This window comes from Eulemur rufifrons, chromosome 2, assembly GCF_041146395.1.
Source record: "Eulemur rufifrons isolate Redbay chromosome 2, OSU_ERuf_1, whole genome shotgun sequence".
Lineage (NCBI taxonomy): Eukaryota > Metazoa > Chordata > Mammalia > Primates > Lemuridae > Eulemur > Eulemur rufifrons.
This window is the reverse complement of record NC_090984.1, coordinates 7,753,206-7,814,153: the sequence shown is the minus strand read 5'-3', so window position 1 is coordinate 7,814,153 and position 60,948 is coordinate 7,753,206. Positions and strand designations below refer to the sequence as shown.

Here is a 60,948-nt window from a genome sequence, read left to right as displayed (position 1 = left end):
CTGGTCGGGCGCGATGGCTCACGCCTGTAATCCTAGCACTCTGGGAGGCCGAGGCAGGAGGATCGTTTGAGCTCAGGAGTTCGAGACCAGCCTGAACAAGAGCGAGACCCCGTCTCTACTAAAAATAGAAAGAAATTATCTGGACAACTAAAAATATATACAGAAAAAATTAGCCGGGCATGGTGGCGCATGCCTGTAGTCCCAGCTACTCGGGAGCCTGAGGCAGGAGGATGGCTTGAGCCCAGGAGTTTGAGGTTGCTGTGAGCGAGGCTGATGCCACGGCACTCTAGCCTGGGGAACAGAGTGAGACTCTGTCTAAAAAAAACAAAAAAATAAAAAAGGCAGGAGGCATCACAGAGCCCTGCTTGGAGGGGGGCTTGGAAGGGAATACCAGGATGCAGTGCTGTGTGACCTTTGGCAAGTCTAGACCTCTCTGGGCCTGTTTCTTCACCTGGTGAATGAGGCAAACAAGCAGTCCCTCCTTCTCAGGATGAACTGGCAGGATGCACGTAGAACCTGGGGCTCTGGCACACAGTAGGTGGTTAATTTATGAGCGGGTTAGGGTGAGAGTGAGCTCTCTGGAAATGACACACTGTACAGTGGAGGTGTCTGGGAAGGTCCCTGAGGGCTGGTCTTGGTTGCGGGAATGACCACTCATCGTACTGACTGGAGCATGGGTAGGGGATCCTGGGACAACCTGTGGTGGAGTGGGGCGGGACTCCCCAAAATTGCAAGATGTAGATGGCTGAGATCTGGAATTAGGTGCCCCTGGGTTCAAGTTGGCCTCTGCAAATGACTTGTGCTGTGGCCTTGGGCAAGTCACTCTGCTCCTTCCAAATGAGGGTATGATTGCTCCTAGGAGGGGCAGGTGCCTCATAAACTGTAAAGCGCGGTGCCTGCCTCCATGAATGACATTCCAGCCACTCTCCATCAGAGGCCTCCTCTTGGCAGCTCTGAGGAATTAGCAAGGGGTGAAAGTGTCAGTCCCTTTGAAGGACTCGGGGATTAGGGGAAAAGAACAAACTTGAGCAGGCAGACCTGAGGTTTAGTCATGGGGGGTGGGGAGTGGGGGGCGAGAGGGGGTCCTCGGGTGAGCCTGATCTCCCCACCTTATCTCTGCCCGTGGAGACCTGCCATGAGGCATTTCCAGCCTTCAGTGAAGAAAATCTGTCAGCCCCTTCCTTGTACAAACAGGCAGATCGTGGCCCAGAGAGGGTGTGGCCACACCCAGCGTCACACAGCAGCAGGCAAATGTAAGATTCCAGGCCTCCTCCCTCCCATCTGCCGGTTTTGAAGTGGAATACGTGACCCGCCCCAAGAGGTGTGACTCAGTGACTTGTGTTTATTCCCCGAGACGAGACTCCACAGCGGGGCGAAGGGTCAACCCGCCCCTTCTGTAGCCCCGTTTCTCCTCCGTGGCGCTCTCAGATGCGAATGTGGAAGGTGCTGTGTGCAAAGAGAAAAGGGGTCAGTGTCATCAAATAGAGGGCAAGCCCTCGTCATCCTCCCCAACACTCTTGCCACAAGGCCCCGAGGCAGGCAGGAAGCCACGTGGGGAGATGGACCCCCACACGCAGCCCCAGGCCGTGGGGTCTCAGAGTTTACATCCCAGCTCCACCTGGGACTTGCTGTGGGACGCTGAGCTGGCAGCTGCCCCTCTCTGAGCCTCAGTCTACTCCCCCATAAAATGGGGATAATAGCTCTTCCTGCTTCCTAGGCCTGTAATGAGGGCTAAGGGGGCAAATGTTCATGGCGGGACCCACAGGAAGTGCTCAGCCAGTGGTGGGGAATCCACCCTGTTTTCATTATTCATGTCCCTGTCTTGCTTAGCCAGGGTAGAAGAGCCCCTCTGTGAACAAAAGGATACCACTAAACAATAGCAACAGCAGGGGAAGGGAGGGATGGGGAGAGACTTTTTTTTTTTTTTTGAGATAGGGTCTCGCTCTGTCCCCCAGGCTGGAGTGCAGTGGCATGATCCGAGCTCACTGCAGCCTCCAACTTCTGGGCTCAAGCGATCCTCCTGCCTCGGCCTCCTGAGTAGCTGGGACAACAGGCATGTACTACCACTCCCAGCTAATTTTTTTTTTTTTTTTTTTTTTGAGACAGAGTCTCACTCTGTTGCCCGGGCTAGAGTGAGTGCCGTGGCGTCAGTCTAGCTCACAGCAACCTCAAACTCCTGGGCTTAAGCGATCCTACTGCCTCAGCCTCCCGAGTAGCTGGGACTACAGGCATGTGCCACCATGCCCGGCTCATTTTTTGTATATATATATTTTAGTTGTCCATATAATTTCTTTCTATTTTTAGTAGAGACGGGGTCTCACTCTTGCTCAGGCTGGTCTCAAACTCCTGACCTCGAGCGATCCACCCGCCTCGGCCTCCCAGAGTGCTAGGATTACAGGCGTGAGCCACCACGCCCGGCCCACTCCCAGCTAATTTTTAAAATTTTTTTGTCGAGATGGGGTCTCACTATGTTACCCAGGCTGGTCTCAAACACCTGGCTTCAAGTGATCCTCCTGCCTTGGCCTTCCAAAGAGCTGGCATGACAGGTGTGAGTCCCCATTGCCTCACCAGGAAGAGGTTTGTTAAAGGACACAAAATTACAGCCAGACAGGAAGAATAAGTTCAAGTGTTCTATACCACTGCAAGATGACTATTGTTAACAGTAATATATAGTAATAGCTTCAAATAGCTAGAAGGAGGATATTGCGTGTTCCCAACACAAAGACATGATAAACGTTTGAGACGGTGGATATGGCAATTACCCTGATCTGCTACCGTACATTACATGTGTCAGAATATCACTATGTACATGAATGTATACAATTATTATGTGTCACTTAAAATATAAAGTAAAACATTAAAAGAAGTAACAGCAGCAATAATGATAACACATGCTTATTAAACACCTACTGTGTGCCAGATGCGGCCCTAAATTCTCTCCATATATTGACTCAGAGGTCGACAAACTTTTTTCTATAAAGGGACAAATAGTTGATATTTTCCACTGTGTGCCGTGACTCAACTCTGCCATCTCAGCACAAAAGCAGCCTTAGACAATTATGTGCACAAATAGGTGTGGCCGTGTGCCAATAGTACTTTATTTATAGACACGGAAATTTAAATTTCATATCATTTTCACGTGTCATGGAATATTATTACTTTTTGATTTTTTTTCAACCATTTGAAACTGTAAAAACTATTCTTAGCTCACAAGAGGTGCAAAAACAGGCTTTGGGTCTCAGACATGGCCTGCTGGCTGTGCTCTGCCAACCCCTGTATTAACTCGTTTGAACTTCGATATCAGCCCTGCAGTGGGGGCTCTGATTTTCTTCCCCCAAAGGCTGCCAAGGACAGTTGCATAGTCTGTTCACTGCAAAAATCATTGTTCTGGCAATGAGGGCTAAAGTCTAGCCGGGCTCTGCTTGCCAAAAGAGCTACAACCTCACCCCCAAGAGGTGTCCAAGGGGTCCCTAATTTTCCAAACTTTACAGTCAGGGACTGAAACCAGGGAAACTGAGAAGGTTCCCAAGGTCACAAATGAATGAACAGAGGGATTTTCATGAGTGGAGTCTGTGAACCGTCTCTGTAAGAGCCCCTTTCAGATGTGGAAATGGATTGTGCGGGGTGGTGGGAAATGTCACCTGAGGAAGTCGGGTGCCCGTAGGATCATGTTCTGGAAGTCTTCCAAGGACAGCCGCCCGTCATGGTCCCCATCAGCCTCGTCCAGCACCTTTTCACACACCAGGGTCACCTCCTCGGCGCTCAGCTCCCCCCGAGTCAGCTTGGTCACTGTCTGCTCCAGGTCCCACGTGCAGATGTAGTCGTCATTGTTAAAGTCTGCGGAGCAGGATGGATGGGCAGAGACAGCAGGTGGCAGGCAAGCTGGGCTGTCTGTGGGCACATCTTGTCCCCATGTTTCAGAGGAGGAAACTGAGGCACTGGGAGGGCACCCAAGGCCCTGGGGTAAAGTCTGGATCTTGCCTTGGAATTGGGCAGGGATCTGCTGGGAGTTCATTCATTTATTCACACAACAAAGTATTTACTGAGCACCTACTATGTGTCGGGCACCATGATAACTGGCTATAATTCATTCATTCACTTATTCAACAACTATTTCTTCAGCACTTACTGGGTGCCAGACACTGTGATAACTATTTTCATTTACTCACTCAAAGAAGAGTTATTGAGTGCCTACTGCATACCAAGCACTGTGATAACTTTTTCATTCATTCATTTATTCAGTATTTATCAATCACCTACTATGTGTCAGACACCCTGATAACTGATTTTCATTCAGTCACTCACTGAACAAGTATTTCTTGAGTGCCTGCTAAGTGCCAGGCACTAAGATAACTGCTTTTCTTTCATTTATTCATTCAACAAATATTCACTGAGCACCTACTATGTGCCAGGCACAGGAGACCGATGGTGAACAAAACAGATATGTTGCTACCTGTGGGTCTCTCAATAAAAAGTGAACCTGGGAGCAGGTCCTACTTTCGACCTTGACTTCAAGGATAAGAAGGAGCTGAGGGCAAGGTGCTCCAAGCAGAGAGTATAGCATAGGCAAAGACCGGGAGGCAGAAAGAGTTTGGTGTGTTCAGGGAACAGCAAGGCCAGTGCAGCTGGAATGGAGTGAGCTAGGGGACAAGAAAGGGAGGTACCAGGGTGGGGTGGAGGACAGGGTTACTTGGGCCTCAAGGTCCTTGGGGAGACATTTGTGGTGGGGGCTCCACCTGCTTCTCACACCCCACCCCACCCCAGGGCTGTGCACACACCATAAATTTTAAAAGCATAATAGGCTTTGAGGTCACGGGGAGCCATCTCACTCATCACGGAAAACATGTCTAGGAAGTTGTTCAGAGTCATGTGGCCGTCTCCATCGTCTGAGAAGACCTGGGCGATCCTCTGGCGGAAGGGGTTGTCCTGGTGACAGAAAAGACATAGGGAGGCGACCCTCTGACCAGGGTCTCTGGTGGCCCACGTGGTCTCACTCTCAGCACCCACCTTCCTGGGAAGGTCCAAATACCCTCCAGCAAGACTGTCTCCCTCCCACGGACCCTAGACAGGACTTTGGGCAGCTCCACCCTCCAACTCCTGTGGTCTGAGTGATGTTGACCTCACTTCCAGCTCCAGGAGCAGCCACGTGACCCAGGTGAGGCCAATCAGAGATTTCCATTCACCTGGCAAGTGTGATTGGTTCTGGGATGGGCATGTGGCTCAAACTGGCCAATCAGAGGCTGCCCTGGGATGTTTTCTGAGAAACTGGGAGGGAGGGATCTGCTTTCTGCTGGTTGCAGAGCTGACAGAAGCTAAAGCCAGGTGGCTGAAGGTCCCTTCACAGCCTCCAGAGGAGAGGCTGCCTGACTCTGAAGCCTCTTCCAGGGAGGAGCTGAGAGGTGAAGGGAGATTCCTGAGCATGTCATTGAAGGTCCTCGTTCCAGCTGCACCTGACGCTAGGTCCTGCCCCTGGATTTTTTGTTCAGGTGATCCAATCCCTTCTGTCCCTCTTAAATAAGGTTTCTGTCATTTGTGAAGAAATAATCCCTACTCACAGTCAGTCACTCACCCCCCAAGTTCCCTTCAGAGGCACAAACCATGCATCAAACATCTGGCTGAGAAGAATCTGCATGTAGCAGCTTCTATTATGAAAAAAAAAAAAAGCTAATGTTGCCTGAGTACTTGGCATGCTACACACCCTGTCTTGAGCCCATTACCTGAGTCATCTCATTTCAGCTCCCAGCAACTCTAAGTTTTAATCCTGTCTCAGTCACATTGTACCTGTGTGACCACGAACAAGTGTCTTAACCTCTCTGAGTCTCAGTTTTCTTATCTATAAAATAGGGAAAATTGAAGCACCCACCTCATAAGAATGCAATGAGGGGACATCTCTGCTACCTTTGCCCTGCCTGCCCCATGCCCCGGGCATACCTTCAGCTCAGGCATGCTGCCAATGAGCTCGTAGGGCACCTTCACATCGGGGTAGCTGGTATAGTCCAGTGGGACGAGCTGAGGCGCCAGGTCCTGGTAGCGGTAGAAGAGCCTGATGTGGGGAGGGAAAAGCTGGGGAAGGCTGGGAGCAGGGAGTGGGCAGGAGACTTGTCCCTCCTCTCTCACATTCACACCAAAGGGTGCTAGATCCCCAAGGGCCATCAGCCCTGGGCCAGACACAGGCACCTCTACCCCACTGGGACAGGGCCAGGGTTGAAAGAGGCTCCCAAGGCTAGGGGAGACTAACTGGGGAAAGCAAGCTAGGGAGGAATAAGAGCTTCCTGGAGGAGGGGGCATTGATGCTGGGCTTTGAAGGATGAGCAGGAGCTTACCAGGCAGATGGAGTTGGGAGAAGGGAGGGTGCCTATGGTCAGGTCATTTCACAGCAAGCATTCAGAGAATCCTAGATAACCCGTCAACATCTTGACATCATCACATTCTCAGCAAGACCCTGGCTCTAAAGAGCCCTCCGTTTTCAAACCTTCCCTTCCTCCCTCTATGGTGGAAGGCAGGGTTCTTCAGTGGGGACGGAGCAGAGGCAAACATTTAATATTCATGGTTTTTGAAAGGACAAATGAAAGACATTGTGTAAAGCACTGAAGTCCACACACAGTACGTAGATTATAAAGCCAGCTCTCTGCTTAGATGCCCTCACCTGGTGACGCCATACGTTCACTGGGGCATGCTGAGACCTTGTGGAGACCGTTCTTGGTGAGGCCTCCAAGCTACTAAGGACTGTCTCTGAGAGAGACAGGAGCCCCTGGGTCACATGGTGACTGGGAACTAGATGGTGTGGGGGGTGGATCGAGTCCCGACCACCCAGTTCCCTATTGGGGTCCCCTCAGTGAGCACCCTGGGTCTAGGTTTCCGCGTGGCCTTGAGCAAGTACCTCTTCCCCTCTGAGCCTCGGTTATTCTATTCAACAAGCAAAGTGTCAGTCTTCAAATTCCTTGGGGCTCTGCACACCTGCCCGCAGGCTTGGGGTCAGCCCAGCCCTTGTCTAAGCCTCAGTTTCCCCATCAGTAATCTGATCATGATGGCCAAGATGACCCCGTGAGCTGTCCTCACCCAGACAATGGGGCTCACTGGTGAGAGGTGTGCCCATCAATAATGGATGTCTCGTGGCCACACAACTGGGGCCTTGGCCCCGATCACTCTACAGCGGAACCCCAGCCAGCTTGGGTTTCCCAGCGCCAAGTTCATGGGTCGGGGCCTCTGGACAATGGCCTCATAGGCCGAGGGATGACGTGGGATACTCATCTGTGCCCATCTTGCTGGGCTCATGCCAGGGACCTGCAGCAGTCTCAGGCCACCTCCCTGCCCCACACCCTCTCCTGGGTTTCAACCCCACAGCCCAGAGCTGGCTCTGAACTCTGCCTCCAGTCCCAGCCTCCAGTCCCAGCCTCTGTACATGGGCCTCGGGGGGATCTTTCTAACCTGTTGATTGGTCTCTCTCCTGCTCACACACCCTCCATGGCTCCCTGCCACCCTTGGAGAAAAAGCCAAGCTCCTCAGCCTAGAGACTATGACAATAGCATGCCTGCAACGCCCCGCAGCCCCCCCCCCCCCCACCGGCCACCACCCTTAGCATTTTTAAGTCCCATGAAATTGCAAATATCTTCCAGCAATGAATAGGAAGTTGTTTCCAGGCCTCCTCCCCGGACTGACCTCATGATCTCCTTCCTTGTGAAGAACGTGCAGTCCTGCGGAGAGAGATGATGGCTTTACCAAGGCCCTGCCTCTGGGGCCTCTGTTCCCCAGCCCGTCCTGCCAGCCCCCGCCTGCGCAGATGTCCTGTTGCCCCTGTACACAGAGCCACACCAGGAGCCCTGGCAGACGGTGCACTCAGGTAAAGGGGTGCTGTTCCCACTTCCTAGACCCGGGGACCAAAGCTGTCAAACCTACCGAGGGCCCCTCCTGTCCCCCCTACCTGATACGCTTCCAGCTGCTCATGAGTGAAGACAGTCTGCTTGTTGCCCATGGTGGGGACACAGCCCGGACTCCGGGATGGATCCCTGAAGCCCCTTGTCTCCTTGGGGCCACACGTGTGGCTTGCCAGGCTGCTGCGTACCTGTGTCTGGGCAAATCTCCCTGCCCTGGCTGTCACCTGCCCACCCGCCCCGTCACTCCCAGCCTGATTGAGACTCAAGTTACAGCTGTGCTCTCTGGGAAACAGCCTGAAGGTGCCCACAGACAAGGAGGTCACGGAGCAGCCCTCAGTGGGGAGCCCACATCCACCACCACCAGGTGAGGCTGGGGGTCTGATGTACCTTCAGGAGACAGGCAGAGTGTCAGAAAGGCTGTGGGCACCCACCCCTCCAGCTCAAATTCCAGCTCCCTGTCCACTTAGCTGTGTGGCCTTGGGCAAACTGCTTGACTTCTCTGAGCCTCATTCATGAGAAGGAAATTACATGACTGCTTATCTCATAGGGTCTTTCCAAGGATCTAATGAGATAAAAAAGTATTTGACCATTGCCTATAAGCCAATTCTAGACACTGGGAGCATAACGGTAACCAAGCTAGATGAAGTTCTGAGGTGTCCATTGGAGTTTTTAATCATTATTATTTTAAGTGTTATGTTATGACTTGAGACAGTGATCCAAGGTCTAAGTTTGAGAAACTGGCTAAATAAAACGAGATAGAGTTCTCTATTGCAGGAATTGTCAGAGCCTTTAATGTTTTCTTTTTGGTTTTCTTGTTTTATTCTCTTTTTTAAGAGACAGGGTTTCCCTCTGTTGCCTAGGCTGGAGTGCAGTGGTGTGATCACAGCTCACTGCAGCCCCAAACTCCTGAGCTAAAGTAATCCTCCCGCCTCGGCCTCCTGAGTAGATAGGGCTACAGGTGCATGCCACCATGCCCAGAAGCTAATTTTTTGTTTGTCTTTGGTAGAGACAGGGTCTCACTATGTTGCTCAGGCTGGTCTCGAACTCCTGGCCTAAAGCAATCCTCCCCCCTCAGCCTCCCAAAGTGCTGGGATTACAGGTGCGAACCACCGCGCCTGGCCAGAGCCCTTGATATTCTAATGTGCACTGTGTGTCCTCAATGGGGAGAGACAAGGTGGCTGCTCCCAACCTTACTAAGACCCAGGATCCTCTTGGGCAGATAATCTGGGGGTCTAAAGTTCTTAGCCTGGCTAGCCCTTCGCGCCCTTCTCACTCTGAGTGTCACCTGTCTTTCCACGTTCCTCTCCTGCTCAACCTTTTGCAGCCCCATACCCCAACCCCCCTGAACCTCTCTTGGATCTTCCCCTTCCCTCATCCCCACCCTCCAAGGCCTGGACCGTTGCAATTCCTCCCAGAAGACTGCCCTGCCTCAGCCTTGTCACTGAGGGAGGAAGCAGTGATCTGATTGGATCAGGCAAAGATGGGCTGATGAGTCCTTGTCTCTGAAGTCCGTACTGCAACAAAACAGGGCACCCACAGCTTCGTAATTCTGTCCCTGTTCCTCAATCTGAGCACTTCGTTTTCACCTGTGGTTGATTTTTTTCCTTCAGGCTGGCGCTGGGGTCATGAATCGGGCACACTAGGTCCACCTGGGCCTGCTCAGGTTACATGATCTGCAACCCGGGGGTCTGTTGCACTGAAAAACAACTCACCATTCCATTACGTTCTGTGACAGACAAAGCTGAACCTAAGTTGAACCAGACTGAACTGGTTCTGCGTTGCAGCGTCGTCAACTCATCCTCCCCCCAAATCTAAGCAGTCATCTTGTAAAATGTGACCCCGATCAGCCTCTAAAGACTCCCCTCCAAGGATGACTTTTAAAAATGGACCTTACCAAATGTTGACGAGGACATGGAGCAGCCGGAACTGTTGTGTATGGCTGGCGGTTATGCAAAGTGGTGCGACCCCTCTGGAAATGGGTGGGCAGTTTTTTATAGAGTTAAACATGCACTTACCACACGACTCAGCGATCACACTCCTGGGTATTTACCCGAGGGAAATTAAAACTCATGTTCAACCACGAGTGAACCCTAACATAAATTATCAATTCTGGTTGATAATGATGTATTGAGGTAGGTTCATCACTTGTAACAAATGTGATGCTGTTAACAAGGAGGCTATGCAACTGAGGAAGCCAGGGGTATACGGGAAATCTCTGCACCTTCTGTTCAATTTTGCTGTGAACCTAAAATTGCTCTAAAAAATGAAGTCTAATAAAAGAATTTTTAACTATGTTCACACAAAAACCTGTACATGCCTATAAAATGGGAAAACATGCATTTGTCGCTCAATATCCATGGGGGGTTGGTCCCGGGACCCCTGCAGATACCAAAATTTGTGGATGCTCAAGTCCCTTATATAAAATGGCATAGTATTTTCACATCACTTAAGTGCATCTTCAGCAGCAATGTAAGAGTAAGAAGAAAAAAAACTTATGCACATCCTCCCATATACTTTAAATCATCTCTAAATAACTTATAATACCCAATATGATGTAAATGCTATATAAATAGCTGTTATACTTTTTTATTTATATTATTTTTATTTTTGTATTTTTAAAAATTTTATTGTTTCCTAATATTTTCAATCTTTGGTTTATTGAATCTATGGATGCGGAACCCACTGATATGGGGGGTTGACTGCATTTGCAAATCATACGTCTCATAAGGAACTAATATTCAGAATATATAAAGAACTCTTACAACACAACAATAAAAAGACAAACAACCTAAGTAAAAACATGCTGAGCGAAAGAAGCCAGACATAAAAGGCCATGTATTATATGATTCCATGTATATGAAATGTCCAGAATTTGCTTTCTCTTCCCCTGGGGGTGGGGGAAAGGAGGAATTTTGCGGGTGACGGGACTGTTCTATACCTTGATTGTAGCATTGGTTATGTTAAAAGAAAAAACTTTAGGAAAGTTAAATGTAGCAGGGTTTATTTGAGCAAACAATTCATGAATTGGGCAGCCCTCAGTCCCAGAAGAGGTTCAGAGAGCACCACCTAGTCATGTGGGCAGACAATGTTCATAGACATAAAAAATAAAAGGCATACAGAAACAGCTTGATTGGTTACAGCTGGGCACTTACTTAAAATGGACATGGTCTCATCAGTTGGCAGCCTGTGACTGGCTGAACTTCAGCTGCTGTGATTGGCTGAGATTCAACTATTTGTTACAAGAATATACTCTTGTTAGGTTGCAGTTTGTTTACATATGAAGTCAGGTTGCAGTTTGCTACGTGGGGATTCAAGAGTTGGAGACAGCTTTAGGTCGAATCTAATTTAACAGTTACATGGCTGGCTGTATTCATTCGACAAAACTCATAGAACTCTACACCAAAAAGGGTAAATTTTATTGCAATTGTTTAAAATGAAAACAATAGCAAAACTAATTAGAAATGCCTCCTTACTCCCTGTTGCATCATGACTGAAGTTCAGATTCCTGCGCCTGATCAGACACTTGGCAGTTGGGTTATGCCCTGCCCCTCCAGCCAAAATTAATTATTGAGCACCTACTGTGTGCCAGGCACTGTCCTAGATCTTGGTAATACATCAGTGAACAAAGCCTGCTCCCAGCTCTCACGGAGCTCACATTCTAATGGGCAAGCAGCCAAATAAATACATAATTAGTTAGCAGTGCTAAGTTCTAGAAAGAAAAATAAAATAGGGGAGGGATTGAGAGAGATGAGGGTGGGTAGTGACCTGAAGGAAGTGAGGGAACAGGAAGAGAGTTCCTGGCAGGGGCTATAGCATGTGCAAAGGCCCTGAGGCTGGAATAAGTTTGACACAGTGGAGGAAGGGCAAGGTGGCTTGGTGCTGTGTGAGGACTCTACAAGCACTAACTATGATTAGTTAACTGCTCATGTCTGCCAGCCACCAGAGGCTGTTTCTCTGACACTCCGGCTCCAATAATGGGTTTGTGGTTATTTTGCATTTCCAAGAAATCATTTTTCATGGCATAGATAAATTAATTTTATCTTTGTATGGATCAATTCCACCTTCGCTATTATAAACAATATGCAATGATACCCCTTGTAATATAGGATATAGCACATAAAAATCATAATCATAACAATACTACACATCATTAATCATCGGGGAAATGCAAATCAAAACCACAATGAAATATCACCTCCTACCTGTCAGGACAGATGTTTAAAAACAGGACAAATCCCTGTCTCCAAGGATGTGGAGAAATTGGAACCCTTGCACTGTTGGTGGGAATGCAAAATGGTATAGCTGCTATGGAAAATAGTATCACGGTTCCTTAAAAAATTAAAAATAGAACTGCCATGTGATCCCACAATCCTTCTTCTAGGAATTTATCTGAAAGAATTGAAATCAGGGTCTCAAAGAGATATTGGTATTCCATTGTTCATTGCAGTGCTACTCACAATAGCCAAGACATGGAAACAACCTAAAGGTCCATTGACGAATGGATAAAGACAATGTATATTGTCTCACTCGGTCTCCCTGGATAGAGTGCAGTGGCGTCATCATAGCTCACAGCAACCTCACACTCCTGGGCTCAAGCGATCCTCCTGCCTCAGCCTCCTGAGTAGCTGGGGCTATAGGCGTGAGCCACCACGCCCGGCTAATTTTTCTATTTTTTGTAGAGATGGGGTCTCGCTGTTGCTCAGGCTGGTCTCGAATTCCTGAGCTCAAGCCATCCTCCCTCCTCGGCCTCCCAGAGTGCTAGGGTTGCAGACGTGAGCCACCACGCCCAGCCGAACAGATGTTTCATTTATAAGAGCCCCAAACTGGAAACAACCCACATGTGGTTAAGCAACCTGATACATCCATATCGCAGAATACTACTCAGTAATAAAAAAAAAGATACGTACACATGATGACTTGGATAAACCTCTGGGGAATTATGCTGAGTGGAAACAAGCCAATTCCAACATGCTGCATACTGTGTGATTCCATTTGTGTCACATTCTTAAAATGACAAAATCAGAGAAATGGAGGACAGATTGCTGCTGACTGCCAGTGGGCAGGAACCGAGGGTAGGTGGCAGTGCCCATAAAAGGACAACAAGTGGGATCTTTGTGATGACAGACTGTTCTGTATCTTGTCCATAGCAATGTCAACATCCCGGTTTTGATACCGTCCTATAGTTTTGCAAGATATTACCATTGAAGGAAACCACTGATATCAAGGTTACAAAAGCTCTGTAGAATTATTTGGATATATTCCCATAGTTCCTATTCCTTGGGGGAGTTTGTACAAATTCCTTTCCTGAGATCTCTGTTTTCTTTCTTAAAACCGCCTGGTGAGCCTCCAATTATCTCAAATCAAAAGTTTAATTTTCTGAAAAACCCAATGCTCTTCTCATCCATTCAAAGATACACATTTTGTTCCACATTTGAATATCTCTAAAATCAAGATGTATCTCCCCAGTGCTGTTAGCGTGTTCTCGTTGTCTACACATGCACACACATTCCAAGCACCAGCTTCTACGTAGGGTGCAGTGGTGCGTGCCTGTGGTCCCTGGCACTGGGGTGGCTGAGGCCCAGGAGTTTGAGGCCAGCCTGGGCAATACAGCAAGACCCTCATCTCTGGGGGAAAAAATAAAAAAGAAAGAAAGAGGGAAAAAATACAAACTTCTCATACCAGCCAGAGACAAAGCAACCCCGTTTTTATCCCAGCTTGGGTTTTGATCTGTGCCCATGCCTGGTTTGTGAGCCTTGGACGTACAGAACAGAAACAGCACCATCCCCTAGGGTATGAGGGAAGGGGCCATGGAGTCCCACGTGCTTGGCTACATGCCTGAAGTGGGAGCTCAAAGTCAGCTAGCCTGACATCATCGCAAAGCTGGCTAGAACATCCAGCCCCAGAGGTTTCTAATTCCTTTATAGATTATTTTTTTCTAATACACTTTGAGTTTGGAAATGATTTTGAATTTACCTTAAAGGTGCAAAGATGACACAGAGAATTCTCATAGATACTTTGACCAGCTTTCTCTAATGTGTTTTTTAATAAGCTTTTTTATTTTTAATTTATCATTATTATTTTATGACATTCTCCCTCTGTCACCCAGGCTGGAGTGCAGGGGCATAGTCATAGCTCACTGCAGCCTCGAACTCCTGGGCTCAAGTGATTCTCCTGCCTCAGCTTCCCAAGTAGCTGGGACTACATGTGGGTACCACCACGCTCAGCTAATTTTTTTAATTTTCTTGTAGAGAGGGGGTCTTACTATGTTGCCCAGGCTGGTCTTGAACTCTTGGCCTCAAGCGATCCTTCTGCCTCAGTCTCCGAAAGTGCTGGGATTATAGGCATGAGCCACCACGTCCAGCCTCGTTTAATGTTAAGATCCTACAGAATCACAGCACACTTATCACAAATGAGAAGTTAACACTGGCCATCACTATTAACTAAACTCCAGACTTCATTCAGTCTGAAATATTTCACTGTTTTTCTCAGTAATGTTCTTTTTTTAAAAAGTCTTGTCTGGGCACAGTAGCTCAAGCCTTTGTAATCCTATCACTCTGGGAGGCTGAGCTAGGAGGATTGATTGAGGCCAGGTGTTCAAGACTAGCCTGAGTAACATAGCAAGACCCCATTTCTACCAAAAAAAAAAAATTTTTTTTTAATTAGCTGGGTGTGGTGGTTCGCGCCTATAGTCCTAGCTACTCAGGAGGCTGAGGCAAGAGGATCGCTTGAGGCCAGGAGTTTGCAGTTGCAGTGAGGTACAATGACACCACTGCTCTTTAGCCTCCGTCACAAAAAAAAAAGTCTTGGTTCTTTTCATGAGTACAAGAAAATTTTTACCTCTGTCCAAAGCGTTGGTTTTAATAACCAAGATTTTTTCTAAGTAATCTTTTTTATTATGGTAAAAAATATGTATAATGTAAAATTTACATTTTAACCATTTTTAGATATACCAGTCAATGGCATTGAGTGCATTCACACTGTTGTGCAGCCAGCACCTCCATCCATCTCCAGAACTTTCTCATCTTCCCAAACTGAAACTCTGTCCCCACGAAACACTAACTCCCTATTCCCCTCCCCCAGCCCCTGGGATCCACCATTCCACTTTCTGTCTCTATGAATGTGACTACGCCAGTGACCTCATATAAGTGGAAGTGTACAGTATCTGTCCTTTTGTGTCCTTTGTGTCCTCTTATTTCACTGAACACAGTGTCCTCAAGGTTCATCCAAGTTGTAGCATGTGTCAGTTTTATTAAGGCTGAATAATATTCCATCGTACGGATGGACCACACTGTGTTCATCCATTTACCCACTGATGGACATTTAAGTCGTTTCCACTTCCTGGCTACTGTGAATAGTGCTGCTGTTAGCATGGGTGACACATGCAGTGATGTCCTTTGTTTCTGTGCCAGGATTCAACCCAGAGTTCCATATTGCATTTAGTCACCGTTATCTCCTTAGTCTCCTGATCTGCGACAGCTCTTGAGTTTTTTGTTTTTCTTTCTGTCTTTTATTGTTCATGACCTTGACAGTCTTGAAGAAGAGTGGTCAGGTATTTCGTAGGATGCCCCTCAACTTGGGTTTGTCTGATGCCTTCTCATGAGTAGACTAGATTTATGGGGTTTTGGAGGGGATGGAGAGGGCGGACCTCAGAAGTGGGGTGCCCTCCTCCTCCTCACATTGTATCAGGGGTTACATGATAGCTACATGATGTCACCAAGAATGGTAACCTTGATCGCTTGGGTAAGATAGTGTTTGCCAGGTTTCTCCACCGTCAAGTTCCTTTCTTTCCCCTTTTCATACTCTATTCTTTGGAAACAATGGAGGGTTTTTTTTTTTTAAAGAAATACTTCTCACTGGCCAAGTGCAGTGGCTCTCACCTGTAATCCCAGCACTTTGGGAGGCTGAGGCGGGAGGATCGCTTGAGCCCAGGAGTTAGAGACTAGCCTGGGCAACATAGCAAGATCCTGACTGTATTAAAAATAGAAAAAAATATCCAGCCTTGATGGCTCACACCTGTAGTCCCAGCTACTTGGAAAGCTGTAACAGGAAGATTGCTTGAGCCCAGGAGTTTAAGATTGCAGTGAGCTATGATCACACCACGGCACTCTAGCCTGGACAACACAACAGAGTGAGACCCTGTCTAAAAAAAAAAAAAAAAAGAAAGAAAAGAAAAGAAATGGAAGGAAGGAAGGAAAAAAGAAAAGAATTCTTCTTGCCAGTGTTGTTCATGGCACAGAAGACAACATCATGTGACAAAGCAAAGACATTGACATCCCTAACTTGAAAAATAATTGGGAAGAGTATATTCTGAATATGAAGTTCAGGAAACCTTACCTGATTCATTGTATTTTCTTTGTATGTATACACATGCATTACATATAATAAAAATCTATGTGCATTTAAATCTCAAGACTTTTTAAAATGGATATGAAACAATTTTTTTTAAGCAGCAAAAAGCATTGTGTCATAGATTATTTGACAGTTTTCCCACCTTAGAGCATGCATTACCAGTGGGAGCAATATTCTCCCCAAGTGGTTAAAATTTGGTTGGAGGAGGGATGAAAAATCTTAGCTATTTCAAAGGTTTGTGCCTTTCCAAAACTCAATCCTCCTTGACAAAATCTTATGCATCAATATTTAACTTCTCTGATTTAATGACATGTTCTCTTTAGGGACTGATGATGCCAAAAATGGTTGAGAAACACTGTCTCAGAGGTGTATAAAATAATGGTGCATCTTACAACAGATGGCCTCAGTGTGGCAACAAAAGCAACAGTGGATCAATCGATCACTGGGTGTGGGTTGGATTGTAACTGTCTGTGCCTCAGTTTCCCTAATAGGGTGGCTGTGACAGTAAATAAGACGATTCCTACACATCCAGAAAAAATATTAACTGCTGCTGTTGTTTTTATTATCATCACCATCCGCCCTATTTTATAAAAGAGGAAAAGGAAGCTCAGAGTGGTCAAGCCACCTGCTCCAGGGCACACAGCTTTAGAGTTGCCAGAGACGAGCTCCAAAGCTTCTCACACGTAACCTCCCAGGCCAGGCTGCTGGGTTGGCTGGGAGAGAACAGGTTTCACCAGCTGAGTCTGTCCTGTCCCTCTCTGTGGAGTGGATTGTACCGGAAGTCCCCATCTGCTGGTGCTAGAAGCCGGTTCTCCCCAGACCCAACTGTGCACTGTCAAAGGTTGCGCCTGTGGCCCAAGAATTAGGCAGTCCCTTGCTGCCCCCTGCAGGTAAGACTGAGAAAGGCAGTCACCGTGCCTTCCTTTGTCCTGTGTCCTAGATTTAAGGACATTTGCTGCTTCTTTCTTTTCCACCCTCTAACTTCCTTCTTTCCACCCCCTAAAAAAAAAGCCTCCCTGTCACAATTTGAGCAACAGCTGTCAGAATAAAAATGCATAAATGTACACAACCTTGGGCCCAGCAATTCCACTGCTTGCAAAAGTCAGCCAAAATTTGTGGGAATAAAGATGGTTATCAGTTGGGGACCAGTTCACTCAGCCTTTGAGGAAGGTGCGGTGGAGGTAGGTGTACTTTCTGCCATGTAAAAACCTTCAAAGACAGAAATGAAAAGAGTATTGCACAGATATGTAGATGCTGGCATTTACACACTTCTGGGCGTGCTGAAAGGAATCATAATGAAATTGTTCATCATTTTGGGAGGAGATGGGAAGTTCCCACTTTGTGTGGTCTGTCTTTCTTCCTTCCTTCCTTTCCTTTCCTTTTTTTTTTTTTTTTTTTCTCGACAGAGTCTTGCTCTCTCACCCAGGCTAGAGTGCAGTGGCATCATCATAGTTCACTGCAGCCTCCAACTCCTGGGCGCAAAGGATCCTCCTGCCTCAGCCTCCCGAGTAGCTGGGACTACAGGTGCAGGACACCAGGCCCAGCTACTTTTTCTATTTTTGGTAGAGATGGGGTCTCGCTGTTGCTCAGACCGGTCTCGTACTCCTGAGCTCAAGCGATCCCCCCACCACCACCAGGAATGCAGACGCATAGTCCAGCGTCAAGGGAACTGCAGGGGACAGGGAGACTGCCGGAAATTGCTAGAAAGCACCCACAGAGGAGTCAGCCATAACCAATGAAGATCAAGAACTGTCTTATTGTCTCACTTCTCCTCCCTTCTCCACCCCTCCCTGGTGGGGACACAAATAGCAGCTGGCAACGGAAAAGAGGGAAGAGTGGAAGACCCATGTCCCCTCCCCTTCTGTAGCAGGTCCTAGCTGAAGGAGAGGGGAGACCATTCTCTCCACATCGAATTCTAAACATTCCAGCTATTGAATTGTTTTGTTTGCTTCTGTTGGGACTCAGAAAACAATACCCCAAAATAAAGGCCTTGAAACAGCCTCAGAAACAAACAAAAAAAATCTCTCTCTCCCTCCTCCTGCCCTCCTGTCTCTCAGTCCCGTTCTCCCCTGAAGCTAGCCATAAAAATGAAAATCCCTCTTCCCCAGGGTAGGTCATAGAAACCGAAAGCCCTTTTCCCCAAAGCCAGCTATAGAACCTAAAAATATTACTCTAACTTTCCTTCTGCCTTCCTGTGTAAAAAATTAGCCACAAAGAAATTATCTGACCTGCCTTGTTTGACTATAGGGCGTAAGACCCCCATTCCAGAGAAGGTCCTGCCCACTCCCAGGAGGAAGGAATGCAGGCTCAGGGAGTCGAGAAGAATCTAGACAGACAGGCCTTGCTGGGTTTCTCCACACGTCTATTAGCATTAGATTATATCCTTTTTGTTTAATCATATTTCTTTGTGATGGTTAATACTTTATTAAACCTAAGCATAGAAAGGAACAATATCTGGCCAGGCACAGTGGCTCATGCTTGTAATCCCAGCACTTTCGGAGACCGAGGCAGAAGGATCACTTGAGGCCAGGAGTTCGAGTCCAGCCTGAGCAACATACAAAAACATACAAAAATTAGCCAGGTGTGGCCCACACCTCTAGTACCAGGTACTTGGGAGGCTAAGACAGGAGGATCGCTTGAGCCCAGGACTTTGATGTTGCTGTGAGCTACAATCACGCCACTGCACAGAGTGAAACCCTGTCTCAACAAAAAAGGCGGGGGGGGGGGGGGGGGGGGAGGGGGAGGAATTTCCCCTGTGTCTCTGGATCTTCATTTTGAAGGCTCCCATGTACACATTAAATACATTTATATAATTTTTCTCCTATTAATCTGCCTCTTGTCGATAATTTTCAACAAACCTTCAGAGGGCAAAGGAAAGGCTTTCTGGTGTGCTTAACGTGACAATAGCACTGTATGTTACATAAAAATGAAATGAAAGGACAGGCATGGGGTCTGATAACATCTTCATCCAGGGCCAGAGGAAGGTGACTCACTTTTTTTTTTTTTTTAAGTTTAAATGGATGGAAGGAAACAAAAGTAGAATTGTGTTTGGGCTATGACAGTAGTTGTGCCTGTTCAGCAAACAAATTACTCATCTTACTGGGGAATAAAAAAACAACTAACTCATTGGAGCCCCAAGTATTACGGCACCAGTAGATCAGGTTTTTTGGTAAACTCTACGCAACAATTTTCTCACAGCCTCAAAGCCAGAGTGGCTGAGAATCAAACTGAGTTCTGGGAAAACCCAAAGCTTGTTACAATCCCACAGCAAATACCAAAGGCATCAGGAGTGAGCACAAGAAAAATGAAACCTATGTCCATATAGACTTATCCATTGATGGTCATAGCAGTTTGGCTCATTGTATTTTTTTTTTTTTTTTGAGACAGAGTCTCACTCTGTTGCCCAGGCTAGAGTGAGTGCCGTGGCGTCAGCCTAGCTCACAGCAACCTCAAACTCCTGGGCTCAAGCAATCCTCCTGTCTCAGCCTCCCGAGTAGCTGGGACTACAGGCATGCACCACCATGCCCAGCTAATTTTTTTCTATATATATTTAGATTTCTATATATATTTATATTTTCTATATATATATTTCTATATATATTTTTTCTATATATATTTTTTCTATATATATATATATATATATATATAGCTGTCCATATAATTTCTTTCTATTTTTAGTAGAGATGGGGTCTCGCTCTTGCTCAGGCTGGTCTCGAACTCCTGAGCTCAAACGATCTGCCCACCTCGGCCTCCCAGAGTGCTAGGATTACAGGCGTGAGCCACCGCGCCCGGCCTGGCTCATTGTATTGCCTAACTGGAAACGGCCCAGGTGTCTATCAACAGGTGCGTGGATGAACAGATTGAATATATTTATACAATGAATAATATTCAGCAATAAAAATGAATGAGCTACTGTTACACCCAACAACAAAAAGAATCTCAGACATTATGCTGAGTGAAAGAACTGTGAAATTTGGCTGGGCGTGGTGGCTTATGCCTGTAATCCTAGCACTTTGGAGGCCAAGATGGGGAGGATCGCTTGAGACTCCCGCAGCCTTTGCAATAACAAGACTCCATCTCTACAAAAAATTAAAAATTAGCCAGACATGGGGGTACACACCTGTAGTCCCAGGTACTCAGGAATCTGAGGCTGCAGTGAGCTACGATGACACCACTGCACTCCAGCCTGGGTGACAGAGCGAGACCCTGTCTCAAAAAAATAAAACAAACAAACAAAAAAACTATGAAGTTAAATAATTCCAACTCAAAATAATTCAAGCTTAAAGCTGTTGGAACTTTTAAGTACCCTGAGCCGTCACAGGAATGTGGCTATGTGGCCTGAGTCATATGGCATGCAGCTACACCTTGGTCCTTTTTCCCCTGTAAACAATTAAAGATCAAATGGCACCAGAGATAAGACACCCCGTCCCTCAGATCATGACCCCTCTCAAAGTAATCTTCCTTGAAATGTAGCAATCAGTAACCAATCATTTCGCTGGGGCATATACACTGGTTTTGTGTGGAAAATGTTAACATCCTGCTAAAATTTCTTGAAAGCTTACCTTCTCTACTTTGGAACGCTGACCCCATTTATTTGGAGTTGGTGTTTCCAGGTGGCCATCCTCAAGCTTTGTCCTTGAACAAATCTGAATCTCATTATTTAAGATTGACAGAACCCTAGCTCAAAAGAACACAGATGGTGTGTTTCCATTTATATGAGACTCTAAAAAGAGAAATCTAATCTACAGTGACAGAGAGTAGATCAGGAGTTGCCTGAGGACAGAGAAGGAGGGATTAACTGGGAAGGGGAACAAGGAAACTTTATAGGGTGATGGAAAGTTCTACGTCTTGATTGCAGAGGTGGTTACACAGGTGTGCAAATGTGCCAATACTCATCAAAGTGTATAACTAAAATGGGTGCATTTTAGAAAGGCAAATACCACATGATCTCACTTCGGTAACTCTAAAAAAGTTGAACTCAAAGAAGTAGAGAGTAGAATGGTGGTTTCCAGGAAGTAGGGGAGGCAGTGAGGGGCAGGATTAGGGAGATGTTTGTCAAAGGACATAAAATTTCAGTTAGAAAAAATGAGTTCAAGAGATCTATATCACAACACAGTGACTATAATTAATAACAAATGATGTACTATATTCTTGAAAACTGCTAAGAGAATTAGCCATTTGTAGTGTTATTGTCACTTTAAATTATCCTGAGCCTTGAGAGGAATGAGGCTATGTAGCCTGGGTCACATGCGGCACACAGCTTCAACTTCTGCCTTTTTTTCCCTCCTGTAAATAATAATTACGACCAAACAAGAGCCCAAGAGATAAGACCTCCCCTCATATCCCTGCCCATCCTCACGAATTTTAAGTATTCTCATCATAAAAAATAAGTATGTGAGGTAATGCATGTGTTAATTAGCTTGATTTAGCCATTCCACAATGCACACATATTTCAAAACATCACGTGCACAATAAATGTAGACAACTTTTATTTCTCAATGAAATAAATGAAATAAAAATTTTTAAATAAATAAAAATAAAATGGGTGCATTTTACTGTACTTAAATTTTGCCTCAATAAGATTGACTTAAAAATTTTTTTAAATATACAAACAACATGTCACATAATGTCATCATTTACCTAAAGCTGAAAAATTAATAAACATTGATCAGACCTACAAAATTAGGTCCAGTCATCCACTGAAAGTTCAAAAAAAGGCAATAAAGAAAAACAGGATACCCAAAGGCAGCCAAGACTCTCAGAAAGGCATTGGGCATCAAGCACCTGACCTGAGGCTGAGAACCCGGAAGTGGGCGCCCAAACAGGAAGTGTGGCAGGAGACATGATGCAAACTACGCACCTTGCCTGACTCTTGGCCCCGCAACCTTGGCCCGCAACCCGGAAGTGTGGCCCAGCCGTAGCCTCCAAGAGCGCATGCACCCCACGTAGCTTGGCCAATCGGGAAGGAATGAGGCGGGCTTTCGCACGGAAATAGTGTTCGCAAACAGGAAGTGTGGCAGTTCACTGCCTTACTGCGGGCGAGTACCATGGAGGCCTACGAGCAGGTTCAAAAGGGGCCCCTGAAACTCAAAGGCGTCGCAGAGCTCGGCGTGACCAAGCGGTGAGGCCCCAGGGCCCGCGGGACTCCATCTTCCGTTCCCTTAGACCTTTTCCCCTGACGCTCTGACTCATCCTCGTCCGCCCCTTCTCTGTACCCCTTCCCAGGAAGAAGAAAAAGAAGGACAAAGACAAGGCGAAACTCCTGGAGGCGATGGGGACGAGCAAAAAGAACGAGGAGGAGAAGCGTCGCGGCCTAGACAAGCGGACTCCTGCCCAGGTGGCCTTCGAGAAGATGCAGGAGAAGCGGGTGAGGCGCAGGGCAGAGCGCGAGTGGTCGGGGAGGCTGGGGAAGCCCAGCGCCGGCTGACTCGAAGTCGGGGTCGGCGCTGGGACGCTCGGAGGAGGGCGAGCGGTCAGAGGGAACCTTGATTTCGGGAAGAAGATGTCGCGTGAGTGAGAAAGGGGTAGTTCACAGCCGGGGAAGATCCGAGGACGCAAAGACGCCCCCCTGGCCCGAGTTGGAGGCAGAGGGGAGCTAGGGCGGCGTTTAAAGGATTCCAGTACTGTGGCTCATTGCCCTGTGACACCAGGCCAGTGACTTTTTTTCTTAACGTGCCCCAGTTTCCTTATCTATCTGTAGGAGTCAGGATAGTACTTTCTCTTAAGAGAGTTGGGAACTTTGGATGAAGTAATGCAGGTAAAGCATCTGGCAGTAGGTGTGGCATAAACATTTAGTGGATGATAGCGGTTGGTATTCTCTAAGTCACCATAAAGTCTGTTTCCATGGCGACTTTGGCAGATTCAGCCATGTTGTATTTTAAAGCTCCAATAAATTATTTTGCTTGATATTAACCACTTAATAAATTTGGGTGATACGGGGCAGAAGAGGCCAGGCAGGGTAAGACAGATAAGCTTAGCCCATTATTTTGGGGAAAGGGATAATCCATTTAGGTGAGAGGCAACCCCCTCACCACCACCGCTGCCACACACGCACATATGGCAATGTCTGGGACGTGTCCAGGTCATAGCTGGGCATGAGTGCTACTGGCATCCAGCGGCTGGAGGTGAGGGATGCTGCTGCACGTCCTACAATGCACAGAACACCCCCCGCTCCCCCAGCAAAGAGTGATTTGGCCCCAAATGTCAATAGTGCCAAGGCTGAGAAACCCTAACCCCATTCTAGGTGTACAATGACATTGGGGAAAGTTAACTCATTATTCCCGAATGTAATTCAGGCATACAGAAACACATGGACCCAGTAGCTCTGACAAGACAGACCTGGGTTAGACTCTACCACTTGTTAGTGGTGTACCTCTGCACGAGTCAGTTACCTTCCACTGAAAGTAGGGCTAAAGTCTACCTCTTAGAGCCAGGCATGGTGGCTCGTACCTGTAATCCCAGCTACTCAGGAGGCTGAGGCAGGAGGGTTGCTTGAGCCAGGAGTTCAGGGTTATGGTGAGCTATGATGACACCACTGTACTCCAGCCGGGGCGACAGAGCGACACTTTTAAAAAAAGGAAAAAAAGAATGCGAAGGAAGAAAGGCTGATGAGAGTGGGTCCAAGAGAATGTGGGGAAAGACAAGTAGAGATGAAGAATAGAAATAACTCTTTGGAGGAGATTATGATCCTTCAGGTGGACAGAGAAATGGACCTGTAGCTGGAAGGGGGTAGAGAGTGAAGGGGAAATGTTTGTTGCTGTTATTTAAAATGGGAGGTATTGCAGTGTGTTTTGTTTGGCCTAGAAGAGAAAGAGTCATGAGAGATGCAGCAGGTGAGAGAGAAGAGGAAGAGATGTGGGCAGGGCCAGGTACAGTTGGGAAATGCAGATTCTCCTGTGGGCACGAAGGCTGTTCAGCTTCCAGGCTCATGGGAGAAGGGCCCACAGGAACAGGGGCCTGGCATCTCCAGGCCCATCACCAGCTGTGCAAGCTGCTCCTCATTCTGTCCATCTGTGAAGTAGGGTTGGTGACAGCACCAGGATACCCTGTGAACTTGGTACCTGGGGAATCTGGAGTTGGGGAAGGGAGAGTAGAGCGGGCCAGGGGCCTGGTGTCACGTGACAGTCAGAAAAGTCAGTGTGGTGTCTTGGGAGGAGACCCAGGCCTCAGGTGGGCTCACGGCAGCAAGAAGAGAGGCAAGGATGGACAGAGGGAGGTGAGGGGGGAGCAAAGGAGAAGAGGAGGGACAAGGAAGGGCAGCCAGGTGGCAGCTACCAATAGTATCTCTCATGATTCTTTAGGTTGACTGTGTTCAGCGGGGTGGTTTTCTTGCTGACCTCATTTGGAGTCTGGTGCGGTCAGATGGCAGCTGGGCCTGGAGTCCTCTGGAGGTGCAACTGAGCTGGAAGAGCAAAGATGGCTTTGCCATCACTTGCCTGGTACCTCAGTGCTGCTTTTGTGGCCTCTTCACCCGGGTCATCTTATCCTCCAGGTCCTGTCTTTCCAGCAGGGCCATCAGACTTCCTGCACAGTAGCTGGCTTGCAGGCGCATGAAGCCAGAGTTGCCCGGTTGTCTTATGGCTTCAGCCCAGAACTGGCACTACATTCTGTTGAGTTAACTGAGTCCAAAGCCAGCTGTGTGTGTGGCCTGGGGACTGCATAAGGGATGAACAGGGGGCAGCACAGCTCCTGGGAACCACCAAAGAGTCAGCTACAGTCACCCTACCAGTAAGTGGAGAGCCAGGTGCAGCCCCAGGTCTGTCTGGCTCTGCATCCCACACTCTCAACTCTTACCAGGTACCAGCCTTTCCAGGTATCATCAGGTGTTTGGAGTGAGGGTTAGAGCAGGACGTGGTGCAGGATGCACACTCCAGAATCACACTGGGGAGGGTGACGTGCATCTTGTAGCCCTTCTGGGCACTGTGACTGGCCATCAAGATGGATACTGTCACTCGAACGTCCACTCTGTGTCCCCTTTACCTCCCTCATTCTTCATCCTTCTTCAGACTCCATCTTGGCTTTGTTTTCCTGCAAACTGGGAGTGCTGTCAGTTGACTAAGGATGCAGGAAATGCATGAACAGCTGCCAGCGGAGTGTGCTCACAGATACATACTCAGTCAACACTTGTACATTTCCTGTTACTCATGAGGCTGGGACCAAAGGGCTACTTGACCCTGGTTCCCTGTTGGGCTACCTGAGTGGAGTTGAGGGAAGGGAGTGAGGTGTACAGCCTGAAGCCTCCAGCTGTTCTATATGTGAGAGCCAGGCTGGCTGAGGCTCCCACCTTCCATCCCATGCCAGCCTGGACTGCCTTGAGCTTGGGCACTCACCTCCATGTCTCTTCTCTCCCCAGCAAATGGAAAGAATCCTGAAGAAAGCATCTAAAACCCACAAGCAGAGAGTGGAGGTAAGTCACCATGCCTGGTGTGGAAGACCGAGCCTTTTAGGGTCCCATTTGGCCCCAGAGGCTGGGAGCCATTGGAGTGGGAAGGGATTTGACCCACCAGAAGTGACACCGCCCAGGGTTCAGGTGTCTAAAAGATCTGGCGAGTGGGTTTGAGAGGAAGGGCTCACTCAGGAGAGACAGGATATGGGAGGGGCAGGGGTGGGCAGTGTCCCATATCTGTAGCACCTTCCTTGGGTCCACGCTGACACAGGCTTCCTCCTTCCCGTTCCCAGGACTTCAACAGACACCTGGATACTCTCACGGAGCACTACGACATCCCCAAAGTCAGCTGGACGAAGTAGCCTCCTGGCCCCGGGTACAGAGCAGCATCGAGGCTAAGCAGAAGGCCAGGTCAGGGTTATGTTTGGCTCCTGTGGTATTTTCTAGAAACATTGCTTTACACACACCCTTTCATCTTCTGCTGTGGCAGTGCTTTTCGAAGCTGTGTAACCTCATTCTGGAACTTGATTAAAGACAGACTGTCCTTTTACTCAGGTGAGGTTTCTTGGTAGCACACAGAAGATACACCTTTTTGGTTTGAATGGAAAGTTTTGAAGGTTCATCTAGAGGTGAAGGCCATTTCTTTGTGCCCTGTAAAAATGATTTTATCCCTGAGTCCCAGCTAACCCTCTGAGGCCAGGCCAGCTGTCTGTCTTCACCTGGATGAGACGACTCCACAGGATAAGGAGCTAACGCAAGCGTGGTCTGCAGTGTGCAGCCTCCTGTGGGCCCCTGCCCTTCCAAGCCCCTCTAGCTTGGGGCTCGTGCTGTTCTCCCCAGGCGCCAGGAGGCCACTGGCAGCTTCGTGGCCTTCACACTGCCTCCTCAGCCACCTGGCCAGTGAGACAACACAGCCTGGGTAGCAGAACCACCACCCGAGACAAGGATGGGGTATTGCCATGGCAGGCGTTGCTAATCAATCACAGCACTCTTTGTAATGGAACCTGGACACGGCCTGCCTCACAAACCTCAACCCAGGCTCCGAGCAGCCTCTCATGTTTACTCAGAATGGGCACGTCACACGGAGCCAAGTGTTGAGTTTGGGGCTGTGCTGTGTAAACTGGAATAAAGCAAAAACCAGTTATTAAATACAAGTCTGAATGTCTTACTATTACTATAGGCTAATTGTTATTGAAATGCTTCCTTTTGGATTTATGGCATGTGAAGAAAAGTACATGCTACAAAACAACTCAGTTTGGAAAAGCTCAGGTGGCACATCTATTTCCACCTATGGGTCGCACCTAAGAGAGATGCCCTGTAAAAATGATTTTATCCCCGAGTCCCAGCTAACCCTCTGAGGCCAGGCCAGCTGTCTGTCTTCACCTGGATGAGACGACTCCACAGGATAAGGAGCTCTCATTAGTGGTGGCTCTTTTTGGCAGTGATTCTCCCATTGCCTGGTGGAAAGATAGTTATTTTAGTTATCCATCACTGCATAACCTCTCCAAAATATAGTGGCTTAAAACAACAAGGATATATTATGTCTCAAAATTCTGTGGGTTGACTACTCTGCTAGAAGATTCTTTTCCATGTAATGTGGTTTACTTCACCCATGTAGCCACATTGGTGTGCCTCGGGCCAGAAAGTCCAAGATGACATCTTACCCTCCAGGGTGTCTCCCCACATAGCCTGTCATTGCCCAGCAAGTCACATAGCCAAACGCAGAGTCCAGGAGGGAACCACACAAGGGCATAGACGCCAGGATGTGTGGTTTGTTGGGGGCTGTCACTATTACAGTCTGCCCCAGCTGCCACACATTAGAATCTCCTGGGGAGCATTAGAACCACTGAGGCCTGAAACCCATGTCTAGAGATTCTGTTTTAATTGGTCTGGGGTGGGGTTTGGTCATGGGGATTTTTTTAGAGCTCCCCAAATGACAGATGAATCAAAGTTTGAGAAACCCTGCTCTACCATAATAGATATGGTCTAATCTGCATTTATTAAGTATAAATAGCAAGGTTGAGATTCAAATGTGACCTGAGTTGCCCCCACATGAAGAAAAAGGGGTCAGGAGTAATTTATGTGTAAAGACAGTGCTTACTGTGGATGGTACCCTTGAGATTTGAGAGTCTGTTTCCTCAAAAGACATCCAGTCACTTCCAGCCCCCTTGATACTGATTTTTAAACATCTAAAACAAAATGCCTGGAGCAAACCTGGGAGGAAACGCTCTATAATGAGAGGAGCCACCTCTCTTAGGTGGTTTTTCTTTCTGCCGTATACTTTTTGGCATTTTCTCAGTCTTCCTTCAGTAAATGTGTACAGTTTTGTGCTTAAAAAAAGATAAGTTTTTCTAAAACACTACAATAAATTGGGCAAAGTATGAAGCTAGACACAATAGGGTTCTTTATACATCACATCTGTCACTGTTAACTCTTGCTGAAGAGGCCCTGATGTTCTTTCTTAGGCAGTAATCAGTCACAGCCCTGACGTATTATCAGATTCCTTCCAGAGCTTATTCACTGGACAATCAATATCAAAAAGCTCCTCTTGGCTGCTTGCTTTGGCAAGAATACTTCCAGCCCAGGATTCACTTAGTCATTTTAAAATATTCCAGGTTTGGTGTTTTTTTTTTGCCACAGGGTCTTGCTCTGTTGTCCAGGCTAGAGTGCAACTCTTAACTCCTGGCTCAAGCAATCCTCCTGCCTCAGCCTCCGGAGTAGCTGGGACAACAGGCATGCACCAGCACACGAGAGTAATTTTCTATTTTTGTAGAAACGGGGGTCTCGCTCTTGCTCAGGCTGGTCTTGAACCCCTGGCCTCAAGCAGTCCTCCTGCCTCACCTTCCCAAAGTGCTAGAATTGCAGGCATGAGCCACCACACCCAGCCCCCTTTTTTCTTCTCTGGATTTTCTCGCAATTACATCTCCATTCTAAGCAAAGTATATATAACCACAGAGTTGCAAAAACCATTTTTCCAAACCCCAACAGAGATAGGAGGGAAGATAAAAGATATGCAAAAGGTGGGCAGCCTGGATAAATGGCTCTGATACTGCAGGATTAGGATCGCCAGGGTACCGTGATGGTTTATTGGAACAGAAGGCAAGCATTTCTCCACAGCCCAAGTGTTCATAAAAGCAAACTAGATATAATTCAACTGATTGATCAGGGGCCACCGTTTGCATTACCCACGTGGTCACTAACAGCAGAAATAAAACGCAGTGCTTTTGGTCTTGGATCAGGGGGCGTGGTTTTCATGAAAACATTCCGGGCAATAAACAGGATTTTATCTCATTCATTGATAAATGTTGTGTCATTGCCATTCCGAGAGTGTTTGATCTCTTTCCAAGTCACCACCGCCTAACCCTTCCCCTTTTGACTGTATGCTTATTTATTTCCTAGATTCTCCCACCAGATTGTGAGCTCCATAGGGCTGGGCCCCAAGTGGGTGCCACCACCAGGCGCTGTCGCCTAAGCTTGGCCCACAGGAGGTGGTTTCCCGCGGCCCTGGCTTCATTGCCCCGCCCAGCAACCAGAGGGTGCCTGGTTCGTCGGCCCCGCCCCTCAGGGCCTCATGCCCGGACGGTGGGCAAGAAATACAGTCCCGTGGGACATATTGCGCCTGCGTACATTGCGTCCCGCGCCTGCGCATTGTTGGCAGCTCCTCCCCGACCGGACATAACGGTCCGCGCGCGGCTCCTCAAACCGGAAGTGGAGGCGAAGTGTCGCGGGGCGCGCCCGGCCTTGCTCAACGCCCGGCAGTCTCTGCCGTCGCCGCCACCGCCCTCGGCAGCTGCCGTGGCCTCCCGCAGCCGCCATGTCCGCCAGCGCCGTCTACGTGCTGGACCTGAAGGGCAAGGTACTGACGGCTCCCTACCCTCCCCGTTGCCGGGCAACCGGCGGGGCCTCCCCGGACACACGGGGTCCCACCCTGTTGCTAGGTAACCGGCCAGCGGGCCCCACCCTGGTGTTAGGCAAGAAGGCTGGTAGTCTTGTCCTGAGGGCCCCACCCTGTTGCTAGGTAACCGGGCGGGGGGGTCTTCAGTCTGGAAGCCCCGCCCCGTTGCTAGGTAACGCGGTGGGCTGCGGCGCTGAGTTGCCTCGTGCCGGGGACCTGGGCCCAGGCTTGGGCAAAGGACCCGGAGGACTGGCCGCAGCCGGGCACCCGGGGGCTGCGCGACCCTTGGCCGGGGGTGGTGAGGCGTGGCGGGGACAGCGTGCCCTCGAAGGCCCGTCCCACCTTCTTTGGGTGCAGCAGCTTCTGTTTATTTTGCACTTTCTCCCCGTAGGAATTTCTTAACGCGCATTGTGACTTTCAGTTAGTTGCAAGAGTTCGATGGGGTGGGTGGTGGAAGCACCATTTTACAGAGGGAGAAACTGAGGCACAGAGCGGCAAAGCAACCTGCCCAAGGTCACACTGGTCACAGAGAAGCAGCACCTCCAGGAGTCCGACCCCGCATCATTTGTCCATTCCGTCGCTATCTGCGGAACATCCACTGAGTGCCGGGCAGGGTGCTCAACCTTGGGCTGCCTTGTTTGAGCAAAAAACTGCCCTGTCCTTAGGGAGCTCATGGGTTGGTGGGGGAGATGGTCACTAATCTCCAAGGGCACAAATAAATGTAATTTGCAGTGGTGGACCAGTGAGTGTGTCATGTCAACCAGGGGATGAGAGAGGGTTTCCTGAGAGGCGAGCGACAAATCGCACCGACACATGAGAGAGTTGGACATAAACTAGGACCCAGACATCTTCCCCCAGGGGTACCTGAGAAAACTTACAGGAGGGATCATTTACGCCTTTCAGGAATGGGCTGCTTTCTTCCCCCAAGTCCATCCCAGGTGGAAGGCGAGTGACTGGCCTCTTACCTGTGGAAGCAACAAGAACCTGCCTAACAATGTTAAGCCTGACATTGCTCAGCCATTGCTCAGCAGGAGAAACAAATAGGTATCGGGTCCCAGGTGTGGGGGCAGGAGCTCGGAAGCACTTGAGAGTGAGGAGGTGAAGTGGCTGCCCCTTCCTGCCCTGCCCACAGCACTTTCCTTGAGTTCCCTGAGTGGGTACCTGCCCTAGATGCCACCCAAAGTCAGCAACTGGTGAGCGCCCGTGCTGGGCTTCCTTCCCTGGCCTTCTTGGAAGCAGGGAAGACACCCTTCCTAGAGGCGTGCCAGGAGTTGGGAGGGTGCAGTGTTCCTCCTGTCCTCATAGCATGATTCTTCTGCCCTGGCCACCGCCTTCCCAGAGGTGCTAGCAGGCTGCCTGTCCCAGCTCGCTTGTTCCTTCAGCAAACAGCTCTCAAGTGCCCAGCATGTACCCAGTCCTGTGCCAGGCACAGGGTATACATCGGCGCCAGCTGTCTCACCGTGGCTGTGGAGTCAGAACTAAGCCCAAAACCCATCGCTGCTGCTCAGCTGTGTGACCTTGGGCAAGTGCCTTCTCGTCTCTGAGCCCAGCTTTCCTCACTGGTGAAGAGAGGCTTTTGTGGGGTTTTTGCTCAGACTTGCTGAGCGAACGTATGCGACAGGCTCCGCACTGCCCTTGGCTCATGTTACATGTTGGCCTCCATGGGCCTCTTGGCCTGGCAGGGGGGTCACACGGAAGCAGAGGTGTTACCCAACAGTTGGATCCAGGCAGCCGCAGGGGCCAGGGACAAAGCCCCAGGTGACACAGTTGCCCAACCTCGTCTTTGGCCAGCAGACGGGGAGGTGGTTACGAAAGGCTTCCTGGAAGAGGGGGATGCTGGAGCTGGGTTTGGAAGGTGACCAGGTGACAGTCCAGTGGAAAAGAGGCATCCCAGTGGGCACGAGGGGTGAGGGACAGCCCCTGGGGCTGGCGAGCCGGAAGTCCTGGGTGATGCTGGCACCTGGACTGTAGGTGTTGAGAATGTCCAGATGGGAGAGGGGGACCAAGGGGGCCACTTCAATCCCAGGAAGGAGGAGCCACTGCGAGCAGGCTGTAGCCTGGGAGAAGCATGAACAGACCTGCCTTTCGGGAAGCTCCCCAAGGCAGCCGTGGGCTCCCCTCCCCCCCAGCAACCATGATGCCCTTTATCATTCCTCTGCCTGCGGACCTCATGTTCCGAAAGTTTGCCTCCCGAGCAGACTGCATTTAATCACAAATACAGCAACGGCACATCAGGAAATGTGTGCCCACATGTCTGTCTGCCAAGCAGCGCCTGTGATCACCAAGGAAACCAGCGTGGCCACGTGGAGCTGGTAGAAAGCCCTCCCTGGACACCTCTCCGCCTTATCTTCTTTGCGTCTCAGCAGCTTCTGACACCACTAACCACTCTCCCCTGCAGCACTTCCCTCCTGGGAAGGAGGAGCTTCCCTCTCTCTCTCTCTCTCTCTCCCCCCCCCCCGCCTCCCTCCCCTCTCTCTCCCCTCTTCCTCCTCTTCCTCCTGTTTCTCTCACCGTCTGCCAGCCCCTCCTCTTCTGTCCTCCCTATGGCTGTTGAGCTGCTCAGGCCCAGGCATGCCCCCCCGCCCTGTCCTGTCCTTCTTCTTGGGTGGGCTTTGATTCATGTCAGTGGGCCAAAAACTCTCAGATTTGCCCAGAGCACTTACCTGGAGATTCACGGGCCTCTGGGACACCATGGAGGTCCCACAGCCACCACAAATTCAGCATTCCCCCCAAATGAACTCCCTTTACCTGCCTTCTCCATCCCAGTGACGACATCGGCCATTCAGCTGTCTGCACTGGACACCTGGGCAGCATCCTCGCCCCCTTTCCCTCCGTACCCCCACGTTCACTGCGCAGACGTTTACTGGGCAGCTGCTATGGGCCAGGTCCTGTTCTGGGTATTGGGACATAGCTGTGAACAAGACAGAAGTAGTCGCTGTTCTCAGGGAATGCCAGACCGTAAATGAGGATCCAAATGTGTAAAGTGGCGGGTGACAGGGACAGTGAAGATAAAGCAGGGTCAGGGTCGACAGGGGTGGGATGTAATCTCTCAGCCAGGGCAGCAGGAAGACTTCTTGGAGGAGGTACTGACAGGCCGACGCTTGAGAAATGAGAAGAGCCAAGCCAGCATTCTCAGCAGAGACTGCAAGTGCAAGTGCAAAGGCCCCGGGGTGGGCACAGACGGGGGTGGCTCAGACACCAGCTAAGGGGCCAGGCTGGCTGGAGTGGAGTGAGCCAGGGCGGTGTGGACAGAGGTGTCAGAGGAGCTCTGAGCAGCCAGGTCTTTGTGAGCCACCTGGACTCAGTGCCAGGGGAGGCTGGGGTAGGTTGTAGTTTCAGCAGGGGAGAGACCTGATCCAGCTTCTCTGTAAGAAGCTCCAAGTAGAGCCTCTGACTTGTCACCTCCCTCTCTCTGACCTGTCCCATGGGCCATAAGGAGAGACAAGGAAAGGAAGGTGCTTTCCTGCTCTCTCCCTGGCTTGAAAGAATAAAGACAACATATGTAATGAAATGATGGGTTCTGAGGCAGATGGTTCCTAGGATGGTCAGCTCAACAATGACGTCCTGCCACTGGCTGTCCTTGTGGGCCCCGAGAGTGGGGGTCGCTCCAGGCAGCATCTCCCAACCATAGCCGTGCCCAGCCTGGTAAAGCTTCCAACCTCCTTTTTATTCCTTCGCTGTAATTTACATGTAACAAACTGCACTTATTTAAAATGTATGGTTTGATGAAATCCGTCCTGTGTGTACCTGGGAAGCCCTAACCACACCTCCCAAAGCTTCTCCCGCCCTCTTTGCTGTCCAGCCCTTGGGCTGTTTCTCATCACCATTTCTAAGGTTTTATGTAAGTGCAGAAATGCAGGATAAGCTCTCTTGTGTGATTTCTTTGACTCGGCACAGTGACTGAGATGCGTCCGTGTGTTGCTTGTCTGTTTGCCGAGGAATGGTGCTGATGGTGTGCGCAGGCCTTGTTTGCACGTTCACCTGCTGAAGGCCATTGGCAGAGTCTCTACTTGGGGACTGTGTAAATTCAGGCTTCTGTAAACATTTGCGTGTTCGTCTTCCTGCAGACGTATGGTTTCACTTCCCTTGTGTAAACGCCTAAGAGAGGAACGGCTGCGTCATATGGTAACTCTGGATTAACTTTTGGGGGAACTGCTAAACTGGACTGAAGTGGTGGTCCCATTTTACGTTCCCATCAGCAGAGGGGGTTCCGGGTGCTGTGCGTCCTCACTAACCCGCAGGCTCTGAGAGAGACCAGGAGGAGGGCTTCTCCTCTTTAGGCCACAGGTGGGTTCCAGTAAACGAGAACCCTCAGCAGGGAATGGGTGCCCTGACAGTGGTAGGAGAGCAGGGTGCGTTAGCACGGGAAAGGCTCTGAGAAGGTCTGTGTTGAGAGCCTGTGGGGCATTGCTTAGTCTGGTGTCTCTGAGCGACTGGGTCCCGGACTCTTGCCCCAGGGCCCCCTTCCACCCGTCCCCTGCAGTGGCCCCTGTGGAAATTCACTTTGGGAAGTGCTCTCCTCAAGGTGGTCTCTGAGAGATGGAGATCCGAATGGCCCCTGGTCTCACCTTTTCACAGACCGGGGTCATGATCAGTGTCCGCAGAGGGAGGCGGGCTGGCATGTCTCACCCTCGGGTTGTAGAACTCAAAGTGAAAGCATCTTCCCTCTTCCTTCCCCACGCCAGGTGCTCATCTGCCGGAACTACCGCGGCGACGTGGATATGTCAGAGGTGGAACACTTCATGCCCATCCTGATGGAGAAGGAGGAGGAGGGGATGCTGTCACCCATCCTGGCCCATGGGGGCGTCCGCTTCATGTGGATCAAACACAACAACCTGTATTGTATCCCTTTGCCAGGGCAGCTCCTAGGGGACTCCTGTGTGTGCACATGGGCACGTGCTGACAGCCACGAACACCTGGCCTGGCCCAGGGCTGGCTCCGGCACAGCAGGAGCCTCCAGACACAGCCCTGTCCCCCTGGAGCTCCCTGCTGCCTGAGGAGATGGGCAGAGAACACATGACATGGGTGACGGGTACGAAGAGAGGATAGGGTGTGACGGGGACCTCATCTGGCTCGGGGACCCAGGAAGGGAGGTGACATCCTGGAGGAGACCCTCAGGAATGCCAGGCTTCTGCCAGCTGGAGGAGCAGGCAGGCACTAGGCCCAGGCGAAGCATCTGCAGGGGAAAGTGAGGCTTGTTCCAGAAGCTTCAGTTGGGGCGGCTGGAACCCAGGAGAGGGGTGCATGGCGGGAGCAAGACTGAAGTGGTCGGCAGGGTCCTAGGCCTTGAAGGACATCATCTTAAATGTGATAGGAAGTTTTTGGAGGGTTTGAAGCAAATTTGCATTTTCTAGAAGTCTCTGGCTGCTGAGTGGGGGCCAGACTGTTGGGGACGGGGCTGGACTTGGGAGGTGGCGGGCAGGCTGGGGCCAGTGTCCAGGTGGGAGGGTACTGGCCTGGTGCTCCCCTGTACAAAGAAGGGGAGAGACCGCTCGCCACCCCGCCCGCCCTTCCTGCCCGCAGGCCCCTGTGGAGCCCTGGCCAAGCCAGTTTTCATCCACGAGGTCTGACCGGCCACCCCACAGCTTTGATCAGACCTCCAGACACATTGCGGTGCCCACGCTACTGCGGGCAGGGCCTGGCTTTGAAGCGGACAGTCCCCTTCGAGCCCCAGCTCCAGCAGCCACAGAATGGGAGGCAAGTCCCTCACCTTGCCACAGTCCAGTGGGAGCACTGACCCCTCGCTGCAGGACTGTTGGGGTCAGCCGAGCTGATACGTGCACATTGCACCCCGCAGATGTGGGATCCATGCCCCTTCCCGAGCTCGTGGAGACACTCAGGGCCTTGCTAGTACAGTATGGCCCACAGGCAAGAGCATCCCCTGGGAGCCTTTTGGAGATGTAGGGTCCCAGGCCCCCCAGCCCTGCCCAGTCAGTGTCTGCACTGTAGGGAGATCGTTCCTGGTGACTTCTGTGCGCATCGCACTGTGGGCTGTCTGGTTCGGGGCCCTCGTCTGGCTCCCTGTGGCGTGCCCCTGTTTAGACTTCACCTTGCTCTGGAAGGCCCTAAGGACAGCTCTGAAGGGTAGCACAAGCAGCCTGTAACCCCGAGAATGAGCCCCACCCCCTACCCACTCAGGGAAGCCCCCTAACCCAGCAGCTGGGACAGGTGCCCTGTGCCACTTGTGATTCTCTGTGTTAACAAGCACTCCCTGGGGGCTGGGACCATGTCTGGCTGGTGACTGCTGTGTCCCAGCCTTGGCTCAGACCAGGATCTTGGTGACCCACCGTGGGCCAAGTAAATGTCTGGGAGTGGGACTGGGGAGGCTCTGAGCCCAGTGTGGGGGTGGGGAGTTCCTCCAGGAACTGGGGTCTGCGAGGCAGCAGCCCAGGCGTCTCAACGCTCCTTAACTGCGGCTGCTATGCAGTGGTTGCCACTTCCAAGAAGAACGCATGTGTGTCACTGGTGTTCTCCTTCCTCTATAAGGTGGTGCAGGTGAGTCTTGTCAGAGGGGCCACGGGGGGTGGGTGGCAGTTGTCTTGACTCTGCTTTTAGGCCTCCCCATGCATGGGCACCCAAGCCAGAGCTGCCACATCCCTAGGGAGTTCTGGGACTAGAACCCCAGGAAGTGGGATGGGGGAGCCCCCACCCCCCACCGCCTGTTGAATTCTGTGGCCTTCATTGCTCCTCCACCCTGGTGAGGACGAAGGTGAACAGGAGAAGGTGGGGCTCAGAGCAGGGGTGTGCCCTGACCATAGGAGGGACAGGCAAGCCCCCCAGCCAGCTGTGGAAGGATTTCTGGTGAAAACTGGGGTTGGAGAGGTGGAATAACAGCAGGATGCAGAGCCCAGCTCAGCTCAGAATCTCCCTGGGGACTCTCAAGGCACGCATACCCCAGGCCTGCCTTGGAGAAAATTGACACATGCCAGGCCCAGGCTGACAATGAGATGGGGCAACAGCAGCACATACAAAGGCCCTGAGGAAGGAGTGTGCGTTGGGCAGTCAGGGAACATCAGGGAGGCCAGTGTGGGACAGCTTGTGGGGCTGGACCATGGAGGGCTGTGTGGGCATGGGGGTTTCATTCCACATCTGGTGAGAGGTTGCAGAGGGCTTTGAGCAGGACACTGAAAAGACCTGGTTTGACTTAAAGCAACCTCTCTGGCTGCTGAGTAGGGGAAGAACTTGAAGGCAGTGAGGAGGCCGCTGCAGGCTTCCAGGAGTGCCGATGGGGGCCTGGCCAGGTGGGGCCGTGGGGCTGAAGAAAGCTGGGAATGGGGCCCTGGAGGCCTGGAGTGGGCCCAGGAGAGCTTTTGTCCCTCAGGTGGTGCCGCCCGTGCAGAACGTCGGCAGCAGGGGCAGGGGAGCGGCGCATCTGCCTGGGAATCCCCCAGGCCGTCACTCTGGGGCAATGGTGCCATCCCAGGCGGGCCGTGCCTGGCTGTGCTGCCCATGATTTCCAAGCAGAGGCCCAGGCGACTGCAGTCCTCGAGTGCCCAGGGATGCCAGCAGAGGAGGGAGCACGGGGATGCGGGCAGGGGAAGGTTCTCCTCCCCAAGTGCTGGGTGTTTCTTTCCTGTTTTAGTGACCTTCCTTCCTTTGGTTTTAGTGCTAACAAAAGAGCTTCTGCCGGGTGGGCATGGTGGCTCACACCTGTAATCCTAGCTACTTGGGAGACCAAGATGGGAGGGTCACTTGAGGCCAGGAGTTCGAGACCAGCCTCAGCAAGAGCGAGACCCCCATCTCTAGTAAAAATGAAGAAATTAGCTGGGCAACTAAAAATAGAAAAAATTATCTGGGCGTGGTGGTGCACACCTGTAGCCTCAGCTACTCGGGAGGCTGAGGCAGGAGGATCGCTTGAACCCAGGAGTTCAAGGCTGCAGTGAGCTATGATCATGCCATTGCACTCCAGCCTGGGTGACAGAGTGAGACCCATCTCTAAAAAATAGGAAAAAAATTAACAAAAAAAAAGAGCTTCCTACAAGCCCCTCTTCTTTGGCATCCCTTCTTTAAACCCTCTGCACTTTGCATTGAAATGGGGCAGACGTGCGCACACGTAGCTGTGCAGCCCGGCAGCTTACCAAGGCCAGAAGGTGGCTCTGGCTCTCACCTGAGTCCCTGCTGACTCAGAGGCAAGGGGTGACTGTTACAGCCTGGATTGAAGGAAGCTCAGGAGGGCCACACCCCTGGGGAGGAGAAGAGACGTGGGGTCAGGATACGCACTTCTGACCAGGCTTCAGAGGATGTCTGCGGCAGCCCCAGCCAGCTCCCACGACACGAACAGCCACTGCCTTCCTCCTGCCCACTTTCCCCGGCCCTGTAGCACGTCACCAAGCCTAGAAAGTGGGCAAAAGGGCTGTTGGCTGGGGCCTCAGGGCAAGAAGGCAAATGCATTTGTGCAAGCATTCGTTTAGTTCTCATCCGTCTTCTCAACAACCCGCCTGCCTCCAACGCCACAGGTGTTTTCTGAGTACTTCAAGGAGCTGGAGGAAGAGAGCATCCGAGACAACTTTGTCATCATCTACGAGCTGCTGGATGAGCTCATGGACTTTGGCTACCCCCAGACCACCGACAGCAAGATCCTGCAGGAGTGAGTGGGCGGCATATGGCCTGGGAGGTCGGGCCTGGGGGGGGCGGGGGCAGCATGATCCTGACGGCATCAGGTTTGGAAACGGGAGAAGCCAATGTTGCCTCCCCATCCACCCTCCCATCTCCAGCCGTGTACATGTTTTTACTAAGTTGCCCTCAGTGGTTTGGGATCCTGTTTTCGTTCAACATCCCGTTATAACAGGAGTGTTTTTCCTGTTGCTGGGTCTTTATTTTCTGTCCACTTAGATGTGCCAAATCCCTTGCTATTAGGGAGTTACCTGCCTTTGTTTTTATTGTCGTAATGAGACTGTGATCAACATCTTCCTTCTTTGGAGTCCTGCCCCTCAACAGCCCACGTGGATTAAGCACTTCCTGGGGGCCAGGCCCTGTACAGCTCACTTTGCGATTTGCAATCTCCCCGTGCAGCCTCTCCCCACCGTACAGGGAGCAAACAGACGCACAGAGATGTCCATGTTCCCAACCACTGCGCCCGTCGCCCCCACAATGGGATCCGGGTTGCCAGGGTACCCTTGCAGGGCTCAGTCCCATCTGCATGTCCAGCAGGGACAGGGGAACAGCTCACCCCCACTTGTTTTCCTCCCCAACACTGTCTCCCTTGGCCCCCCAAAAATTAATGCTTTACTGTCATTGTAACTTGAGTCTGTTGGTTTTTTGGAAATTGTTAAGATTTTCTTGTATTAAGCACCCCCAGGTGGAGCCAGAGGCTGCCTTTTCTGGGGTGTGATGAAATTGAGGGCCTGTTTGCAAGTCAGCTGGGACCTGCCCTGTCCCCACTGCGGCCCTGCTGAGATATCAGGGCCTGAAGCTGTGGTGTTGGTGCAGGTGGCCCCTCCTTAACTCTGGGTGTGTGGCCCCAAAGGTACATCACTCAGGAAGGCCACAAGCTGGAAACAGGGGCCCCGAGGCCCCCAGCCACCGTCACCAACGCAGTGTCCTGGCGGTCCGAAGGCATCAAGTACCGGAAGAATGAGGTGTTCTTGGACGTCATCGAGTCCGTCAACCTCTTGGTAGGCTTCCTTTCTTTCCTTCTTCCTATAAAATTTTGTCTCCTTCATGATAGAAATAAACCCAAATAATATTTTTAAACCAGCAAAGCCCTGAGAACCATGTAAGTTCCGTGTGGTAGCAGATCAGGATTCAGTTTGGGCCACACAGTGAAACTTGAACTTGTTTTATCTTTATTAGCTTTTGTTCTGATTTAGAATCAATACATGAACATTGTTTTTTAAAAGAGCAGTAGATCAAGTTAGAAAGCGAAGTGCTCCTGTAACCAGGAAGACTGCCCCCCTGAAGATGCAGTCGCTGTCAGCCTTCTGGGCCTCTTCCTTTAGATACACAAACATTTTTCTGTAAAACTGAGCTCCTAAGATGTGGTTCTCCGGCAGCTTGGGTTTTTTTTGTTTTGTTTTTGGGGTTTGTTTTCTGTGTTTTGTTTTACTGTTTTGTGTATGTTTAGGTTTTTTGCTTAATTTTATTTAAGTTATGAGTACAGTTGACCTTTTGAAAATGAATTTTGCTGCTTGTACAGATTTGTCTACCCATCACTGCAGTCAGGCCCAGAATCTCAGAACCTCCCTCGGGCCGCCCCTTTGTCGTCCTGCCCTCTGCCCTTCCCCACGCCCTGGCTACCACCAGTCTGTTCTCCATCACCGTAGCTTTTGTCTCTTTGAGACTGTCACGTGAATGGTGTGGTGTGGCACTGTCATTGTCATTTTGAGATTGTCGTATGAGTGGCATCATACAGTGTGTGGCCTCTGGAGTCTGGCCTCTTTCACGCAACATAATGCCTTTGAGATTCATCCAAGGTTTGTTCTGTGTGTCAAAAATTTGTCTCTTTTTTTATTTATTTAGATTTATTTTATATTCTGAACCACAGCTTGTTTCTCCATTCACCCGTCAAAGGACGTTTGGGTTGTTTTCTGGTTTGTGGCAATTATGAATAGAGTTGCTATAAACATTTTGTGTACAGGTTTATGTGTGGACATAAGTTTTCATTTCTCTAGGGTAAATACCCAGGAGTGGGATGGCTGGGTCACGCGGTAAGTGTATGTTTAACTTTATAAGAAACTGCCAAACCATTGCTATTTTGCACCCTCACCCGCAGCAGGGGAGAGTTCCGGTTGCTCTGCATCCTTGGTCAGTGCTTCTATTTTTGCCATCCTAGTAGGTGTGTTGTAGTATCTCATAGTTTTAATTTGCATTTCCCTAATGGCTAATGATGTTGAACATCTTTTTATTAATATGTGTTTCTTTGTCATCCATATATCTTCTTTGAAGAAGTGTCTCTTTGTGTCTTTTGAGCATTTTTAAATCAGGCCATTTTCATATAGTTGAGCTTTAGAATTGTATGTTCTGGATGTAAGTTCTTTGTCAGGTATGTAATTTGCAAATATTTTCTCTCAGTCTGTAGCTTGTCTTTTTATTCTATTTAGCAGTGTTTTCAAAGAGCAAGTGTTTTTAATTTTGATGAAATCCAATTATCAAATATTTTTTGTTGGTTGCGCTTTTGGTGCCATGTCTAAGAAGTAATTACCTGGGTCATATAAACCTAAGGTCATATAAACCTAAGTCATATAAACCTAAGTTTTCTTCTAAAAGCTTTATTTTTATAGTTTCACATTTAGATCTATGATCAGTTTTGAGTTAAATTTTATATAAGGTGTGAGGTTCGTATCCAAGTTAACTTGTTTTTTTTTTTGCATATGAAATAACTTTTTGCAATTGTTCCAACACCATTTTTAGAGAAGACTGTCCTTTCTCCATTGAATTGCTTTTGCACTTTGGTCAAAAGTAAATTGGCCGTATTTGAGTGGGTCTGTTTCGGGATTCTGTTCTGTTCCATATCTATTCCTTTGCCAATACCACACTATCTTCATTGTTGTAACTGTGTAGTAAATATGAATATCAGATAGTATGATTCTTCCAACATTCTTTCTTAAAATTATTTTAGCTATTCTAGTTCCTTAGAATTTTAGAATCAGCTTGTCTAGATCTACAAAAATCCTGCTGGGACTTTGCTTGGTATTGTGTTAGCTCTATAGCTCAGCTTGGGGAGAATTGATACTTTTACCACATTAAGTCTCCCAATCCACGAACAGCATATGTGTTTGTGTGTGTGTGTGTGCGTGTGTGTGTGTGTGTGTGTGTGTCTACATATATATATACACACACACACACAATATATGTAAATATATATGATATATATTATTTACATAAATATTTGATATATAATATATATTATTTATGTCATCTTTGATTTCTTTCCATCAGTGTTTTGTAGTTTTTACCATGTACATCTAGTATTAGTTTTATACCTATTTCTTTTTTTTTGAAGCTGTTGTATATTGTATATTTTTAAATTTCAGTTTCCATTTGGCGATCACCAGGGGATAGAAATATGACTGATATTTGTGTGTTGACCTGGTATCCTGCAGTTTTGCCAAACTCACTTCCTCTGGAAGTGTTTTTTTAGATTCCGTGGGACTTTGTACCATAGATGTTTTGGCTGCAGATAGGGACAGTTTATTTCTTCCCTTTCAATCTTATGGCTTTTATCTCTTTTTCTTGACTTGTTCCCTCACTGAGACTTCCAGTACAAAGCTGGATACAAGTGGTGAGAGTGGACATTCTTGCCTTGTTCCTGATCTCAAAGGAGAAGAATTCAGTCTTTCACCATCAAATAAGACGTCAGCTGTAGGTTTATTGTGATGTCCTTTTTCACACTGAGGAAGTTCCCTTTTATTGCTAGTTTACTGACAGTTTTTTTTTTTATTATGAATGCTGTTGTATTTTGTTAAATGCTTTTTCATTTGTTAAATGCATCAATTGAGGTGATCGCATGGGATTTTTTTCTTGAGACTGTTAATACACTGACAGATTCCACTGACTGCTTTCTGGTTATTGAACCAGCCTTGCATTCCTGGAATAAATTCCAGTGGGTTCTGATGCATTATGGGTTGTGTGTCCCTTATGCAAATGCTTGGGACCAAAAGTGTTTTGTTTGAAGTTTGGATTTTTTCGGACTTTGGAATATTTACATGTACATAATGAGATATCTTGGGGATGAGACCCAAGTCTAAACACAAAATTCATTTATGTTTTCATACACACCTTATACACATAGCCTGAAGGTAAATTAGAAGGTAATTTTATTTTTCCCTTGGGATGCTGAATAAACTTTGTGTTTTATGCACTTGCATTTTGACTGTGACCTGTCACATGAGGTCAGATATGGAATTTCCCACTTGTAGGGACAGGTCAATGCCCAAAAAGTTTTGGATTTTGGAGCATTTCAGACTTTGGATTAGGGATGCTTAACCTACATTCTTTTTATGGTATTGCTGGGTTTTATTTGCTAATATTTTGTTGGAGATTTTTGGATCTATATTCATATCAGTCTGTTATTGTCTCTTTTTTGTAATGTTTTTGTCTGGTTTTGGTATCAAGGTAATGGGGTCCTTATAAAATGAATAGAAAGTTTTCCTTCCTCTTCTGTTTTCTGGAAGACATTGTATAGAATTGATGTTAATGAAACTATCTGAGCCTGGAGATTTATTTTTCAGAATGTTTTTAACTCTGAATTTCAATTTTTTGAATCACTCAGGTTTTCTGTTTCATTTGGGGTGAGTTTTGGTAGTTTGTTGTTTTTAAGAAATTGGTCCATTTCATGTAAGTTGTTGAGTTTGTATGCATAGTGTTGCTCATAGTATTTCCTTATTATCTTTTTAATGTCTGCAGAATCTATAATGGTATCTTCTCTTTCATTCCCGATTCATTGATTTCTGCTCTTATCTCTAGTATTTCCTTCTGTTTGATTTGAGTTTATTTTGCTCTTTCCAGTTTTTTTAGATAAAGCTGAAGATAACTGATTTGAAACCTTTCTTCTTTTCTAATATAAACTCTTCATGCTATAAACGGTTTCTCTCTATGTACTGGTAGCTAAAGCATCCCACAATTGGCCTGTTGGATTTTCATTCTTATTCAAACTACCTTTGTCAAATAATCCCAGCATCTGTGACGGTGTTGGCCTCTGTTAAATTATTTTCCTTTGCGAGTTGACGTTTTCTTGGTCCTTCATAGAATTTTGGATTATATCCTAGAGTTCTGGAGTATGATGTGGTAAGATTCTAGGTCCTGTTTAAATTACATAGAAAATATTGATATTTTTGTTTTAACCAGCAGTCGATCTGGTTAGGTTCAGGCCGCAAGTTCCAGCCCTCAACCTGTGGGCCATGAACATCAGGTCAGTTTTCAAAGCCGTTGTGCCATCTGCCGTTCAAGTCTGTCTGGGTGGGCACCGCCCAGGGGTCAGTCTGGGAGCTGGGCGGTTCGTTCAGTTCTCGGAGGCTTTCGCAAGTCAGAGTATGGTGTGAGGACCAGACTCACGCATGCACGATTCTAGAGATCTCTGGAGACATAACGACTCCGTGGGGTGGCTTTCCTGGGCTCCTCACTTGTTGCTCACTGGCCGGTACTTTCCGGTTCCCTGGGCCTTCCTGGGTCCTGTGGCCACAAACTTGGGGCTCTGGATCTGCACTCTGTCGTGCTGTCTGCCATTGGGCCAGCGTGCTCGCCTCAGTGGAGGGAGGACAGAGGAAAGAGCAACAGCGTTGCCCCACCCTCTCGGGACAGGGCTAAGCACCACAGGATGGCCTGGGGCCTAGGACATGAGGGAACAGAAAGAGGGGGCTGTGGGGGGATTCTCTGTTCCCTCTGAGTGCCAGGAGTTCCCCTTCCTACCCTAGAGCCGAGCTAGGGTCCCCCCTGTCTGCTCCACAGCGCTCATTTCCACTTCCAGATTTCTGCTGTGCTTTCCTGTCTCTGGGGGCAGGTGGGGTCGGGACACTGCTCACTAGCGGCTCTTCCCTGGTCCACCCGCTGCTATCTTCAGAGTCTTCCAGTAGCCGCTGGGCCTTCTGCCCAGGTTTCATGGCTGTAGTCAGTGGCAGAGGAAGGGGGGCGTGAGCCGCCTCTGCCTCGCCTAGGGCTGCCTTTCCCGCTGTGGGCACTGGCCTCAGCGCCTGCTGTTTAGGTGGACTGGGATGGGTGCGCCCATTTCTGACTGTCCCAGGCGGTGCGGAAGTGACCGTGCTTACTCATCCTCAGTCGTTCGTGACGTCTCCCTTACCTGAGTCCGGACTTCTGAAGTCTGTGTCTGCGGGCGTGGGACTGCCGAGTGAGAGCGTTTCCCAAAGAGATTCTTCAGTGCACTTAGTGCAGACCCATTTGCTTTCTTCCCTTGTAAGCCGGGGGGCAAGACAGTGACCCTTCCCCTCCTGCCTGGGGACCCTCGTCTGAATTGTTCACTGAACCCAGAACATGGTCTGCCTGGCTCTAGGGTGCCTGGGGTAGGAAGCAAATCGTAGGGAGCTAAGCAAAGCCGTGGGAACGTGGGAGTCCCAACCACAGCCCTCTCGGCACATGGCCCTGCCGAGAAGGACCCCGCTCCTCCACAGGGGTCAGCACGAGGCAGGTGTTAGAACCCCACCTTCCCTGCGTGAGATTATAGAGCTGGTGGCTAAGTCAACATTTGCTCCCAGATTCGGCCAAGCACTGATCCCTCAGCAAATATCTCTTCGGCACCCACCCTGGGGAGGGCACCAACTTTGGGTGGCCCGGTCACGCCTCAGCTGAGAAGGCCACCTGTCCTGATTGCTACCTGCCAGGCCGAGATTGGCCTCGTGGGCTAGGCGGCCTTTCAGCTCCACTTCCTGGGCCTTCCTGAGCGGCGTTTGTGAGCTCACGTGTTCAGTTACAGGATGCCACTGGGGCAATCCCACTCCCCAGAAAACGGGAGTTAGGGACCGTCACAGTCAGGCGGTACACTGAGGGCCCTGGGAGTAGGACAGGTGACATCCCAGCACGCAGGATCCTGGAGCGCCGTCTGGCAAGGGCCCAACGCTGCGCGCAGATGCTGTTCTCAGTGTGGACATGGCAGTGAGCAGCCCCACATGGGCCCTCACCAGGGGGAGACAGAGACAGACAGACACATGCGGGGTGGCTGTGTCCGCCGTGCACATGCAGGCCCCGCCCGCTGGGTTGAGTGATCGAGGGACAGTGACAGGAGGTGAGGGTGGGGAGGCGACAGAGCCAGACCCCACAGGGCCTTGCCCAGTTCCGTGCCTCTCTCAGGGTTGTCACTCGCTTGGCGCCTCAGTTTTCCGGCTCCCCTCAGAGGCAGCAAACTGCTGAAGGGCTTCTGTCTGTCCACGTGGTGCTTTTAGACACTCACGTTAAAGACAGGACAGATTTTCCTACTTCTCTGCATGCAGGAAGCTTGGGCCCTCCACCACATTGGCACGGCTGGAGCTGGCGTCCGGCCCCAGGGCGCCCAAGTTGGTGACCCTTGGCTCGCTTGCCCGTGTGGACGTGGCCCGTGCGGCAGGGCACTGTGGAGTGGTGGTCAGGGCTGCAGCCCCAGCACTTCCTCCGCCAGCCCCTACGTGGCCTCCGCTCTGTGCCTGTTTCCCCATCTCTAAAGTGGGCACAGGGAAGGTGCTCCAGCATCTCGGCTCACTCAGGGCAGGCGGGGAGGCATAGGCCCATCGCACTGGTGTGATGTTCGTAATTGCACTTTCAGGTGCACTCGGGTTTGCACCGTGGGTTGTAGTCCCTTAGGTCATCTCGAGTCACAGCTGCAGCCCCACAGGTTGTCAAAACGTGTGTGGCAGTGCCTGGCACAGAGGAAATGCTCCGTCAGCTCAGCTCTGTGACTGATCTGTTTTGGTTTATTGTTTGGGTGGAGGGTTCTCAGCCTTCAGGACAGGGAGGAAGCAGGGAGGGGCCAGGGCCCAGGAAGCTCCACCTTTAACAATCCCTGAGGGATGGGGGACCAGTGGCCTCCCCAAGAGGCCAAGAGGAGAAACAGATTTCAAGAAAAGTAAGTCTGGCCTGATCTGAGAGAGCCTGGGTCAGCCCATCAGGTGAGCAGGAACTGGCCCAGGGCCACGAGCACGGGGACCAGCCGCCAGGTGTGCCTGGGGCTTCTGGGCAGCTCCCGGAGGGAGGGCATAGTACACCAGATGGCTCTCAGAGGGGACTCCAGGCACTACCACAATGCCAGGCCCCAGTATAGACTGAGGCCTGAAGGGTGGACCCCGCAGTGTCCACCCCAGTGTCCAGCGGGCCCTGATGTGAAGGCTGGTTGGGGGCAGGTAAGCCTGGGACCCTCAGCCAGGTGTGTGTTGGGGGAGGGGGGAGCCTTGAGCCAGAGCGGGGCTCCCCCAGCTTGGGGTTGCTCAGGACAGAGAGCCACTTGGAGGTGAGAAGGGCAGTGAGAATGGGGTGGCCGGGAGGTCACGCAGCATGGTGGGGGAGGTGGCTGGTGAGTCAGGGGCCTCCTCTCATGCCCACCTGCTGCCCCCAGGTCAGCGCCAACGGCAACGTCCTACGCAGCGAGATCGTGGGCTCCATCAAGATGCGGGTCTTCCTCTCGGGCATGCCCGAGCTGCGCCTGGGCCTCAACGACAAGGTGCTCTTTGACAACACGGGCCGTGAGTACCCTCCGCTGTGGGCGGGAAGCAGGCAGCCCTGAGCAGCTGCTGGGCCCCGTAAGGACAGCTTCATCAGGCACACAAATTAGAACCGAGGGGAATGGTGGCCTGGGTAAAGGAACAAGCTGGTTGTGAGCACTTGGTTTAGGAACATTTCACGTTGCTTTAAAGACAACTGTGACAATTAATCCCTGGGTATGGAAGGCACAGGAGAGTGAAAATCCTAAAGTCAGGTTCCCTAGTCGCCCCAGGTGAACCTCATGGAGCATCACAGAGCAGGGTCCTCCACCTGCCCTGTGCTGTCTTCTCGGGAGCTGAGCCGCCAGGGCTCAGGATTAGGTCTTGTTCTCTGGTCCTCTCTAGGGCCAAGTTCCTCCCTCACCTCGGGCCCTGCCATTTGAATCCCACACAGGGCGATCTGAGCTCTTACCACCTGGCTTATAGCTTTTCTTGAGGCAGGGCAGGGGGCAGCGTGGGCTCAGGGCCCTGGACGAGGGCTCAGTGGCCTGGGTTTGCCCACATGCCTGGCCCAGTCAGGGCTTCTCGAGCACTAGCCCATCAGGGCAGCTCCCTGCCCAGGGACCCAGCCCACACAGCCCCTCGGTGGGGTAGGAAACCGAGATAGGACCCAGGACCCGAGGGGTGCCAGGCCTGGGCCCTCGGGGAGCCCCAAGCCATCCCCCACCAAGTCCATCTCTTGAGCAGCACCCACCTGGGCCCTGGGCTCCCTGCTGGGGACTCAGCATGAGCCATGCACACCAGCTCTGCTTCCGGGAACGCCAGGGGGCAAGGAGTGACAGGCAGTTGTCTCAGAACCCAGCCCTCTTGGTGTTTGTGGCCCAGGATGCTTTCAAAGAGTGGGATGGGGGCTGTGCTCTGCTGGGCAGTGGGAGAGCTGCTGAGAGAGTGACCCAGAGGGCCCAGGGTCTGTCCTACCCTCACCTCAGGTGGCAAAAGCAAGTCTGTGGAGCTGGAGGATGTCAAGTTCCACCAGTGCGTGCGGCTGTCACGCTTTGAGAACGACCGCACCATCTCCTTCATCCCCCCCGACGGCGAGTTTGAGCTCATGTCCTACCGTCTCAACACCCACGTGCGTGTGCAGACCCCAGCAGGGCACGGGGATCGGGGCAGCCTCCCTCCCGCTCCTGGTGGGCAAGCGCCTGTCCACGCGGTGAAGCCCAGGGCAGGCGCAGGGCCTGGCCCCAGCCCCAGACTCCATGGGCTGCCTGACGACAGAGAGCTCTGAGCTTTCTGAGGGGGTCAGAACCCTCTGGCCACCACTGCCCCTTTCCCAGGCAGCCTCCCCAGAGCAGGCCTGGGCACGTGTTCCACGTTTGCACAGGGGCCCTTGGCAGCTCCCTGTGGCGTCAGTCTTTATGCTCCGGCCTGTCCTCATGCCGGCTGTGCACCCCTCTAGGGGCCCCAAGCAGCAATGTGCTGGACCCACACCTGGGCAGGTGGTCCCTTGCCCTGGGCCTCGGTTTCCCCTCTGTGAAACAGGGCTTTGTAAAACACAGCCAGGTGTGAGCCCTGTCTTCGCCCTCCCCTGCAGGTCAAGCCCTTGATATGGATCGAGTCGGTGATTGAGAAGCACTCCCACAGCCGCATCGAGTACATGATCAAGGTGCGTGGCGTCCTGCACGCGCTGGCAGCCGGGGCAGTGCAGGGGCTGTGGACGGTCCCCCACCAAGGGCGTTTGGGCGTCTCTGGCCCTTTCAGGGCCTTTGGCACAGGGTCCTGACCCGGGGTTGGGGGTGTTGTGGGCCGGGCACCGAGAGGAGACCCACCAGGGCCTGCCCTTAGACAGTGCTGCCTCCCTGGAGGGGCTTGGGGCCAGAGGGCTTCCTGGAAGTGCTGCCCACCAGGTCGGGCATTCCTGCCCCTCAGTGACTCCATCTAGCCTAGGCTGGCCTTAGGGACACAAGTGTTGTCCTAGGAGGCTTGGGCTGGGCCAGAGGGCAGGCTGGGGAGCCTGGAAGGCCTAAGGGACTGGAGGGCAGAGATTGAACTACTGGGATCAGGAGTTGGGAGAGTGTCAGGGAGTGAGGGGGGTGTGGGCAGTGTCTGGAGAAGGCAGGGGTCAGGTGGCGGGGGCAGGGGGATCGCACGGGCCAGGCTGAGGGGTGCGTGGCCACGGTGGGGGCTGTCTCACCTTCACCCTCCAAAACCCCGTCTGCAGGCCAAGAGCCAGTTCAAGCGGCGGTCGACAGCCAACAACGTGGAGATCCACATCCCCGTGCCCAATGACGCCGACTCGCCCAAGTTCAAGACGACGGTGGGGAGTGTCAAGTGGGTCCCCGAGAACAGCGAGATTGTGTGGTCCATCAAGTCCTTCCCGGTGAGCGCCATTCTCAGCGGAGCGCGTCCTCCAGACATCCACCGGCTCCCACGTGCTCCCTCTGCCCGTTCGGCAAGGCAGCCTGTCTGCTGCGGCATCCCCTGTGCCTCAAGACAGGCTGACGATCCCCACCGTGTTCCCCACGCCTGGGGCTTCTGGGAGGGTCAGGAGGGAGGGTAGACGGAGGGCGTGAGGACCAGGCTGGGCTGGAGGGAAATGGGGGGGGGGTAGGCAGAGGCTGGCGCGGCCTGGCGGCCCCTCTGCACCTTCCTCTGGTTAGGGAACCCGCCTCCGTCTTCAGCCTCAGGGCAGTATCCCCTGCCCCCTACTCTTCCTAGTACTGACATGAGATGTGGTGTCTGTCTGTGCTTGTGCTGTCCCCTCAACCCACAGTGCAGGACCCTCCCCTCCCCCTGACACTGGCAGGTAGATTTGCCCCGGCTGGGCACTATCTCATCCGGGCCCTGCCCCAAGGCGGGCTCAGGCTCGACTTCCCTCGAGGGGCACAGGCTGCCTTGAGGGGAGAGCAGCGCAGCTTCCAGGATCTGGCACCAGCTCCAGGAAAGTGCGTCTCACGTCCTGTGCCAGCTCTGTGCGCTGGTGTGGCTGCCCGGGCACGGTGTAAAGGGTTTTGAGGCCTTGAGTCTGCGTGTGCGGGATCCATGGTGCCCGGAGAGGCGGGAGCCTGGTGCGGCTCCGGCGCTGGCTCGGGCCATCCTGAGCCGCTCCGTGGGGCAGGCTCCTTGGCAGTCACTGGTGTCCACGTTCTGTCTGGATCCCAGGGGGACTCCAGGACAGTACCAGCTGAGTTAAAGAAGCTGGAAAGGCAGCAATTCGAGTGCCTGGACATTTTTTATGTCAGTGCTTTCCCTCAAAACCATAATATAATCACATGAAAGAAAATACAGAAAATAGAGCGAGGGGGAAAAAAGCCCATAATCCCACCACCGTAGCACACTACTATTAGCCTTTGAGCATGTCTCTTTCCAGTCTTTCCGTGTGTTTGTGTTTGACATAGTTGTAAGCAAGGAGTAGAGCCACTTTGGTGTTCCTTCTCACTCAGCGTTGCATGAGAAGCCTTCTCCCTCTGGCCACTGTCTCAGCAGTCGGCTTTGGCAGCCATGGAACAGCCCACAGAGGGTGGTGGCCATCCTGGATCGTCAGACCGTCTCTTTTTCCCTCTACATGCCACTGTATAAAATAGTGTTTGTATTTTAAAACACGATAGGACAATAAATCACAAAATAAACAGCATGGTTAGTGGTATGCAGGGAGGAGGGGACAGGACTACGCTAGCCAGTGTGGACTGTACCTTGTTCTATAGGTTTGTTCTGAAACCATGTGCTGGCGCACCTTGTTTTACCGTGCCTCACGGACACTGTGTTTTTTACAAATTGAAGGTTGTGGCAACCCTGCGTCTAGCAGTTCCATCAGAGCCGTGTTTCCAACAGCACATGCTCGCTTCGTGTCTCCGTGTCAGCACTTTTTTTTAGCAACAAGTATTTTTGAGTAAGGTACGTGCATTGTTTTTCCAGACACAACGCTATTGCACACTTCATAGACTGCAGCATCTTGTAAACAGAACTTCTTATGTGCACTGGGAAATGAAAAAATGTGTGTGACTTGCTTTATTGCGATACTGGCTTTATTGCAGTGGTCTGGAACAAAACCTCCAGTGTCTCCAAGGTATGCCTGTACATGTTTTCCATGATTAAATCGAAATGGAAAAAAAGGCAATTCTTAAAAATCAAAGCACAATAAACTCACCAGTGTAGCCAGGTGATGATAACCACACAGAGATGAATTACTCACTCTGTTTATCTGTGTGTCTGTATGCTGGTGCCATATTGTTTTGCATACTGTAGCTTGGTGGTAAATTTTGACATCAGGAAGTATGAGTCCTCTAGCTTTGTTCTTCTTTTTCAAGACTGCTTTGGCCATTCAGCTCCTCGTTCTTTTTACGGCTGCATAGTGTTCCACCGTGTGGCCATTTATTCAATCCATGGTCAACCATCCCCCACTGAAGGGCGCCAGGTTGTTTATAGTCTTCAGCTTTAGAAAGACCACTCCGACGATTAACCGTGTGCATGTGTCGTCCAGCAGTCTTGGACGTACAGGTTCCAGAAGTGGGATTGTTGGGTCAAAGGTTACACAGATCTGAGATTTTCCTGGATCATGCCAGATTCCCTACTTTGCATTCCCCTGGCACCATCTCAGAGCTTCCCCAGCCGAGTTGCAGGGGAGCTTTCAGACGGCTCCGGTCAGAGAGCAGAGGCACGGTGTCTCTGTGCCGCCCTAACCTGCTATTCTCTTATGAAAACAAGATGGAACCACTCTTCTTATCTCTAAGGGCTGTTTGCATTTCTTTTTCTGGAAACTATAGCTGTCTCTTGCTCATTTTTCTGTCAGGTTTGGTCACTTTCTTCTTTGTTTCCAAGAGCTCTTCATATACAGGCAAGATTGAAGATTGGCACTGTTTCTTTGATGTAGGTTCCAAGTAATTTTCCCCAGTTTGGTGTTCGTCTTTTGACTTGACTTCTGGTGTTTTGGGCTGCATAACCTTTTTGTGATTGCTGCTTTGTTTGTTGATGTTGTTTAATGTAATCAGATTTCCCAGCCTTTTCCTTATGTTGTGTCTGGATCTGAAGTCGGACTTTGAAAGGCTTCCCCACTCCCAGTGATAAAGGAATTCACCCACGTTTGCTTCTAGAACCTGTGCAGTGGCATTTTTCTCCTTAGATTTTAGGTCCTTTTGCAGCGTCGTCTGGTAACTGGGATGAGGTACAGATCGTTTTTTCTTTCTCCAAATGACCATCCAGTTACCTAATATTTACCAAAAAGTCCATCTCTTCCCCAGTGGTTTGAGAAACTGCGTTTATCAAATACCACATTTTCATGTGGCATTAGATCCATTTCTGCACTTCCTCTTATCTGTCTGTCCATGCAGCAAGGCCGCATTTTAACTAGAGGCTTTATTCCGGTTTTACATCTGGCGGGCCCCACACCCCACCCTAACCGCCCCCCACACCCATGGCTCCTCTCTCTCCTGGTTTTCCTAGTGATTCTTATTGTTTCATTTCTGTTACAAACTTTTTTTTTTTTTTGAGACAGAGTCTCACTGTGTCGCCCTGGCCAGAGTGCAGTAGCATCATCATCGCTCACAGCAACCTCAGACTCCTGGGCTTAAGGGATCCTCCTGCTTCAGCCTCCCGAGTAGCTGGGACTACAGGTGCCCACCACGGCACCCAGCTAATTTTTCTATTTTTAGTAGAGGCCACCTCAGCCTCCCAGAGTACTAGGATTACAGGTGTAAGCCACCATGCCCTGCCTCCTTATGAACTTAGACTTCGTATGTCTGCACAAAATTAATAAGTTAATTGGGAAGAATTAATACCTTTCCAGGCTGAACACAGAGGCTCACACTGATAATCATAGCAATTTGGGAGGCTGAGGCGGGAGGATCACTTGAGGCCAGGAGTTGGAGCCAGCCTGGGCAACATAGCAAGACGCTGTCTCTATGAAAAATAGAAAAATTAGCCAGGTGTTGAGCTCAGGAGTTTGAGATCAGCCTGAGCAAGAGTGAGACCCCGTCTCTACTAAAGATAGAAAAATTAGCCAGGTGTGGTGGTGCACACCTGGAGTCCCAGCTACTCGGGAGGCTGAGGCAGGAGGATCGCTTTAGCCCAGGAATTCGAGGCTGCAGTGAGCTACGATGACACCACTGCACTCCAGCCTGGGTGACAGAGTGAGACCTTGTCTCAAAAAAATAAAATTAGGAAAAAAAATACCTTTACGATGCTGAGTTGTCCTATCCACTAACCTGCCCTAGGCTCACGTTTGTGCCTTTTGGGGATGTTTTAATGTTTACCTTATATACCTCGTATGGTGTTTTCCATAGTTTTAGAAAGTACTTTTCTTGAAGGATAGCATGCCCACGTGCACGCAGAACAGGACACAGACGAGATGTGCACAGCCAGGTGAGTCTCCTCGGAGTGAACGCATCGTGGGTCTGGGCCCAGATAAAAGCCACAGAACACTCCCTGTCCCAGGGGCCCCTGGGACTCACCCCCGGTTTGGGGCATTTGTCATTAAGATGATTTTTAACTCTGTGTTTTTAGTAAACGGAACCTTCTCTTCCATGTTATCTTCCAGCAGGTAGCTGATGTTTGTACAGTCATTTTATGTCCCTGTACCTTACTGACTGTTCTCATTTGTGGTAGCCTTTGTCTCAGTTCTCCTGGGTTTTCAGATATTCTCTCATCGTTTGCAGCCAGATGAGGTTTTTTCCCTGCCTCTCCTGTTCTTGGACATCCGATGGCTTCTGGCATCTCATTGCTTTGGCAGCTCCCTCAGGGCCTGTAAGTGGGGGGGAAAGGGTGGCCTGCTGGCCTTGGCCCTGACCAGAACCCCCAGGGTTTCTTCTCCAGTGCTGCTGCAGCTCTGGGCTGCAGACTCAACGCCATCCTGCTCGGCTGTGTCTCCAGCACGCGTGGGTATGAGCGTGGCCACGTGCCTCCTCAGTGTCTCTGTCGGTGATCATGGTCCTTCTGCTCTGACCTATTAATGAGATGGATCTGGAACCATCTGTGCATTCCGACAAGCTCCACTTGATCACGGTATATGTTCTTTTTAATGCACCATTGAATTCTGTTGGCCAGCATTGTATTTCGGATTTTTGCGTTGATAGTTACAACTGGGATTGCTTTTCTTTTTTTTTTGAGACAGAGTCTCACTCTGTCACCCTGGGTAGAGTGCAGTGGTGTCATCACAGTTCACTGCAACCTCAACTCCTGGGCTCAAGCAATCCTCCTGCCTCAGGCTCCTGAGTAGCTGGGCCTGCAGGTGCCCACCACGACACCCAGCTAATTTTTCTATTTTTAGTAGAGATGGGGTCTCGCTCTTGCTCAGGCTGGTCTCGAACTCCTGAGCTCAAGTGATCCTCCTGCCTTGGCCTCCCAGAGTGCTAGGATTACAGGCGTGAGCCACTGCATCCAGCCCTGGGATTTATTTATTTTTTTATTGTTGGTACAGTCTCCATCAAGTTTGGTATTGATGTTATCCCTGATTCATAATGTTTTTGTCTTTTCCATGCTGCAGAAGAATTTAAGTACCCTTGAGAATGGTCTTGAACAAGTTGATAGTTTTGGCTGTGCAGCCATCTCCGTCTTTGCTATTCTCTTTTCTGTGGAAATCAGGTCATTTAAAATTTCTATTCTGTTGGACTCAGTTTGAGTAAATTATATTTTCCTAGAAAATTATTGTGCCTGGCCAGATTTTTTAATTTGTCTACACATAGTTGTAGAAAATACTCTTTTTTTTTCCCCTTCTTTTATGACAGTTATTTTTCCCTGATTACTTCTTGTTTTGCCTACTTGTGTCTTCCCTTTTTTCTTCAGAAGATTATCTAGTGGTTTGCCTATTTGTTTCCAGATTTGCTTTTTAATTTGTTGTATTATTTTCCTGTTTTCTAAGTCTTTCATTTCTTTTCTTTGTTCTGATTTCTACTTTTTGAGTTAGATGTTTAATTATTTTTATTTTTAAATTTGTATTGGTATAAGTATTTAAGCCACAGATGTTTCTCTGAGCCCCGCCTTGGCCATGTAGCCCATAGATTCTGACATGTATTTATATCATTTTCTAGAACCTCTATAATTGATTAGAGAGGTTTTTTTGTTGTTGTTGTTGTTGTTGTTTTAACATTTCCTGGTCAAAGGGACTTTCTGTCTTTACCTTTTCTCCTCACTCTGTAGATTTGGAGCCCTGAGGTCAGAGAATGTCATTTGCACTGTTTCTACCTTTTAGAATTTACTGAGGTGTCCTTGTAAAAGGTCAGTGTTTGTAAACACCCCATATGTACTTGAGAACGTGATAAGGCCTTTGTTATCAGGACAGAGAATGAGATACACGTGCCCTGAGGTGGGCTGGGACTCCACAACAGTGTCAGCGGGGAGGGAGCTGGGTTGGGCATCACCTCCATTCTCTTTGCAGCGCTAGAGCATCTGATTTACCAAAGTTGCTGCTGTGTTATTTGGTGCATAGATAGTTGCAACTATTGTATCTTCCCTGTGGCTTATAGGACTGTGGCTTGTTCTCCTCGGTGCCTGTAATCCTCCCCTGTTGTGACAGCAGCCCCTGTCCTGATTTCTTTGCCTTTGACTGGCACATCTCTGCCCATTCTTCCTACTCTTTTTTTTTTTTTTTTTTGCTTGCTTGCATTTTCCCTTCAGTGTTGGGTAAGGTTCAGATGTTTGGTCTGGTTTGGTGTTCCTTGCCTGGACTAACAGAGCGTATTTACTGCTTTGCAGCCTGCTTTGTCAGTTGCTGATACCACATTATTCTTCCCTCGCTTTCCCGGAGTCTTTACTCAGTACACGTCGCAACGTCAGGCAGAGTCCTCACTCTCAAGCTGGCTCTGGTGGCAGCAGGCAGAGGATAACCACTCGCTGGTGGCAGCCCGGGGGAAGGAGCCACGGCTCCGCCCGCTCTGCTCCGGCTCATGAGGACGGCCCCTTCTCTGGGGCAGATGCAGCCCTGGTTGGTAGCAGCTCCTGCTGAGCCTTGGCCAGACCCCTGGGGATCAGAGACTGTGGTGTCCCAGGTGTAGCCAGAGCTCAGATCGTGCCTCCCCCTGCTCAGGGCAAGACCAGGCGCTGGGGACAGCCAGGCTGAGACCTGTTGTTCCTCAAGGCAGGGAGAGGACAAAGGTCACAGCCAGGATATGGGTTCCAGTCCTTTCTGGGCCTGCTCTGACCCGCATCTCTAGCCATTGCTGAGTCCTGGGGCCAGAGCCGCCCCCTCCGCACTTTCAGAAGCAGGAACCTGGCCTGTTCCTGCTCTGTCACTCAGCATCGTCCTTGGTGTCTTACTTTTGTTCATGTTCCTCATTTTGACGGTTCTCCTTTCTTTCCCGTGCTCTCCTGAGACTAGGTGCAGGGGGCTGTTCACTAGGACGTCTGGCCTGGGATGCGGGGCCCCCTTGTCCCCTGGCAGCCCTCGCCTGCCACGGTCCTTACACAGCCTCCCTCCCTGCTCTTCCTTCCCTAGGCCAGTCTGCCTGGTCCGTCAGGCTCGGAGGATGGTGTGTTAAGGGAACTGGGGTGCTGGGCGGCCACAGGCCACACAAGAAGGGGCTTGGTGACCAGGGCAGGCAGCCTGGCGAGCTCAGCTCCAAGCACCCGGGCATCCTCCAGGGGCAGCTGTTGGCGGAGCTGGGGCAGGGCCTGGGCCTGACTGGCTCCATCTCCCTCTGCTCCCCCAGGGCGGCAAGGAGTACCTGATGCGGGCCCACTTTGGCCTGCCCAGCGTGGAGGCCGAGGACAAGGAGGGCAAGCCCCCAATCAGTGTCAAGTTCGAGATCCCCTACTTCACTACCTCCGGCATCCAGGTACGTGTGGCCAGCACTGCCAGGGCCCCGGAGCATAGACAGACGGGCCCAGGGCTGGCAGGTGACAGACATCAGCACACCCAGCTCAGAGAGGGTGCTAGTCAGCTCGTCCCAGGACCCGCCGGTGCCGCCAGGCTCTGCTTCTCCTCGCGGGCCGCCCAACTGAGAATCCGAGCCACGTCTGCTCAGACCTGCCCCGTGCTTGAGTTCGAAGCTCAGAGACACATTCTGCCCTGAAACCAGTGTTTGAGGCTCCGCTGCCCCCACGCACCTGATCCATGTGGGGCCTGTTTTCCTGACGCCTCCTGGAAAGCCCAGGGCAGGAGAGACCTGCGGAGAACCGGAGGCCTTCCCAGCCCGGGGCCCCTTCCACAGGCGGCTGCCGAAGGGCCGTGTCCGCAAGCAGGTCCTGGCTCCTCGCACCTCTTCCCTCCACAGCCTCCCCACCCGGCCCGGGAGGGGTGCTTAGGGGGGTCCTAGAGGGTAGGGAGCCTGTGCATGCTCAGGGCCCTGGTCCCTGTGCCCCAGGTGCGCTACCTGAAGATCATCGAGAAGAGCGGCTACCAGGCCCTGCCCTGGGTCCGTTACATCACTCAGAACGGAGGTGAGTGTGGCCCCACCTGTGGGAGGGGATGCCCTGAGGGGCCCGAGGTGCAGCCCCAGGTCCCAAAGCCTTGCAGGGCACCCTCCCTGGTGCGGGACCGAGGATGGACACCTCCCCCTGTCTCCCAGATTACCAGCTCCGGACCCAGTGAGGCCTGCCACAGCCAACGCCCCGGCCCCGGCCTGGGGCTCCTGGTGGACAGCCCTGCCAAGCCCACCTGATGGAGGGGCACTCCCTGGCCCCTGGCCACCCTCCTGGCCTCCGCCCAGGGACCCCTCCTTCTCCAGGCCACCTGTCCTGCGTTGACACTCGCCTCAAAAGCCCCTTTTCCCAGAAGAGGCTTGTCTTAGAGAAGTCTCGTCTGTTCGCCCTCCGGTCAGTTTCGGGGGAAGGAAATGAAATCTTCCCCTCTGGACATAAACTACAGCCTTCTGTGCTGTTGAGTTCACGGTACCAAAAAGCTCGTCCAGCGCTCGCCACATCTCCCGTTGCAGTGGCATCCTGCCACCCGGGGAAGCACCCGCCACGCCAGGCCGCCAGGGCCATCGTTTGTTGCCATTTTTGTTGCCATTTTGTTGCCTGTTACAGGCTGTGGGTGTTTCCAGAGCTCATCTCTGTTCATTTGTTGTTGTTTGTGTTACCCTCACCGTCCTGGTGTCCCCCCATGTCCTAAGGCACTCAGGCAGCACTTAGCGAGGACAAACCCTCGCCCTCCACCTCCACGCTTGCTCAGCGACAGGGCCCCCGCGGGGCGTTTACACGTCAGGGTCAGAGCCTGGCGCTCGCTGCGCTCCTTGGAGGCCCCGGCCTGCCTCTCAGGCTCGCTGTGGCGCCTTCCCGGGGCCAGCCTGGGCCGGGAGCCGCCGTCACTCAGCCAGATCAGTGTTTGCCCCCAGGGGAGGTAGAGCCCAGCGAGGGGTGCTGGCCTCAGCCTTCCTCCCGCTGTGGGTCCAGAGAGCGGGGGACACATGTCCCACCCTCCCCACCCGGTGTGTGTTCGAGTCATAGTTACATTAAATTCCATTCATTAAATACGCCTCCTGCCTTCCCTCTGACGCAGCGTGGGACCGACTCCTCCCGGGTGACCACAGGCAGGTGAGGGGCTTAGCTTGCCTGGCTCTGTCACTGACCCCCATGTGGCCCCATGACGTGTCACCAGCTCCTAGCACCTCCGCTTCCCCCGCTGAAAAATAGGAGCAAGCAGTCATGGGATGCTGCCCCTCCCAGGGCCGCCCAGAGGAGGGCGCACAAGCTGGCTCCTGAGGTGATTATTGCGACCTGCTCAACCCTCAGATCGCCAACAGCTCATCTCTGTCGCTCCCCACGCCCTGCGAGCTTGCTAGAGACGCAGGTTCGTGGGCCCACCCTGACCTGCCAAAGCAGAGGCTCTGGGGCCAGGGCCCGGGAAATGTTTCGCCGGTTCCCAGGCGAGCCTCTCGCCCTTGTAGTTTGACGGCCACTGCCTGGTCCGCAGTCGGGGAAACAGCACTTGGGCAGGAAGTGCCACCTGTGTGCTCGTTCCCTTCCCCTCCAGCGCTGGTGTCCCACCTGGCCAGCCCCTCTTGCCTTTGAGAGCTGTGTTCTTTCCCTCTCTCCCATGTCACCGAGCTCCCCCTTGGATGTCTAGCGGGCATCTGATTTAACAGCCAGAGTGGAGTCTGGGCCTTCCACCGTGTGCAGTCTTCATAGCAAATGACACCAGCCCAGCCCAGGGCTCCGGCCAAAGCCCTCACGCCCCTGCGCACCCCCACATCTGCAGCAAGCCCTCGTGGCCCCCTCCAGAAGACCGTGGGCCCAAGACCATTTGCCATCCTTATTGTCACCCCTGGGGGCCAAGCCTCAGCGTGGGCTCTAGCCAGGCCCAGCCTCAGGAGCCTCCCAGCACAGGAGGGCAGTGGTCTGCAAGGCAGGGCAGGGGCTTCTGTTTGCGGCAATGCGTTAGCATGACCTGAAAACCCTCCCGCTGCAGGCACGTAGACATGCGTGTAACAAAGTGTGCGTGGCTGTGCCTGTAAGAAGGCAAGGGGGAGCTGTAGACGCCCCGAGGAGGAACTAGACACTGAAGGAGTAGCATGAGCTGCTGCTGGACTTGCGCTTAGAAACCAGCAGGGCCAGGTTGGTGATGTGCAGTGGGGAGTGAAGCTGGGAGCCTGGGAGAGTGAGTCATAGTTATACTTAGAGTTTGAAAAGGTGAACTAGAAAAGACATTTGCCCTCCAGCCCTGGGAGATGGCACCATTCATTCACTCTCTTGGCCTGAGATATGGTGAAGAAAAAGACTCCCCTGAAATCTTGCCACCCCAGCTTAGAGCAGAAACGTGTGCTCTCTCTGTGGTCTGGAGACACCCGAGCCGAGACGTTTCTGACACAAAACCTCTCTGGAGGGGCATAATTTCAACCCTTGTTACCCACGGTCCTCGAGTGCCATCTACCCTAAACATGAGGGCATGTCCCGAAGATTAAAAAACTTGTAAGAGCGGACTATAAAGATCAGATCCTCAAGAACTTTGTGTAAGATCATCAGACATGTTAGACCACGTGGTTATAGGCAAAAGAAAGACTCCAATGTGACAAGAACAAAAGGCCATCGAGACTGACTTTTCCAGCATCTAACAAGGCAAGTCATTTGCATCCAGATTATTCAGATAACTCCTACAGATCAGTTAGAGACAGAAAGAGCTCAACAGAAAATGGGAAATGCGTGAACAAACGATACCAAAGAGTTGAGGTACGAATGGCAAATAAACAGGAAGAGGTGTTCAACCTTGTAAGCAATTAAGGAAATAAACTCAAACTACAATTAGATGCTATTTAACACTCATATTGACCAAAAAAAATTTTTTTAAGTCTGATAAAAGCAGATATTGGTGAACAAGTAGAGCTACATAAAATGTGTACGCTGCTAATAGTTGTAGAAATTGATACAATGACTTTTAAAAATTGGCAAGACTGGCAGAGTTAGAAGTTGCATTTACCTGCAGACCAGCAGTCTCATGCCTAGGTGCAAACTCTCACCCCTTCTCGAATGGGGTTCTGCAGGAAAGTGAAGCCTTGGCGTCCTGAGGCATCTGTTGTAGGTAATGAATTCATTTCTTTCCTACACGTCTGGAGCGCAGTAGCTGTGTGGGGAAGTTGAGATCATAGTCCCTGAAATCATTTTCTGTGTGCCAGAGTTTTCCCATAGAATTCTGGTTGAGAAATGCCCTGAGAAGCCCATGCACCAACATGGGCAGAAATGTCACACATACGGTAACATCCGTAGCAGTGGAGTTTGTGACAGCAAAAAAATTGGAAAGCAACCAACGTCCCTCAACAGGAGAACAGGCCATTGTGGTCTATTCCCACAGATTGTAGCAGTGAGGAGGATTTAAATTAGACCGATGATACAGTTCAGAATGAATCTTAACATTGAGGCTGATTGCGGTGGCTCACGCCTGTATTCCCAGCACTTTGGGAAGAAGATCACTTGGGGCCAGGAGTTTGAAACCAGCCTGGCCAACAGAGTGAGACCCCATCTCCACAAAAAATAATAATAATAAAAATTAGCCAGGTGTGGTGGCAGGTGCCTATAGTCCCAGCTACTTGGGAAGCTGAGGCAGGAGGATCGCTTGAGCCCAGGAGTTTGAGACTGCAATGAGCTATGATTGTGCCACTGTACTCCAGCTTGGGGGACAGAGCAAGAACCCATCTCTAAAATAAAAATAAATAAATAAATAAAAATACACACACACATACAAACATTGAGTGGAAAAGCAGGTTGCAAAAGAAAGCGTGCAGTATTCTAGCATAAAGTCTAGAAATATTCGTATTACATGTGCTGAGGAATCCGTATATATGAAGCAAAAGTCTAGCAAGATGCTTGAGAATTAGAAAAAATTCAAGTCCCTGGTTATCTCTGAGGGCAAAACAGGAAGGACGTGCAACTGAGGCCTCTGCTCTGTTGTAATTTCCTTAAGCTTGGAGGCCAGTGGTTTATTCTCCATGCTTGCTTTATGCTTTTTGCAGTTCTTCAATACTGCTT

General features: G+C 50.6%; 3 protein-coding genes and 1 pseudogene across 7 annotated transcripts; 3 read left to right on the top strand and 1 right to left on the bottom strand.

Moving 5' to 3' along the window:
* Positions 1-1,322: 1,322 nt before the first annotated feature.
* Positions 1,323-8,006, bottom strand: CIB3 (calcium and integrin binding family member 3). 2 transcript variants are annotated; one of them, XM_069494562.1, is made up of 6 exons: positions 7,922-8,006; positions 7,660-7,694; positions 5,932-6,043; positions 4,779-4,926; positions 3,642-3,837; positions 1,323-1,446 (listed from the first exon to the last, which is right to left on the bottom strand). In XM_069494562.1, the coding sequence occupies exons 1-6, from the start codon at positions 7,970-7,972 to the stop codon at positions 1,425-1,427; spliced, it is 564 nt and encodes a 187-aa protein (XP_069350663.1). In that variant the 5' UTR covers positions 7,973-8,006; the 3' UTR covers positions 1,323-1,424. The 2 variants fall into 2 exon arrangements, with proteins under 2 accessions (XP_069350663.1, XP_069350672.1); XM_069494571.1 differs by lacking the exons at positions 5,932-6,043; positions 7,660-7,694.
* A 5,482-nt stretch (positions 8,007-13,488) lies between these two features.
* Positions 13,489-13,639, top strand: LOC138381203 (small nucleolar RNA SNORA48; annotated as a pseudogene).
* Positions 13,640-22,247: 8,608 nt separating this feature from the next.
* Positions 22,248-26,946, top strand: FAM32A (family with sequence similarity 32 member A). Of its 2 annotated transcripts, XR_011236194.1 has the most exons (5): positions 22,248-22,344; positions 22,449-22,590; positions 25,576-25,629; positions 25,902-26,254; positions 26,919-26,946. XR_011236194.1 is itself a non-coding variant. In XM_069494524.1 (4 exons), the coding sequence occupies exons 1-4, from the start codon at positions 22,271-22,273 to the stop codon at positions 25,968-25,970; spliced, it is 339 nt and encodes a 112-aa protein (XP_069350625.1). In that variant the 5' UTR covers positions 22,248-22,270; the 3' UTR covers positions 25,971-26,743. The 2 variants fall into 2 exon arrangements, 1 of the variants encoding a protein (XP_069350625.1); XM_069494524.1 differs by lacking the exon at positions 26,919-26,946 and having other exon boundaries at positions 25,902-26,743.
* A 2,355-nt stretch (positions 26,947-29,301) lies between these two features.
* AP1M1 (adaptor related protein complex 1 subunit mu 1) lies at positions 29,302-58,822 on the top strand. Of its 3 annotated transcripts, XM_069477236.1 has the most exons (13): positions 29,302-29,464; positions 34,189-34,345; positions 35,931-35,998; positions 37,960-38,090; positions 38,970-39,117; positions 40,114-40,149; positions 46,476-46,602; positions 47,550-47,692; positions 48,155-48,226; positions 48,782-48,940; positions 56,199-56,324; positions 56,853-56,928; positions 57,057-58,820. In XM_069477236.1, the coding sequence occupies exons 1-13, from the start codon at positions 29,423-29,425 to the stop codon at positions 57,077-57,079; spliced, it is 1,308 nt and encodes a 435-aa protein (XP_069333337.1). In that variant the 5' UTR covers positions 29,302-29,422; the 3' UTR covers positions 57,080-58,820. The 3 variants fall into 3 exon arrangements, with proteins under 3 accessions (XP_069333337.1, XP_069333335.1, XP_069333336.1); XM_069477234.1 differs by lacking the exon at positions 40,114-40,149 and having other exon boundaries at positions 29,345-29,464; positions 46,476-46,606; positions 47,527-47,692; positions 57,057-58,822; XM_069477235.1 differs by lacking the exon at positions 40,114-40,149 and having other exon boundaries at positions 29,345-29,464; positions 57,057-58,803.
* Positions 58,823-60,948: the final 2,126 nt, after the last annotated feature.

Excerpts from the sequence above, each read along its gene's own strand:
- AP1M1 (XM_069477236.1), top strand. The coding sequence starts at position 29,423 with ATGTCCGCCAGCGCCGTCTACGTGCTGGACCTGAAGGGCAAG. Across the intron at positions 38,091-38,969 it reads GACAGCAAGATCCTGCAGGA|GTACATCACTCAGGAAGGCC; the intron begins GTGAGTGGGCGG and ends GTGGCCCCAAAG. Across the intron at positions 46,603-47,549 it reads GCTCTTTGACAACACGGGCC|GTGGCAAAAGCAAGTCTGTG; the intron begins GTGAGTACCCTC and ends CCCTCACCTCAG.
- CIB3 (XM_069494562.1), bottom strand. The coding sequence starts at position 7,972 with ATGGGCAACAAGCAGACTGTCTTCACTCATGAGCAGCTGGAAGCGTAT. Across the intron at positions 7,695-7,921 it reads AGCAGCTGGAAGCGTATCAG|GACTGCACGTTCTTCACAAG; the intron begins GTAGGGGGGACA and ends CTCTCTCCGCAG. Across the intron at positions 1,447-3,641 it reads CGGGCACCCGACTTCCTCAG|CACCTTCCACATTCGCATCT; the intron begins GTGACATTTCCC and ends CTTTGCACACAG.
- FAM32A (XM_069494524.1), top strand. The coding sequence starts at position 22,271 with ATGGAGGCCTACGAGCAGGTTCAAAAGGGGCCCCTGAAACTCAAAGGC. Across the intron at positions 22,345-22,448 it reads GAGCTCGGCGTGACCAAGCG|GAAGAAGAAAAAGAAGGACA; the intron begins GTGAGGCCCCAG and ends ACCCCTTCCCAG. Across the intron at positions 25,630-25,901 it reads CCCACAAGCAGAGAGTGGAG|GACTTCAACAGACACCTGGA; the intron begins GTAAGTCACCAT and ends TCCCGTTCCCAG.